General features: G+C 34.9%; 1 protein-coding gene across 1 annotated transcript; it reads right to left on the reverse strand.

The window, feature by feature from the left end:
* Positions 1 to 6,751: 6,751 nt before the first annotated feature.
* Positions 6,752 to 38,876, reverse strand: LOC106642590 (transmembrane and immunoglobulin domain-containing protein 1). The gene is made up of 6 exons (XM_089590027.1): positions 38,735 to 38,876; positions 36,193 to 36,374; positions 31,107 to 31,317; positions 30,151 to 30,262; positions 29,283 to 29,461; positions 6,752 to 6,920 (listed from the first exon to the last, which is right to left on the reverse strand). The coding sequence occupies exons 1-6, from the start codon at positions 38,874 to 38,876 to the stop codon at positions 6,811 to 6,813; spliced, it is 936 nt and encodes a 311-aa protein (XP_089446153.1). The 3' UTR covers positions 6,752 to 6,810.
* Between the last annotated feature and the right edge of the window lie 33,213 nt (positions 38,877 to 72,089).

Consider the following 72,089-nt stretch of genomic DNA (forward strand, 5'->3'; position numbering starts at 1 on the left):
AATTAGTGGTTAAACACTTGTTTCATTAATTAACTACTTATTTTTATTCACATCAGTGTTCAGATAATATTGTCTGTACCTTAGTAACGGTTCAGATATAAATATTTTAGCAACATTGAGATTTTGGAGGGATGTACGTGAGAAATTGTCATCTTCAACTCGAGTTTTTCTATATGGTATATACTTTTGATGAGCATGCCATCGTGAACAGTAGACTGATAAATTTCTCGTAAAAGCACTTTTATTTAACACGAGATTATCAAATCATCAATATATTCCATTTCTTTTTGTTTAAATACTTTATTAATCGACGAAAATTTTCATAAAAATAATTGAAAACTTTCTATTTCAAAGATAATTTCAAATAAAATTTTAATGACCAGTCTGTAGCTTGTCTTATTATCTCGTTAACATCAGATATGATATATGTTTACCTCTGTACAGCAAATTTCTCTTGCATGAAGAACTAAAATCTTTTAAGAAAAAAGTTTGTTTCGTAAATGGAACATGCAAGAAACACTTAAACAACTCTTTTGTAAAAAAAATCTCATTAAAAACAAAAAAAAATCATGATTTCAGCTATTCCGCATGTTTTCATTAAAAGTTAAAGTATTATGTGAACACGTGACTATAGTTGGTAATGGTTGAATTTTTGCGAGCCTACTTTATCTTTCCAGCAGCAACTAACTACTGTTGCTGTTGTGCATGTCAATGTACGTATAGCGAATAATAAAAAAATTTTAATACTCTCTAGTGACGATAAATTAACGTAGACGTAAGCTACTTTCAACATTTTTTTCATCGACACAGTTTGACACAGCTACATTTCAAAGACAACCTCCATCCTCCGTCGTTGTCATCTCTACCTCGCTTGAGTTCATCGAAATAGGTTGGCATATGCTTCTCACGTTGGATTTTCACGCAAACAAACACACGAGCCTGTTAATCTCTAAGATCGCCCGTTCGAAAACTGTGCAGCGAGTGACCAGAAGCTGTCCTGGTGCAAGGATTTAATAATATCCTGGATAAACTTCTCCGTATGCTGTAATCTCTTTTCCAGACGTTAAACACATACTGTACTTACGAGGGCTAGTCCATGGGCAAGCGCCAGTGGTCGATGGTTTTTATTTTCAGCCCAGCAGCGATTATGTGCCTTTTATTTGTACTATGTACACTCTGAGCTTTTATGGAAGATTAGAGCCACTTTTTTTGCTTTTATTTTATGGGTACTACGAACACGATGTCGAGTATAGCAATCGCAGTTCTCTTTCGGGCTCATATACGTATAAATTTGAGCGAGTGACATACAGAAATGAGATTTGATGGCTTAAACTGAGCCAATTTTAAATCAGTTGATATCTTTTAGCTCATAAGGTTACATGTGTACCATATAGGTGGACCAAGCAGTGTAATACATATGAGTGCTCAAAACCAAAAAAAACAGTGAACAGTTTCTTCACAGCTGTAGGTGCTTCAAAATTTTTTTTTTCATTAGTATTTTATCATAAACCTATGTTCAAATCCATATTTGTTTTTTATTAACAAACATAGGCAGCATGAAGTTTTATGATTCATAGTGTATACAATATGCTCAAAGCGTTCTCATCAATATTTCTTTCTTAAGGATATTGTAAAATTGTCCTTAGTCCCAAAAGTACAATAACTTAGGAGAGGAAGCATATATTTAAGAAACTTTTTTTGTGATGAGATAAAAAAACATTTTCTCATGTTAAACAAAAAATACTAAATTGCTCATAACCTTAGAATACTGTTTTAAAATAAGTTTAATGAGCCAAAACAACAAGTGAGATCCGATAGAGAGGAAAGTCTGAAAGTCAAATGGAAAAAGCAATAAAATTTTTGGTTATATTTATTTTGATATTTATTCGTCATTTCGAGTAATGTTTGTAGTACAGTAAATCATTGAAATGATTAAAGTAATATCAGATAACATGTATGTAACAACACATTAAAAAATGTGACGACTTGTGAATATGAGAAAGAGATTTCTGCTGTTTTCTACCAATAGATCGATGATACATGTGTTGGTCTTTATAGACACACATAGTTATCTCTTTTTCATTGCATCATTATTCGTACAATCATACAGTTAATCAATCATAATTTACACCTTCAGTTTCAAATCTACGCATGGTAACATAACGACTTAGATAGTATAAAAATCAAAATTTTTAGCCATTGTCTCTTATTATATTCAATATTTACATTTCATTTGAGATTAGCAGCAAACGTGTGATATTTCTAACGCAACTTGTTGGGTGTAAACAAACGCCTGTAAAAGCTATGTTATATTTAGTTTTTTGTTTTTGTTTTGTTGTTTAAAGCTATCGTTAAGTTTAAAAGCTCGTAATATTTTGTACAAAATCAAAAGAAAACAAAATAAATAATATATTACACTTATATTTTTTTTTCATTTCGTTTCACTTTATTTTTAATTATTTTATATATATTTATAAATTCCTGCGTTCGAGTACCATATTTTCTATACATTTATTATAACAGCACCTGTAACTTGCAAGACCTACAGAAGATATGTCGACGGGAAGAGAAATCATAACCTCAATACTACTACTGTAAAATTTTAATGCTTTATATGATTGTCCCTTACAAGAAAGAACACGACATTAGATTTTTCCTCCAAAAAATAGGACTCACAGCTGTTGACGTAAGAAAATACGATTTTAGCTGTTGATTAACAAAAATGTAGATTGGACCCAAAATACTCTGGTAGAAGCGTTACTACATACACTGGCTAGAAACTCGTCAACGTACATGCATCAATGGGCTTATAACATATGTTGACGAGTTCCTAGCCAGTTTATGTAGTAACGTTTCTACCAGGGTTTAAGTGTTGGAAATTAAAATTTACTTTTTGTCAAACTCTATCTATTTGTTTGACTAAAGGACTGAAAATTACTGTTCTTGTTAAATTTGTCTCGTTAATTTCTTCAGAAATACTTTTCTTTATAAAAACTCTGTAAAACCTGTTTATATGAGTAGGGCATTTTGAATGGTAAATTTTTTTGAAATAAACTTGAGTCGTATTATTTTAGTGGAAAATTGAACCAAAAGCTTCTTTTTGTAAAGGACGATAATTGCACTTTAACACAAGAAAATAAAAAATAAAAATAAAAAACATTGCACCTAAATTATACTGCTTTAAATACGATGAACGATGGAAACCTTTAAGTATGTCTTTGTTCTATTCGAATTCACCATTTGTACATGTTAGATTCTTTCCAAAATGCACACACACCACTAAGTTTACTAACAAAGTTTGCCAAATTTTCATTACTAATACATTTATTAGTTCATCCATATTCTCAGTCTGTACTAAAGATTAGTAACTAAAAAATTTCTGAAGTACGAAAACCGAGAAAAACAAGAAAATCAGACTTGCATCCTTTCCGCAACTCAGTCACATATTCATGCATATTTATGAAACAATTAAAAAGAAGCGAAAAGCACATCCCAGAATATACGCAGCTACTAATATGCACAAAACGAAAATACGAGGCGTCATACCAGAACAATAGTGCTCTCGTTACGGTTTCCATATCATTCATCGAGGAAGAACAAAAGGTACTGTAAAGAAGCAACGCAAAAAATAAAAAATAAAAATCAACAAGAACAACAACATCAACAACGACACCACCACGGTAGCGTTACAGAGACGCATATATTTGGCTCATATGCCCACACTGGGGGAAAAAAATGTATGTAAATATACACAGTTTTATGTGTTCACGCACTCGCTCGCTGGTTTTTTGTCACTCTTCTTCGGCATACAAAGAAAAACAATAATGGAACGTTCACACACGAGGCTCGTAGTAAAATATCAAATTTCCTCGACTACAAAAAATGTGAACATAATTATACGTACGCGTTGTATTCACTATGTACGTGTAAGCCCCAATCAGAAATCTAAGTAGGCAACCTCAATGATTCGGTGAGACCACAGCAGGTTGCTCGAGGAAGACCTACTGAAGCATCATCTCGAGATAAATGTTAGGTATATACTGAGGTATTTTCTTTGGTAGCAATCTGTACATATACATATACTTGAAATTGTTCATACAGGCATGTCACATATGATGCCGTTGATGGTGCAAGTTTTGTAGTCATATGATGTCGGGTGAAAAAAAAATTGATTTAGATTTAGAGTCTCTCATAATTATTTTCATCTCTGTGGACTCTATGTTGTTGATATGGATTAATGAAAAAATTTGCAATATTTGGGCAGACAAGTAACAAAGTGTAGAGAGGAAATTAGAAAATCCTTGTACTTGGTACGTGGCAACAACATGCAGAAAGACCTGTCCAGTTCACGGAATGTAAAAAATATTTTGAGGAGATCAACAAAGTGACCTAATGATGTTTAATAATAAATTTATATTGTTGTGTGCTGTGCGTATTATCTTTACTGTAATGAACTGTAATACTTGAAAATATAATGTCCATAAAAGTATCTTTCACAGAATCCATTAAAATTTTTACAAATTTTTTTGCTCGTGTTAATAATTTCTTACATATTTTATCACTTATTTGCATAAAAATTGCTTTAAATAATTGTTATCCGTGGCAATTTCTTGATATTAGTTATTCTTTGTAGCCACGCAAAATCGGATAAGGTGAGATGTGTGTGTATACTTACATTAAATACATGTAATATACAGTTTTACGTATACACATAGCTGGTCATTAATGATGTCTGAATAGGTCCTAACTGTTGCTTCGTGATGCTGCCTCAGTATATATCCTCATTTGGCTAGTGAGATATCCTCTAGAGATTCTACCAAACCCCTCACTAAGATTTCTGATTGTGAATATGAACTATGTACGTACCCAAAGATACGTCAAGTTTTGTAAAAATTCACACAGTCAAGTCAGAAATGAAGAAAGATATCGGCAGTTTACTATGTAATCCCATCCTGCCTCGTTTTCAAAAAAAAAAAAAAAAAAAAAAAAAAAAATACAAGCGCGTACGCATAACACTCCCACCCTTTCTGTATTCTCATCTTGTCTCTTATTTTGCTTTTTCTACCGTTTACTTTTTAGCAATTTATCTCGCCTCACTTATGTTTTGTTTTCCTATTTTTTTTTATTTTCCGACAATTTTCACCCCACAGAGAAAAAATACATTAAAAAATCACTGTGCTATAGAATAGTATGGTTTAGTGCCATTCCTTCGTTCTGGGGGTTTACACTTTTGGCAACCAAATTTTTACCATTGTTGGACAGTAATTTCTAGTGTACAGTAAAAGTGTAAAAGTGACTACGCTTACGTTCAAAATTACTATTTGAAACAGTAGAAGTTATTGTACAAGCAGTAAAAAATCGTATGTATAAACAGTATAAAGTCTCCACACGATGGAGTAGCACTAGATTACCATTTCAGAACAGTAATTTTTATAATTTTTTTTACTTAGTGCCAGCACAAGAACGTATCACATGCGCACTCCTTCTATGTGTTTTTCATTTGGAAACGTAATTTGTTATCAAACCGATTTTATCATTGATACATAGTACCATTTCCATTTTATTCCGCAAAGATATTGTTTTGCAAAGAGTACCAAGATCGTTTATAAATACAGTAAGCGTCTCTCACCATTAACAGTAAACTTTTACGGCTTGACCGATACTTACGTCACAATTATCATTGGTATTTATGAAAAAAAAAAAAAAAAAAAAAAAAAAAAAAAAAAAAAAAACATGATTAATAGTTTTGTCACCGTCAAACCCATTCAAACTACACTCGAATCGAGTCCCAAACGATTAAACACAGAGGAGCGATCGCTGATTAATAAATTCTTGACCCCTTCGCCCACTGATACGTCCAAGGCTAAAAATTAGTCAAACCGAACCAATTTGCGGTAGTTTTGCCCATGAAAATTCTAATTCTGGAACTGAAATTTCATTCAGCGCTCCCTTTACTCGCATTTTGCGTAGTTATGGATTTCGATCAGTCTAATACCACGAGTGGAACTCGGAAAAGCCATCCCGAAACATCGCTTCTATCTTTTCCCACTATAGTTCGTCATTGGTATTCACAGTTTTGAAGAAAAACACACGCGCTCAAACGTCACAGTACTTATAACACACATACGCCTAAATTTACACGTATTATGCATGTACTATTACGGGTATAGTCGGGCTACTAGGCAAATACAAGTTAGGGTTGTATTAGCTACGGCATTTTTGAGTCTCTTCCTTTATCTACTATCGTGCCGCTCACTTCTTTAATTGTCAGCGAGTTTTGACGTAAAATTCACCGACACGTGATAAAACCACACGTACGAACAAGAGCTATGCACCATGTACGCGTCAGTGCAGCATCACTCGAGTATTGGCTCTTGTAAAGAGACGTAAGAAGAGGGGATGAAAAAGAAAGAGGCCAAACTAGGCACGAGCAATTGTCGTGACAACTACGTCTGTCCACGCTTTATCCACCCCCTTTTTCTCTCTCTCTTCCCTTTTTGTGTCAAACTGTAGAGGATGACTAGGTAAGAGATGTAGATGTGAATAATATCGTCTTCTCATCCTTTAAGTTCTTGATTGATTGATCGATCTGTCCATCGGTATCAGAGATCGGTAAGAAGACGAAGAAGTAGAAGAAGATGAAGAAGAAGATGAGAAGAAGCAAGTAGTAGAGGAACGCATCGGTTCTGGCAACCTCTTCTTCTAATTGCTCTTATGGCTGTAGCCTATGTTTTATCTCCTCCTAGTCCTCTTTTTTTTTTTTTTGTATTCTTAGAACGGCGATAGGATCAGCGAATCGCGGCTTAGCAGTCACCTCGCAAACGAACTGGCGTGCAGAAGCAGCAACAGCAGGGCCAGGGTGCGCGTAGTGGCACCGCTGTTGCTCGAGTTTCCGTGCTGCATTGCCGCTGGATGCTCACCTGCAAACAGATAAAAAAAGCATATTCAGTAGTCCCTTTTTTTTTTAAATTTATTACAACTATTTCTTCTAAAGTCTGTCTGAATTACTGTGGTCTTATCATATTGAATTTTAGTTAAAAGATTTTAAAAAAATCTGCATTTGTAGAAATTATGTGCAGATGTGTATAATTTACTTCAAAAATATTGTAACTTGAAGGAAAATCGTGATAAGCCGGGTTACCTGAAAAAGTTAACAATAGTTCTCATGCTAAATTTTTTTGCATCGTTTTATAATTTATTATTTTATTGTTTTATAATTTATTTTATTGCACGTGCCTAAAAAACTTCGTTCTTACCTCAGGTCTCCTGACCTGATTTTTATTTTTCGCAACATTTTTCTTTCAAGTGTCTTGAAACTACTTATTTCTCAGTTTAATATACAGACACCAGTTAAAATTTTATTTTTATTTTTATATGCCATAAAGAAGTATACACCTTAAGAAACTTCTGAAGAGGTACATTTAAATTCATAAAAAATTGCACTATCTACTGTTGCCCTTTCAAACATATCTGTCTCACACTCTCTCTCTGTCTGATTTTCTCTTTAAAATAAAGTGTGAATTTAGGACACGTTAAAATCTTTCTTAAAAAAGCAGAAAGAGGTGAAGTTTTAATGAAGTCCCTAATTGAATTCATATCAGTTGGAAAGGGCTTTAATAAAAATGTGATACGAATTCCAAATTTATTCTGTAAAGTAGAGAGATGCAAAGAGAAATAGGAAAAAATGAAAGACAAAGGAATGAAGAAAGTGAGCATTGCTGCTACACTGGTACAATAGCATGATGTATGGCCTGCATCAAATGCGTATGCACTCAGAGGTTATTTTTATAAATGAAACATTAATGTAAGTGTATCTTGTAAGACCACGGGAGCTAAATAATTGGCATTGGCACTTAGACAAACTTTTTTACACATATATTATGTGTATGTCACAAAAGACTGCATAATAATTATTTCCATTAATAGTATTCTCATACCTTTGCCAACGTGTTAGCTGCAGCTACTGGAAATAGTCTTTTATAGTGATTGATTTTCATTGGATTTTAAAGTTATTGTATTAATAGGTAATCTTTAATGACACCATGGTTATATCGAAACGTGTAAACGTCCAATACGTATATTAAAAATCTTACGATTGACTTATTGACTTATTCCACGATGAGTGTTTTTAGATTACTGTCAGTTGACAATTGGTCAAAGATTTTTAATTAGAATCATTGAAAAAAAAGCAAATTAGATAACATTACTCTGTTAAGTATGAACGGCTAATATTTTCTAACAGAAAATATACTAACTGTTATTGCAAATTAAAAATTACTTTTAGAATTGCGCGAGTAATAGAGTAATATAATTACCTATACCCAAATAGAACTTATTTAATCTACTTAGTTACAATTTTAATCTGGAAGGACCGTCCAACCTTGTTTTAGCTGTGGATAAAAATAGTTGTATTTTATACACAATAAAATATAGAGAAGCATTTTGTTGACATGAATATTCGATTCATATGCTAATGTCAACTGTATTTAGTGTCAAAGGATCAGTAGTTGATATTAAAGATCAAGTAACTGATGTCGAACATGGATAAAGAAAGGAGAGATAGATGAAATGCAGCTTGAGTTTAACCATACAAGTTCTTGTAGATACAGGATAGTCTTATGTTCAAATACTTGTAACCAGATAAATTACAAGTAGCATATATAACCATAAAGTAATATTTCAACAGTATACAGATATGAGTATCTAAGATGTCGAAAACTAACTTATCCAATTTTTAAGACGACCAGAGAAATTTTCTTGATGGTGTTGGGACCCTCCAGGGGACCTTCCTTCCGAGGTAAGCCAGTATCTGGCTAGCTCGTCGATAGAGTAATCGTTAGTTTCAAAAGATCAGCATGACGAGTTGAGGATAGCTGATAGAGATACTTCTTTTAAACCTACTAACGGCTAAAGTGTGCTTGAGACGGTTGCTGCACGTTGCAAGTAGAGTATCCACTCGAGAGGATAAAAGCTAGGAAAATCATGACTTAAAATCAGAGCCTGATCGGGCTGCGTAACAATTAAGTGACACGTAATTTAAAAAAAAATTATAAGTCTGTACGTACAAAACGTTAAATGCAATTGAAGTTTTTGTAATTATTTGTGTTTTTCAAAAAGCGTCGGGATTTTGATACACTGTTATCAAGAAAACTTTAGCTCCCTTTCCATCTACTCTATTTACTTCTCAAAATAATGGTAAAAAAATGTAAGTGAGCTTTTACGCAATGCACACAAGTTGACGAGAATTTTAGGACTCAAAATTTGAGTGCTTTGGTGGTAATTGTACTTAAGCCAAGATGGCGTCGAAAATTGTATAAAATTCCAAAGACTCCTGTTACTCTTCTTGATAAGTGGGAGAAACCTGTTATCTCTCCCACTTTTCAAGTGGAATATGGTTTCTGACACCATTTTGGTTTAAGTATAATCAACGCCACCACAGTCAATTTTTGTGCGGAAAACTGTCATAGAGAGACAAAAAAGGTAAAACAAATGTTCTCGAAAGAGCGGTGTTATCCAGGAAGAATTCGGCTCCTGTCACATTCAAAGGGTGGTAGGAAAAAGCAAGGTCGGGAGGAAGACCAAAAAGGATCAGGCTGGCAATTAGTAGTAGAAGCAGCCGAAAATTGTTGTTCCATTAAATAAACTGGGCAAAGTACAGGGATAAACTCACTAGGTAGCACACAGCACAAACATCAGCAGCAGTGGAGAGAGGGCATTTCCGGCTCGTGTGTAATGAATAGCGACCGTCGGGGTGCCTTTCAACTCTCGGCACAGGGGCTCCAAGGCCACATTAGTGCACATCATCGATCAAGGGAGTTCAACCAGGACGCGCGCTCGTATACGCGCTCCAGAGTAGCAGAGAGAGAGAGAGAGAGAGAGAGAGATCGGCTACTGATAGCCTCTGACGTTTGACGCCATATTGATGTAGGCACATGCGATTAGAAGATAAAGGAGCTCACCAAAGGATTTCTGATGCCCGAAAGGATGATTTGCTTTGACGCGACCGAAGAGGGATTATATAGTGTCGATTGAGAGTCCAGTAGATCAATATGTACTATATTCAAGTGCCTCACGTGTGCAATGATGAGGACGAGATTCAGTGTGAATGAGAATCAAAACTAGGTATGGGAGAAGGTTTTGCGTTTGGTGGTTTTGTATTGAAGAGGTAATGTAACCTATTAACGAATCGGACATGTAGATACTGACTTACGATCAGAACAGAAAATTCATGTTGAGTCTAAACAGTTGTCGCTTTGAGATTCATCTGCCTGTTTTGGATTTTTAAGTTAGGTCAATGATATATACGTATATTTTGTTTGATTAATTCATTATCAGATACAAATTTTTTTTTGAATACAACATGATATATACTTGTGGTGAGCTAAGTAATTGTTGCCTTAGTAGTGAGAATGCTAGCCTCAGATACAACAATTTATTTTGGTTAGGCCACACGGACTTTTTTCTGTTATTACTTAGTAGCCAGAAAAATAGTTCACGATACTTTTTAAGAAAGTCCTAGTTATTTTTAAAATTTAACCGAAAAAAATGACTATACTGTCTTAGAAATGTCCCATTGTAATAATGAAAATACAAAATATTACATAGTTTTATAAAAATCAATTAAATATAAAAGTATATACCTGTCACACACTCAATACATCAATGAATAAATAATACGAAACTTATCAATAATAATAACAAATTTTATTTGTAAAATAAAAATATGTAAGTATAAGTAGTGCATACTTAAATACTTAGTTGACATTAAAGACATGAAAAAGATACATGTTTCTTGCCATGTATCATTAAATTCGTACTCGTAAACGTATAAATATTATCCTTAATTCTAAATTCTAAAACTAATTAGTTATTCGCTAAAGCATAATATTAGTTTTCATCACTGGTACGCAATTATATAAGACATATGCACATCTACCTAGTTGATATTGAACAGAGAGAAAAAAACGCGAAATATCGAGATCGGGTTACAGCCTAGGAACTCGTCAGAAAAAATAAACAAGCGACTTTTTCGATCGAAAATTACGATCAGAGGAGACAGGAAGGCTGCAACATAGAGCTTCAAAGCTATTGCTACAACTACTACTATGGCACGACTACACCAGCGGTAGTTTTTTTTTCCTGATTTTCACGATACAAGACTATATGTCCGTAGTTGGACACAGATTGGGTCGTTGGACGCACAACGGTGACCTCCCGTGTCCCCTTCCACCTGTATCGACTTTTCTTTCATATTCGTTGGCTCCATCGTTGTCGACCAGAGGGACGGACAGGCAGCGATAACTGTTGCTACTGAAACGGAATTTTTTACGTTACACCTCACAAATATGTAGTCCACGCTCGTAGGTACTGGATTAATTTACGGACGAGCTGAGCCGTGTGACATGCAAACGTGGTATTCTATTCTTTGAGCCACACAAAAAAGAGAAAAAAAAATTTCAGTTCAAGTTATCGATTGAAGCGAGGCTGATGTGTTGGGTTACCATGTGCGTATATTACATGGTACATGCCTACGAACCAATCTCCGGTGTAGTAACTTACAAGCAAGGATTTTTTTGAGGAATTTTTCGGTGATGGATGTCGCATTGAAAAAATTGGCACTAATGAAGCTACATACGCAATATTGAGTAGTTGGCGAACAAGAAAATGGACTTGTTACTCAATCATACTTTTATTGAGGCACCAGTCAAGGACAGTTGAAAAAAAAGAAGGTGGCAGTTGAAGGCTCCTTGAATAATTTACGTGACTTTGGCGTTCGTGGAGGCTATTTGTAGATGAATTCGGATTACACAGAGTATTTTTTTTTTCAATACGTAAGTACGGAGTTTTGGAGTAAGCTTAATTCACGCAATTATAATTTCTGATGCACTTTTTTGAGGTACTTGACTCGAAAGACACTTAATATACTTTAAAAGCGTTTGGCGAGCAGAGTGAGAGACAGAGAATAAGTAAACTTCAATTTGACTTGCCTTTAAAAACCTACAAACTCCTTTATAACAGAGACACATGTACGAGGGTGTCATAAAACTCATACATTTTTATCGTCAAATACACATCACTTCACGCGTATGGATTAATTTTCTAGTTAATGGGTATGAGCGTAGAGTGAGTTATGATGTATTTACGCTTTCTGTGGTCATGCACACAACATGTATAATTCAACAATTTGATACAACAAGCTGCTGAGCTGATGGATTATTAGGGTTTGTGGCTTTGTATGGTCTTGTTATACAGGCGTAACTAATAATAACGAAGCTTTTACTGTTAATAATTGAACAACGCGTACTCGATTGTTCTTGAGATTGACTGCATTTTGGGGAAAATGGTGTTTAAATGAAGCTTATTCGACACCCCAAGCATCGTGTACTCAACGTTTCATGAGTTGTGATGGCTGTTTATTATACAAATAGTTACATGAGAGAAAAGTCATGTGAATGGTGTGCAGATTTGTAAAACAACACAGTATGTATGACCACAACGGTTTCTGTTATTTTCACGCAATGGATTTGTCAGTTGATTTAAACATCTGGAAAGCATTAATTACTCCGTTCATTACAATACGACTTCGGATGCCAAACGAATATGTGAATAAAAACATTGCGTCACTGAAGCTTCGAGCATTCAAATCCATCTCTCCAATTTAAAGCATATTTCAATTTGTATGCACACGCATAAAAACGTCGCATGTAGCTTTGAAATGGTACTCATGTTTTGTCAAGCCGCGTCAATTAGACGTTCAGGATATTTCGAGTGTACGTACGCATTTATTTTACAATATTCAAACAGAAAGTAACTTCATTCATCAGGATAGTGCAGCAGAACGAGAGTGGAAAGGAGAAATGGTATCAAATAATTAGTAAAATCCATAGCTGTACAGAATGTATGTGTTCAGTGTCATCTTGATTAAATCTGATAAACAGGCACCTGGTAGGAGTAAAGGTTTGAACTAACTTCTTTAAAAATGCTATTCTACCTTTCGTAAACGGAATATTAGATATGTTATCAACTACATTGGGTAGACCTAACATATGCTCTGGTGAGATCTTAATATCTTAGAAAAGTAATGTAAAAAATAATAATAACCGAGGAGTGTACGGGATAGGTCCTTAATTTTTCAAGTTTTATTAGCACCTCTGGAATACCCTTGTTTTTAGCATACCCTAAAATATTAGTTTTTATTCCGAAATAAAATTTTATTTTTAGATAGACACGACGCCCCAGTTTTAGAGACTTCGAACAAAAATAATTCTAGATTTTGGGTATGCACGATCAATATTTTATGAATATTTTATAGAAGGTGAACTATTAAGTAATGTTGGTTGAGAATATAGGGGTTCTTAGACTCACTGAAATATTTCATGGCTGATACGTTTAACGGAGACAGAATGATTAAAAAGCAATACCAAGTATGGTTTACTTATACGAATCCAACACTGACTTGTCCTTTCTACATAGGATAGTTTGAGCTGAATGTACGTGGAAGCATAGTGTCATTGCTAGCTTTTTTTAAATACAAGGGTAAAATTGTTTGGGTTTGCACGAAAAATCGATGGATAGGATTTCAAATCTCCATTTCTCGGCACATTGTGGTTTTTGGATGTCCTTTTTAATAAGTAGATGTAATTAAATTGCACCAACAAATAATATATCCATGGCTGTTAAACTGACCAAAACCGAATGTTGCAAACGTTTTTGTTTTGTTCGTAGTAGTAATTATGATGTAGAGCATTTTACGAACAAATCTAGTCAGCACTTTAACTCCTTAATCTGAACTAGTAATGTTCCTGATTTCATTACATTTTTCAGAAAAAAAATTTCAAAATTTTATTGAGTAGAGAAGCTGACAGTATGACTTCTTTATGATGACATAGTTCATAGAGGAATATCTAAGAATTTGGAATAAATCCTATATGTACTAGACTGGAAAACCATTCATTTTTAATTAAGAAGATGTTATTTCGTGATTTCAAATTTATAGTAAATGAATAGTTGCGCTCAGACTGTACATAATGCCCGGAATAGCTTTTAACGTGGATTTACGTCTCAGTAGTCTAATTAAATTTGGTCCTCTTTTGACTTTGATGCAAACTCTAAGACATGATTAAAATTTAAAATTGAAAATATATTTACTGGATCGAGATGATAAATAATAAATTGAGTAATAATCATTTCAAAATAATAAGATACACAAATATTTCATGAAAGAAATGTACGTAAGAATAAACGGAAGGTCAATAAAGAGGAGGCAAGGTAAGTCCTATAAAATTAATCTCCTCAATAGTAATAAATACTTTTCCACAAATGTCCCATAAATTCTACTTCTATTTTGTTTCAAATGTATATTCTCCACTTAATGCATATATTTTTACTAATTATGTATGTAAATATTTATGTATACATGTATCAATGTATACATGTGATAGCTTAATGACACACGTGTGTTATCGGCGACCCCGTTTGTTTTTACGTAATACGATTGTATTTGCACGCAAACGTCATAACCAACACGTTAGAAATTTTATATCAGCTGTAACAAGATACCAAAAAAGAGAGAGAGAGCTGTAGAATATAGTGATGGATTTACGTAGTAAATTATGTAAACATTTGGACTTGTCTAGTATCGATTTACACCTACATAATATGTTATACACTTGTGTATTCATTTACATTGGACGGTATATTGAATCTACTCAGATTAATCAATAATTGCTAATTCTAGTACCATAAACTGGATTGTTTTTAATTTGAAATTATCTGGTTGAAACCTGTTGTATTTTTTTCCTGTCATCAAATCTTTTTGTAACTGTATAAATTTACGTTATTTTTATTGATACGATTTTTAGATATGTTTCAAATCAAGCCTCGAGTGATATCATCATCTCATAAGCGGATATCTCTGAACTGAGCATTCGAATTTAATTGTCTTGACTCTACATTTCTCATTTTTCTACAAATTAATTCTTGTAATATTGCGCGATATCTTTGTCCATCGATTTTTTTTCTCATTTCATCATAAATGAACTATTCCAAAATGTATACAAACTAAAAAATTTTTGCTCGCAGTATAACAGAGAAACCTGTAACAGAGTTCATATTGGTTGCTAAGTATTACTTTACTTACAGAAAGGAGGTATACCATAAATTATGCTGATCGATAAAATGAATATAAATGAGTGATCTTGTTGTTAGACCAGAGATCAGAACTTATTGGTTCGTTCATTACAAAATAGATAGTTTAATAAGCAATCGTACTCGATGGATTATATACAACATAAAAAAAGAAATAGGTGGCAGACAATTTAGTTATATTCAGTTACAAAAGGTTAAACGATTTAAGTCAGTACAAGAAGGCAATAACCAACATATTTACGGTACTTTACCAGAATGTTGGCCATTCATATCGTAACTGATAGGCACGTCATGACTATTCAGTAAAAAGTAAAAATTCAAAAAAATGCTTCCCATAGCAGATAACACACACAAACTTCCACTTGATTGTGTTACCACAGATCCTAATCTAAATAAAATTGCAACGATAATCAGCAAAAATGGTTAGAAACGCAAGAATGACACTATTTGGTTTTCTGAGGCAAAATGTATGACCCTAATGAGCTCGTACTTCATAGTGTTGTTCATAATTTTATATCGCTTAATGTTTGTGGATGCACTACTTACGTGAATGTACGTAGTTTAGTACATGATGATTGTATTGCGTTTCTTATGCTCAAAAAATTGTTTACCAAATACGATGGTTAATTTATGTTTTCCGTATAGAATTAGAGGAATCACTTTCCAAAAATTGGCTTTTTGTCGGCCTGTATTATGACACTACAAGAATTTTCGTTTCCCTCGTTTGATGCAGCAAACTTCTGGGTTACATCAAATCAAAAATAAAGGAAAAACTGGTATTCCTCTTCTTCATCCGATTTCAAAAATAAAAGTCATGGATAACCTTATTCTTTCTGTATCGTGCACTAACTAAGCATACTTTTCCAACATAATATATCAATTGCATAGACTTTTGTTATTTAGTTTTGAAACGCAACGGAAATTTCAATTTACTGTAAATTTTTTCTAATGAAAAGATTTTATAGTGATAAATGAGGTTCTGATAAAGTTTGTACAATCCTAGACTTTACGAGATGTTGTTTGAAATGGAAGTATCCAAACAAAAGACTATTTAAATAACAAGCTGGAAAAACAAAACTTCACTTCGTTGACTTTGATTCTTTTTAAAATATGATTGTACCATTTGTGCTTTAAATGTGATATTAAATTATGAATATCACTGCAGTAAGGGTCGATTGTAAAATTCAGTAGTGAAAATCAGACATGTGTAATAATTATGAGCTATATAGGTACAATGACAAAAAGTTGATCTGTTGAAAGTTCAAATCATTATAATTTACATTCTTATAGCTAATACAAACGGAGATATTAAAAATATTTTGCTTCTTCATCCATGTGTCTTAGTCGATTACCGGTATACCGTTTCACAACCAACGCACTAAACACAGTTAACCTGCGCACTAGAGCACTAGAATATTAATACAATTGCACCTTAAAGTTGCCACGTTTAGGGAGAGATATATAGGTCAAATGACATAACACAACCTCCAAATATATCCTGCGAATAAATTGCACTTTCGAGACGCACACTCCTCCTGATGTACGCATACATAAGTACAAAAGGTCCTTTCGTGCACAGCTCCCTCCTTTCCACTCCTGAAATTTCGAGGAGCAGTTCGTTAGAGCTTTTAACTCGTGGTTTCATCGTCAGCTGTGCACGCGCTTTCCTGTTTTTCTATAGAGGAAATACTTTCTCGTCGTCCTTAAATCTCCAAATGTCTCAGTTTGAAGTTTATAGCGTCTCCAATGGTTTGTGCAACGCGACTGGCTCGTTATAATATTACATGCATATACGTAAGGGCTGGGGATGTCTCCTCCCTCCTTTTTAAGCTTATCCGGAAATGAGGACTAGCGTGACATTAAATGCCCCTCGCCGAGTCTCCTTAACTGCTAATGGAGGTACCACCAGCCACCCACTGGCGTCGTCGTTTCCGGGAGTGACGCGAACCGATTTAATTTTTCCTGTCCTGTACGAGGGGGGTGGGGCGAAAAGCTTGAGTGTGCGTGAGTCTGTCGTTCCGTTCGGTCGATTAGAGCAGCACCGGCTTCATTACTACACTGCGGCTTGCCCCTTAAGTGATTTCATAGCGTTATCTTATGAGCTTGTTTTTCTCTCCTTCCCCGTCGTCTCTCGTGTGACTCGTTCTCTCCTGTAATTTGTTCTTGAGGCTCCGAGGCGGTGCGTGATGAACGACGCAGTAGAGACAAAGTGCGCGAGTTTCCATTTGGTACGGAACGGGGAGTTTTCCAAACGCGTTGCCTCTGGGGAAAGTGTCGAGGAATAATTTCATGTAATGGTGCGTTGTAATTTATGCGTGTCGTAAAGAAGTTTCGATGAGTGGCGGAAAAGGGGGTGGAAGTGGGAGGCACAGTTAATTAATTTATGCGGTATTCGATGATTCCGCCAATAAGGAGTACAAAACGTGCCGTAGCTTATTTGATATGACATTTTAGAGGCATGATTAAGGCCGTCAATTAAATTGATTGGATGGATTTGAAAGACAAATTAAATGTGATGGATCACAAATGTATGGTACACTGTTCACGACTACGTGAATTAACTTTCAATTAAATTTATATTCATTATTATTAAAACCAACGATACGTGATATTGATGAACACATGAACAGATGAACAGACTCACACATAAATGTGCTCAGCTTTATATTGATAATCCATGTGATATTTAACATGTGTATGACATCAGAGGTTCGAAAAATCTGGCATATTAAAATTTCCGAACTTTTGCAGGATTTACAGGGATGCAATAGAAAATTTTTCCTGTTACTTTATTTAAATAAAGCAATTCGTATGTACGTAACAATAAATAACAAAATACGACGCAGTATATTATCTTGAAGTTGTATCAAGTAATGGTAGTAGTTTTCTCGATTTACAGGATGTGAAAAAAAATTCGGAGAATTTCCGAGATTTCTCGGTTTTTCTGGATCTGTATGTAGATACACCCTGTGTCTGACACCTACACGACAATCTACACGGATTGCATATATACTACTTGTATGCTTTGTTTGTTGCATAGAGACTTAAATAATAAGTGTACATAGCTTGACCGAAACTCTGACAATCATCCACTCAAGTGTAAGCTGGTCTACGATCCTCGATACGTTATAAATAGTATTATCAAGTCTAGAAAATTATCAAGATATTCGCTTTTAATGATGCTAAAAACATTATTGTACCTATTTCAAGTAATAGCACGACAATTGTGATGTAAAGTAAAGAGTGAAGTCCGTATAACAGTTGTTACAATGTACAAGTCAAGTGGATGCAGCAGGTGAATGTCTTTCATTTTTTATTGTCTTATTTTACTATATTAAATATTTCTCCTAAGCAACAGAAAAATTCTAGCAACTATTATACTGTCCCAGCTTCACTGCTGTTTTCACAGTAAAAATTCCTGTTACTCTTTCTCCGTATACGTACGTTCGTCTATCAGCAGTAGTTATAGTTTTATTTATGGCTAGTCATCAGGAATAAAATAATAATAAAATCTTAACGTGAAATCCCAAACCCAATGGCTCGAGAATATAAATCAGTTCCAACATCAGAGTCCATTCCAAGTCAAATATTTAGTAAGACATCGGATCGAGTATACACATACACCGAGTTTTTAAATAATATTACTCGTATACAAACTCAACACACTGCACTAGTATCCTACAAATATGCATATCAAGTGTCACTCGTCTCACGAGCTGCCCATATAAATAAGCAACGCTGACCGGACAGTAGCGGTGGTTACTTGTCGTGACTCGACCTAATTTTCCTTTTAACCCAGTTGGAGCTCGTTTCAAGGCTTGAACAATACGATACAACAGAAGGAGGTGGGCTGGCCGGCCACCTGCTCCCTCTTTTCCTTCTAGAGAAGTTAAATACCCGCAACTGGAGAATCCTGGCAATTAGCCACAAATCACCTTCCAAGCCTCCTCTCCTGTTCGTAGCCTTTTCTTCTCCCTCCATCTTCGCAAAAAGGCTGCCTCCACACTTTGGCACGCGTAAAAATACAAGTAGTCGTTAAAGAGAGCAGGAAACGCAAGAAGCATCAGGAGAGAAGGGGCCAGCTGGGAGAGCGGTAGAGTAGAGTCTACGAGTTTCTGGAGCAGAAACAACGACACCATGGCTAGACGCTTCGATTTTCTTTGTTTCTCTTTCCTCCTCTCGAATACTACTGGGCTAGTTTTATCGATGAAATCCACTGAGGAAATTAACTCAAACTAATTAAACAATGGGATTCATTAGGGCAACGCGAGCTTGCACCTGTTAGTACTTAAGTTGGTCGAGGATCGCCTGTTTACAGGAGAGTTGAATTTAATCGACTATGAAAGGCGAAATGCTGTAAATGATCCATGTAATTGATTAATGAAAAAGAATCATCTTGACCCAATAAATTGGCAGAATTTCCTCAAAGTAATGACTGTATTACTTTGCCATCGATTCCCGCGTTTTCCTATCCATGGGTTGATATCAACTACCTTATACGTTGCATATTTCGTTTGTGATCATGAGCACGAGAATAATGGTTATCAGTTTTTTTACACAATATTTTTGTGAAAATTCCCTTTCTAAACTACAAATTTTCATTCACAGAATATAAATCAGAAATGTGCCGTAAAAATATTATTTATACGTAATATGTACACAAGATCTAGAATTAAGAAAAGTTGAGCTCACAAACACAAAAAATCATATCAAAGAAAAAAAATTGCTTTGCAAGAAAGTCTACGGCCAGGTGGATCGTGTTGGATCAGGTTAAAGTGTTTAAAAATTGTATATTATGTCGCATGCTTTGTTGTTTATAAATGCTGGGTGGGAACTTTACCTTCGTAAAATTTCCAAATTGGTATCACTACGGGTACCACTACCCGCTCTGCCAAAAACTAAGTACGCAATCTCACGGTAACAAATCAGTTAATTGGCTCAGCTATTGTCAACTACCACAGTATGAATGGATAAGGATAAATTTTTATACTAAAGATAAATATGAAAAGTGCTCATTCTCTTTTTGCTATAGTCTTGTGGCTAAAGTATTACGTGATTCCTACAGGTACACATAAATGTATGAGAAAAAAATAGCTGGTTTCACTTCCCGAAATAAGGAATATGGAAAAAATATTCTAAGAGAGTAGCTTCAAATATGCGTGAATTCGTGTGCATGAGTGATATCTACCAGCGTTATGAACAAAGAAAATGTTATTTTTCAATCTTAAGTTGCTGGAAAATAAAATAGTTTGCTTATTCAGCACTACAGCATTACAATTACAAAGGTGAAAAATGGAAATAATTTTAGAAAATACAAGTTAAAAGCATCGCGTGACTGGCCTCATGATGAGACCGCTTCCTCCTCGTGGAAAACACTATTACACGAGACAGGCTCTTTCCGTCCGTTTGCCGAAATATTTAAGCGAGAAGCGCCTCTCGCGTGCATCGTGCAGGAATAAAACAGCTGTGGCTCCTCCGGAATCATGACGTGTACGTGCTCATGCACACGAGGAGGCAGATACAGCCCACTCGAGCTCGGCCACAAGACCTCCACCTTCCCGACCCCTTCCGCCCAGGGAACAAGCTTTATTCCTCCCAAGAAGGAAGGAGAGAGCCGTTGCAATAAAATGCCGGACCAGTTTAGTCTCGAAGAAGATAAATAGAAAGCTCTTTGCACGCGCAGCTACAACCATCCCTTTGTGCTTCCTTTCTTCATTATTCTCTGAGCCATGTACGGGCAAGATGAGAAAGGACATGTGCGTTTTGTTGCGCTTTATTTTATTTTCCTCCTCTTCTCTGTAGAGCATGTTTTTTGGGGATTTTTTTCTTGTGTTACTTTTCTCACTTTTATTTGTTGAATGGTAAAAACTTCTTTGCTCGCCTAGTTGAGGTGAATTAGTGATTTTTTTTTTTCTTATTTCAAGAGTTACAAGGGCACTCAAAATACGGATAAGAGTGTCCTTTTGGAGCAGTTGAAGCTGTTGCTGTCAGCGAGAAAAGAAGCATTGTTTAAAGTAGAGAGCCGGTGGGGGTAATTTTCTGATGTTATTAAGTACGTTAATCAAGGATATTAAAATTGGAATGTTGAAAATTGCATCATGTCTTTGGGCTTGTGATAATTTCTGTGAACATTTGATGTTCTGCGAAAGTCATTTTTTATGTTGAATACGAAATTCATTCATTTGATATAAAATATAAAGTAGAATAGATGTAGCACTACGATAATCATGTTAAAATGGCAAAAAGCTTTTTTAAGTAAGAGTAATTAGGTTAAAAAAAAAATTTTTACATTAAAAAAAAATATTACATGTACACGAGTGAGATTTTGTGTTCCTTTTCGGACATCTGGGAAAATTATATTGTTACGTCATACAACGGCTCATTGCTGTTTTTTTCACTGTCATCCACTTTCTCTCTCAGGAGCTTCTACTGCATAAAAATTTCAAAGCAGCTTAAACGCTGCTGAAAGATAAAACAAATATCTTATTTATTTTAAAATTATGCCTCCTCCATTCCGCAGTCAGTGTTTGAAATTTTCACTAAAAAAGAGGCATTATCGAATTTCAAGGAGATGCTTAATATTTATAATAAATCAATAATGTTGATTTGCAAAGAAGTTTCAAGTTTCTATTAAATCATTGCGTAACATATTAATTTCTAAAATCTAAAACAAATAGTATTTATCATACATCCAGGAAAATTGAAGGGGTAAATTTTATACAATCTATACATTTCCATAATAATGGAAAAATTCACTTTATGGTCGTAAATATGTATGAAAGGAATCCAATTTCATGGTAATCAAGCAACATTTTCTCGATACCCAACGTCAAAAGCAGCCCATGCAATGGCAGGGACTATGGCACGAAAAGCAAGAGCCTGGAAATTCATAATCACCGAGTTTATAATCTCGCTATTCGTTACTCTCGTAATACCTAAGGCAAAAAAAGTAGTTTGTATACATATATGTACAAGTATACATGCACCCACGTAGTCATGAGACGCTGGTAAACCAATGAAACATAATACGTGTAGCCCCACCCTCCCTGTGAGCACATCATCTTCTGGAGGTCCCGCGCTACAGTAGTCGAGGCATACGTGTAGTCAGACAGGCAGACACGCAGGTGGTAAAGCGACCTAATTACACGTCATTCAAAACAGGGCACAAATTGAGAGATCCGGGGGCTCCTCTCGCTCGCTCGTTCGCCTACTGCCGAGCGATTACTGCTCTTCGGCTGTCACTCGATTTGCGCGAGCCGAGCAAAATTGCCAGCCCTCGCGAGGCGCTCCTGCCGCTGGCTATGGCGTTCTCCCTCCGGTAATTACACCGACTGTACCTGCTAGTCCTGGCGGGTGAGAGGGAACGAGATAGAATGGCGCTGCGCTCCCACTGACGGTGTTGCCAACGATTACTTTACCCCTTCCCCCCCCCACCTACACCTTCTCCATCCTCCACCGAACGCTCTATTTTCTGGTGGAGCGCTGACGCGACCGAAAAGCTGTGCCTTGGGAGTGTGGGAGGAGCTGTTTGTGTGTGCTGCGGGACACTGAGAAAAGGGCTAAGAAAATAAAATTTAAGAGCGATTTAACTTGACTTGAAAACTATGTTCTTATGCCAAGTATATTTTACGTGAAAGGCACGAGAGTGAGAGGAAAGGCTAAGATGGTTTTACGGAGTTTTGGGTTAGTTTTGAACTACTTAGTGGCAACTGCAGTGCTGTACGTGATGCTTTTTCACTCACATCTTGAATGTTGTTCTTTTGATCATTTTTGAATCTGGGTCAGATAAGAGTTTAAGACTCGCAGTTGTTTTTTGATTGGTTTTGTTAATTAACAAAGAAGTTTTTAGTAAAAGAAAAAGCTGAAACGGATCATATACTTTTTGTTAAGGATACGTCTTTAAGTATAATATTCTCTTATGTGCAGTCAGCAAATGCACAACACTGCACATATATGCGTAATTACAGACGAAGAAGCACGAGATATCAATTTAACTTCCACCTATAGCCCCCTCCCTCTTATCCTCCGTTTGTCTCCTTTGAGAACTCCAACGAACGCGCATTTTCTGTCTAATCGATCACGAATCCGGAAATCCACGTAAGTATTTCTCATACGTAGGTATGCACACCACTCGCATGGCATCCGTGTTATATTCCCTCAGCACCTTCGATCAGTCAACGTGAGTACGTAATTCCGTATACCCTGGCGCCGACACGCTCCTCCACGTCAGTTATCCAGAAGTTCGGGCGGTATCACTCACACGCATGCTCACGAATACTGCATGTGCACATCTGTCTTCCACATCTACATGCCTGTACATATGTATGCTAATCTTAAACTATGTGCGTATACATCTGAATGTGCACGATCACGTATGTGCGCGTTCGGGTACATAGTGTCTCTTTTTCCTCTTTGGATCGATACAAGTCATCATAATAATTATCAAAACGTAGTCTTTATCTACATATGCTGTTTGTGTAATATATTTTTTAATTTTGTAAGGATCTGTTCTGAAAGAGTAGAAAACATAGGATGTGAGGGTGCCACATGGATGCAGAAGTTAGATGGGGGTGCATGGGGACGCTAAAGTTTTGAGGAGGAGATGCGCACACGTGTGCTCCAGACGTTGAAACAATGCTTGCTTGGTGTGTAAATGCAAAATACAGAGAGAAAGTCAGAAATGGGGAAATTACTCCGAGAAAATCGTCGTGTCACTCTGCGATTTCTGTACTGTTCTCGTTGTTGCGTACAAGCGGAAGGTTTCAAAGAGCTACTGCTATTGTTGTTGTCGTGCTGCACTGAGATCCGGAAGTGGTGCATTGTGCTGGTGAGTTGTAGGCCATGCATATCGTGTATACGTGTGTAGAGTTGCATGCATATGCATGTGGTAAAAATGTTTTTGCTGAAGTGGTGTGTGCAAAAATACATCATGTCGTTTACGAGAAAAGTCATGTAGTATACAGTTGTAAGAAAAATGAAGTTCAACTCATTTCCTTATCTGCCATTTTAATTGGTTTTTTTTGCTCGTTTTTTTGTATGATGAGAAAGAAAATTTGATAAGTTTTTTTAAGGATGGTTTAGGTGTTACCTAAGACATTTTTTGGAGCCCATCTGTAAATTGTGAAAACGTATAAAAACAAAACACTAAAAAATATTTGAAATCATAATCATCGAGTCGAAAAATAACAACCAGATCAAAAACTATGCCTTATTGAAGTTTATTCTTGAGCTATGGAAATCTTGTTGTACAAGTTGAGGTTTTACTGATCCCTTTTTTTCTAATTATAAGTTCAAAACTACACACAATGTTTCACCACGTGAATCCATTTAACTTTGAAGACTATGGTTGAAATCGCCTTATGGTTTTAGTGCTTCGAAGTTATAGCAGAGAACAAAATTCAAAGTTGAAATTTATAATGAAGATTCATCTAAGTCGTACACAGACAGCTTCAATGGTGATTGGAATACACGGAAGCAACTGTAGAAGGCATAAGTTAGTTATTGTAAAGAAATTTAAAAAATTCATGTGAAAAATACTCAGGGAGTAGAAAATAGTAGCACACCGATATAGATAGCACTAGTGATAAATGTCTTAGAAGTAAAAATACGTTTGACAATTATAGTGTTATTCTTACAAACTTTGATATTGTTTACGAGAGTATCTGAAAACTTTTGTACTAAGGAATCGTTATCTCTAAGAAAAGCGATCCTTGGTTATATTACTCCCTCTAATAAACCATCACTGTTTTCCAGGACTGAGGAACGATAAACCCAAACTCAGTGAAGTGAACCAGTAAGTTATCGTCCATTATCTGGCGCCTTTTCTTATTGAGACCTATCTATTAGAGTGTTGATAATTTTATTTGGTACTGTATACCGTATACGTGATGTATCAAATTATACGTCAGTTGTGGAGTTAGTATTAATTACTTTTTATTCATACATTGATGCCATGCATGCTTTGTACATCACCTGTCATATACATTTCTTTTATGGACAAGAAGAAATTACGTTTACCTTGAAGGACCCCATTATCGCACAACGAGCCTTTCCAATAATTCCACTCTTTCTCTTTCTTTGAACCCTCAGAACAGCTCAAACTGATTGTTCTAGGGGATTTCGTTGCCAAAAAAATCAGACTTTGCGTCCTACTTGTAAAAGCCCATCCCTCATATTGTACGTACTGTTTCGCCGTAAAACTACCGTTGTCACAAAAACCTGTGAAATAAACCGAAATGATAAAAGAGACGAAACTAAAGGTGAAATTTCCATGGTCAGGAGTGCCTCAGACACGTTTTGTTGAAGCTGTTTATCTCATGTCATCTCGTATGCTGGCTGTGCACTACAGAGTTAGCCTTTCAATGAAACAGTCTACCATTGTTGCTTATCATCGTTTTTTGTTTAATAGACTTAAACTTTGGTTACATACATACGTTGAAAGTATCAGAACATCTAGGCCAAAAAAACGAAAGAAACAGAAAGCTGTGTAGGACAATAAACGCATGCGCAATCATATTTAGAACGCGGTTTTTCGACTGCAAAAGTAGACATTTGCATAGAACAATATTTCGACTCATTTATCCTCCCAGAAGAGAGAAAAAAAAGGGGAACGAAAGAGGTGGGAGAGTAAGACGCATGATATTCAGGGGATTTATTTCTCCGTCACCTTACCTAGCTTGCCCCCTCCTCTACGAAACTACCCGGGAAAAATAAGATGAAGCCATGGATACGTAGGCCTTGCCCCTCCCAATCTTCCCAGGTACGTTTCCTACCATCGGGTTTCTCCTTTACAACTTTCTTCCTCTTTATTACTTATTTCTTTCTAGCTTGGAGCTATTTTTTTCGTTTTTTCGAGCTTGCCTTCTCCCCTTTCTACTTTTTTTCCATAACTTTTCTTCATAACTCTGGATTTCTTTTCCCGTAACGGTGTTCATTCTTAAATTTCGTGCATTGAGTCATGGCTGGGATATGTTGAGCTTTTTTTTCTCCTACCGTCTTTCTTTGAAAGTTCGTCTTTTGAAAAATCTTCTTTTACGGTTTCGTCGCTTAATCCTCTTACCTTCTCGTACTATTGGTGGGAAGATTTACAGTACATTTGATTTCTCTGATTCTTTTTCTCAAACAATTTTAATGTTTTTACTCTTGCTTTCTAATTTTCATCGTCCAAGTTCTTTTAGTGTTCGTTACTTGAATTTCACCAATCCATCTTTTACTGGCCTCTCCCCGCCTTTCTTACTTATTCTCTGTACCTTTCTTGCTATATTTTTAGTGTTTTTAGATAATACTTCATATTTTCACATGCTCAAAACCACTAATAATACCATTATTTAATTAATGAAAAAAAAATCGAATTCCTTCATTAGTGTTCCTCGAGTATTTTACATTGCGTGTGTTATCTTGAACAATCAGACAAAACTTACTACATCACAATGGCAACGACTTCCAGCTTATTTGCTAGTTTTGTCGTTGCCGCCTTTGATATATCTGACATATATACCTTCCAGCAGTTTCTGCTTGTTTTTTTTTTTCCTTTTTTCTTTGGCCTCAGAAACTCCCATCTCTCGTGTTGTCTTTCTTTTTCATACAGTTTCATGACCTTATACCCAGTGCTGATAAGTCCAGCTTGTGACAAACAGAAGCTGCAGCAGAACAGTACGAATTTTTACTTCTCCTTCTTATTCGACTTTATCCTCGACTTCCTCCGCAGGATCAGCTTTGGAAGCTATTTTGCAGTGTCGTTCGTATATCTCTTTCATTCTCCATCAGTTTATGGCTTTTACCATTCGGTTTGCATCGACGCAGTGTAGATTTACAGCCTTGAATGTAAAATGTAGCAAGCAAGTCTAGTGTAAACACAGTTGCAGTGAGTTTTGAAGGAAAAAAATGAGAAATGACTTTCGCAGAACAAAAAACGCCGATACGTGTGACCATACGTAGAGAGTCTCTCGTTTTTTCGGCTGTGCCAGAACTCGTTCGTCTTGCTTTTATGCAGCCAAGTTTTGGTTTACTCACTTGCTTATTTATAATCGGATGGCTGGTTCATGTCTCTGGATGCGAAAGATGAACATTTCCACTAGCACGAGCATATGTTTGGGTATGCCTGAAAATACTAGGGATTTCCAAACACGCATTTTTCTCGTATGTGCATAATTTAGTTGTACGCGAGCTTATTTAGAAACAAAGTTTTTTTGGATCTATATCGATGAAGAGTTTGCCTGATTTGGAGCTTTTAATAGTTAAAAAATATTTCCCACTTCTTGAGTACGTTGTATTGCCGCGGTAGAAACAGTCTACTCACAATTGTTGTTCGATGTTTTCATAGAAGTAAGAAAGTGAGTGAAAGATAAGCTATTAGGATTGAGTATTTGAAAAAAATGAGGGTTTGGGAGGTCTGTTGTTGGCACAATTTACTCATGTAAAAAACAAGTAATTAGAAAGTATTTTCTGCATCTACCAACGACAAGCAAACAATTTTACCTGAAACAGGATTTCCTTTCACCCTACGTATACAAATATGTGTAATTGATTTGAATCGAGACATAGCAGAAAGCCGATGAAACAAATAAAAAGTTATTTAAAATTTTCTATTTCTCAATAATAAGACAAGATTCTTATTGGAGTACAATGTTTAACTTGCTGATAAATACGGTCTTGAGGGCTTTCTTCCTTTTATATCTCTATGTATTAAAAAATGTGTAAGTTGAATTTTTATTAGAAATTTTGTATTACATGCGTTAGATGATAACATTGTTTTACGAAAAATTCTATTTTTTACATTCAGTACTGTTTATTAAATGGTGTAGACACAACCAATACTGAAACAAAATTCAAATGCACAGACGAATATATGTCCAAACTGACGTAAAAAAATTTCATTTAGATAACCAACACTGTCAAAAAATAAATTTATTTATAATCTTTAAAGTTTTCTTGGATTGTGATTATGTGGCAACGAAATAAGACGAAATAAATGATGTATAAATAAATTTAATTGGATTTAATTCGTCTTAAATCAATTTTTCTCAATCTTGAACACGAGAATTCAAATTTTGCTGCCACGAAATCAAAATCTTTTGCAGTACTCAGCATTGTTGGGCATTTTTTGAAAAATATATCAATACAGTCTTTATTTTCATTCATTGAGATAAGTATTCTTATGAGTTACAAAAAATTTAATCCTGTATTTTGGAGTGAGTAGTAATCAAATATTGTGGAGTTTGTTTCAACTATTTATGAATTATTATTCTTGTTTATTTTCAACAATAAATACACGTAATTATAAGAAATATACATTCATAACCGGTACGTGATGCGATATTTTATGGAATTTTTGAGAGCTGGTGCAGGAGCATTTTTTTAATTAGTCAAACTACCAATCAGAATTTAAATTATTGAAAATTATATTTTCTTGATATTGCACGTATGATTTTATTTATACAATCGATTCAAGTGCACTGACACTCACGTACGCATTTTATGGGCTGCTGTAATAATACAATTTCGTTGTTTAATTTCATTTTTTTACGTTCAACATTTCAATTTAAAGTAAAAAATCCATTCTACACATCGATCATATATTTTTTAAAAGAGAAATTATTTTTCGTTTCAAAAAAAGATATTCATATTAAAAAATCTTAACCTTCCATTAGTTGTTTAAATGGAAAGATTAATTATTATTTCTTAACAATTTAGAAAACGGGCTTAACTGTCAGTTATAAAATTATTTTGCGTTAGTGAAACAGAACTACCAAAGTCATTAAAGAAAGTTGTTTCGTATCAAGTTGCTATGAGCAATGTGCGCATTTTATAAACCAAATAGTCAGAAGCTAAAGATAAACTTCTAAAAACATCAGAGTAGAAAATAATTACCACAAAAATCCAGTTTTTATAAAAAATACGTATCTACTGAATCGTATAAAAGCTTTGTATTTAGTTTAACGTAGTGGATAGAAAAACTGCCCCACAGTGCATCATCCTCGAGCATAGATAAATTGAGAATTTTACATGCACACTTACTTTACGGAGTTCGTGTTTTAATTCGTTTCACACACAGCGAAAAAGCTACATTGTTAAGAATCATCAAAAAATCTTTGTGTTCGTTCAGAGGACTACTTAATATCAAACGATGAACTTACCATTTAACACGTTAATGAAGACGCTAGCCGATTCAGCCGTCGATGGTGCGCATGTGTAGTTGCCTGAGTCCGTGGGTAGTGCTCGTGAAATCAGCAGGTGTGACGTTCGCGTCTGTTTCTCAGTCGTGACGCTTATACCACCCCGCGAGCTATAATTTATTACGTGGTCACCTTTGTACCTGTAGAATTTGAAGAATCGATTAGTTTGAATGTGTTTAAATTACTGTTCTTAAAGTAATTAGCCACTATTATTATTATTACTATTATTATTATTATTATTATTATTATTATTATCGTATTTATTTTTTAAGGATGTAAACTAAATTATACATATAAATTAGTCAATCCATAAAAAATATTTCGTTTTTGTCTTTGATTTTTGATTACAAATATTTTTGAAGCACACCCTTAATATGGGGTTCAGTTTAGTTGCAATGCCATGTATTATAAGGGGAAAATTATAAATATAGGTTTTAATGGAGATGACATCATTTTTACATAATTAACATGCAAAATTTAAATACCCATATGTGATGTATGTAGACAGATATAATTGCATTAAAAATCGACAAATAGATGTCACTTCGACTGTTCACGATTTTGTTCTGATAATACATGACATTGCGAAAAAAATAAGCCTCGTCTCGAAGGAGTGTCTCAAAAAAAATTTTTTTTTGAATGTAGGACAAATTTAGGATGTTTTTTATGGATTCCTTCTTACAACAAGCTGGTGTCAATAAAATAACTTGATTGGTTATTCAAATACAATGTAAATCATAAAAAAATAATTCTAGCGGTATTGAACATTCATCATCCTTCAGCTAGAATGTAGAACTGTAAAGAAATACATTTTTATTAGGATACGTACCAAAAAATGAAGTTTGGTGGTTCGGGTGTCTGTAAGACATTACAGGTAAGATTTATGTCGCTGCCACTGCGAATGAAGCGCTCCGAGCTTCCAACAATCCGTGCTTTTGAAACTGAAACAATAAGCATACATTAAATTTTTCAAGAAAAGCTTTGTTCTAATTTAAAAAGAAAGAGAGAAATGAACTGTACCAGTGATAAGTAAAAGTATGATTAGTTTGAGATACTAAAATTTTTTGAAACCTACTCATTTAATCTTTTAGATATCTAAATGAAAAAAGGGAGCTCTAATAGTATTGTAATAATAGAGTGTTGTTCCAAAACTACGAGTCTTTACCGTTTTTACAACTGTATCAGCCAACTACTTATTAGATTTTACTTTTATTTATTTTTTTAATTTTTGATAGAAATGTAATATTGCTTCATTAAAATTACAATAAAAAATTTGCTGATTATCGGAAACGGTATTATTAAATAAAATTGTACCCCATGGAAGACAGGAACTGAAATTTTAAATTATTGACATTAAATATAATTGTATTCCCCCTAACGCAGATGCAATTGGTTTCCCAGAATAATCAAGAGTACAGATGGAATCAACAGTTTACGGGCTCCTGAAACTTGGAGGTACTCCGAGATATTTCTAGCGCAGTTATAATTTCAGTTCGACAACAACGACGATAAAGACTTGACGAGACATTTCAAACGAGGTTGCACAATAATAAGCCACAATTAAAACTTTTCTGATACAAATTATCTTTCTGTTAAAGCAGTGCAGTTGCAGCTAAGTATATTTCTGCAAAATAGAACCAGAGACAAGCCAACTTAGTTTTAAGATTTTCATCGGTTATGTATTGCAAGTTGTTCCTAAAATAATGGATCATCTATGATTGAAGTAAAAAAATAAAATTTGCAAATAACGCGTTAAAAACTTGATACACCTGCGAATAAACGTACCAACAACGTTGAGTTTGAAGGAAAGGCTCATCTTAGGCTCGGTCGATACTTGGCACTCGTAGGTACCACTGTCACGCTCCTGGGGTGAGCTGATCTTCAGGGTCCACTCATCAGTACCATCACTGTGTAGCGACTGAAAACGCTGGTCGTTCGTATACGTGAGTATGCCGACGGTGAGGATGTGCAGATCGCGTTGTCTTATCCACGATACCTGCAAACACAAACAAAGGGACTTGTGTACGTTACATACAAGCACTCTTTTAGGATGGATATGAAACGAAAGTTTTAGTTCGGTATACTTGGGTATACAACGGTATGGGACAAGGGACAGAGGTAATTGATTGATAGACACTGGAAAGTTAAGTGTATACTTTCGAGAGTTTTTTGTTCAGTACTGCTGTGCCATTGTTGTTTTTATCCGCTCGGGGGGATAAGTGCAAAGTGACAGGTTCCCGTATGTGAGTACAGAGTAGATAGAAAGGGAGAAAGGAAAAGTCGTGAGAGAAAAATGTCAACTTTGGACGCTTACACTTAAAAAGTGCTCGGTGGCTTCTTTGAATCCTTCCTATTTTTTAATAACATCTATCTTGAGAGCTGTTCGACTAAGAAAGGAGGTGATTGATTTTTTGCTTCAGGTGAATCTATCTTTCCCAGTTTCAAGTGTTAATGTTTTTACTTTATTTTTCAGTTCCCTTGCATTCTTACTCTAAAGTTTTTTTTTTCGTAAAAAAATAATTTCTTCACTTGGTAGAAGCAATTAAAATCTTTATTCATGACTGTCAAGGATTCTGATCAATTTGTGAAAAATTGTATGTACCATAAAAATAGACAATTGGTATCTGCAAAAATTGAAACACACTTCGCCAAAAAATGAGTAAAAAATTCTGAAAGAATGTTATTTTTTAAACATTTAAACGTGAAATGGACTGATGTCATATTGGATCTCAAGCCGAGAAAAAGTATTGAGTTGGATTTCAACTGATGACCCTTGCAAATTTTCTAAAAACCGTAGAAAATTTTTTCACTGTCTCATAAAATTTGGGCTTATTAATCAGATTTTCATCAATATTTCACCATAGCATTAAATTTTTTAAATACTTTGCCTGCTTGTATTCCAATAACTGAGAATTCCAACATTAAAAATCCAGATCCTGAAGCATATCTTATATAATTTACATTATCTTATCAGCCTTTCAAGTGGTAGTAGCTAAATTTATATTAAAAACTATATAAAAACTACAACTGAACTCTAAGTAGATACCAGCAGTTCTGTTATTTGAACGTCAACATTCAAGTTCTTTCAGAAATAATACATTTCAACAAAAAAGTAAATATTTTTTAGGAAAGCTATAAACTTTTTCATAGTAACCTTTTCTTTTGTTTTCACCTTCTATCTAATTTAAATATGTTATATTTTAATACAAATAATACCTTTTCTAAGTTTTTGGAAATTAAGTACTCCACACTTCATCATGAATATCAATTACTCGAGTAAAGTTGCCAAATATGTTGCATTGCTAATTAATTTACGTAAGTTTTATTAATCATGTCAAAGATCTTCCACAATCTTTGTGTGAGTGAAGACAAAGCATTTTCAAATTACCATAAATCTTATTGTGCTCAGCTATACTTTAAAAAACTTCATACGCCCACAAATTTTATTAAAAATTACGATGTATAGCTCAATACTTCTTGAAATAAAGGTTACTAAATGTACATCAAATCGCTCATCAATATCTTTTTATCGATATCATAAGGATTTTTATAAACGTTAAGTGGAAAGAGTCGACTAAAAGTTACAAAAAAGGATCTTTTTAATGGCACGTTCAATTCATTTCATTTCTATAACCAATAAGCCATATGTGTATAAGAGGATAAAAATCAAAGCAGAGATATGTGAGCACAAAATGGTCATGTCTTTTATTGATCCATCCATCACAAAAAAAAAAAGAAAAAAGAAGAACTGAAGAGAAGATATAAAAGCTCTTGATCCTAACTAAAAGGTTAAAATATCAACAAATATACGATTTGAAAAGTTCAGGACAGGCTGCTTTTTATACATGTATACAAGTACATACAATTACACGTTTTCACATATATTTTTTTTGTGTTGGATTCATAGGTACAGAGAATACAATATTTATAAATAGAGAAAAGTTTGGAAAAGAAAAAAAACTCAAGTTTCTTCCAGCAATTGACAATCATGGGAATAGTAACCATAAAAACCATAAAGCAATAAAGTTTAAACAGTCCTTCTATAAAGCTTTGACAATTATTTTATGTGGACGTACACTTGCATGTATATTCATATTAATGATGGTTGATAGATTTCTTGCTTCACTGCAGTCATTGTCTAGCCATGGCTGATAATTTTTACTTTTTAATGTAATTTATACTAAAATAAGGTTGCTTTAGTCAATCATTATGACTCGTATCAGACGGTGTATTTGAATGGAGTTTGTATTGCTTACTTGATTTTTTAGAATCTTGAATCTTTAGAAATTTAATGACATCATTATGGCCAAAAGTAGTTATTACACCGATATAAATGACACCGATACTTACAGAAAATTTTTCAACAATTTAAAACTCTTACTGTCAAATTTATGCTGCCAAATACAAACTCTACGCCACAATTAGTAAGAGTCGTTTACCTAAATGATTGTTATACGTAAAATCTTTACTTTAAGAATCATCTGGCAGTGTTAGAAGGACAAAGTGTATTGGTTAGCATCTGACATAGATACATACAGCTAATTTTTTGAATCATTATTAGTGTAGCCTTCTGGTATGGTTTATTTATTATACAGTACGGCGTGCAAAAAAATTTATTTCTAACTGATTTCTAGGCATTATTATGACAGGATACCAACAGTGCAAAAAGTATATGCTTTAAAACCTGTATAAGAAAATAAGACCATCACGCCGGCAGCTGGCCAACAACTTAATGACATAGTACCCCAATAAACTTAGGAATTGTGACATCAACTTTAACACCATAGTTGGAAAAGGGAACTCGAGGGCCCCTTAAAGCTTGCACAGGCACTTTACGACACCCAAGTGATTAGACAGGAAATGAACAAGAGTACACAGACATGTTATTCTTTCACTTTATTGGTGAAACGACAATACCATTGCCAGCGAGTCTGGAAAGCGTGAAATCAATGTTTATTGCCATCCGCGTGTGTATATAGATGCCAATGGATATAGAAAAAGGACTCGCTTCGTATATTTAAACATTTTCAATTTAAAACTTTTAACACCCAGTGCTTGCTCCCTTTCCCTTCCCACAGAACAGGGATGGAGCTCAGCTCAGCTCAGTTTGTGGAGCAAAGTTGTAGCAGCAGCCCCTGCGCAGCCTTTGCCTTTCCACCCATCCTACCCTTCTTCGTTTAACTAGACCAGGTTTTGCTACTCTGCTGCTTCATCGATAATAACTTAAATTTTAATCCTCTCTCTTTTTTTTTTTCTGCAGTATATACATATACATACGATGTATTTTATATCTATTACCATTATATTTGGATTCCAAATAATTCTTTTAATCAGGACGTAATCTACGTTCTAGACTCACTCCACGCACATTTAGACAACTTTTAGAACAATTAGATTTTGTGGTTATTTTGCGGAAACAAAATGAGATTTTTTTTTTTTTTACAAACATTTTTATCAAGTTAAGTTTTAGAGCTTAAAACTCATTACGAGGAGTAAAAATGAGTCCTTTTCGTTCTAAGTATTATGAAAGGAATAATCACCGAGTTTTTGAGCTGTTTTTTTTCATAAGAATGATGTATTCATTTATATTAGCATTAGGTAAAATAAAATAGATCTCTACCAGTGAGAACGTAATCCAAGGGTTAATTATTAAGTGTGGTAAAAATTTTTAAAATACTCAATTAAACAGGGCTTCTTAATGAAAATTAATACTTGGGGTATCTATTTCATAAAGATTTATATTAATGGATAGTAAAACATTAAATAAAAACGAGCTTATTTGTTTCCTTATTTATTTTTTATTTAATGATAAGAATAAAATAGATACTGTCAGCAAGACAGCAAAATATTGATGGATGTAAATAAATTATGAATAAATAGTCATGCTTCAAACTACCAAGTTTGCATTTCAACATTATTATAAAAAATTGACTAATAAAGTACAACTTTTGGTTCATTGTTAACTAAAAGTGTAAATCACTTAGAAAATGAAATATCAAAATGTAAATTGTTTTATAATTTAAAATGTTGTTTAAGGTTATAAATGATATTTGTTAATATTTTTTAAGATTCCACACAGCTTGCAATACTTACTTCTTAATTTTCAATAAATTGTCTTCATTGTGATATAATAACAAGAAGAAAGTAATATACAATTTTTTAAGGATCAATATAAATTAATTAATTTAATATTATGTGATTTTTTTGTTTGATATGTTGTCGATGTAGCAGGAAGAATTTAATGATTGCGCATGTTTTTTATCATGGCTTCATTTGTTTAATATAATTAAAACATATCATAGGATACGTAGTATAGTCAAATAACGCTGTTTCAATTTGGGAATTATAATGATTGATGAGTACCGAGAGGGACATTTCTGTAATTACGGAAAACGGTAATTTGTACAGTGCCGTTATGATTATCGTTATCAATATACGAGTAAAGACTAATAATCGTGATACTTTAATTCAATTATTTGCTCCACGTAATGTTTTGGCTACAATAACGTGTGTTTTAATAGAAGTTTTAATAATTGTTGGAGAAATATTTATCCACCTCGAAGAAAAAACTATCGACTGGACGAAAATGAACGAAATTCATATCTACCCACGTTGTTAATACTACCCTTCAGAGCCTCAACTCAGGTAGAAAAATAATTTGTTACGCCGAAAAACTTCCACTAAGAGATTCGCGAAACACCAGTCCTTGGACTCCCGGTTACTTTTATCACGACACCTACTACTTGCACTCAACGCTCATTACAGTTATTACCGTGGCGTGAGATCGGGAGCATGCGATAGGAGGAAAAAAAAAAAAAAGAAAAGCAAGATAAATACTTTGCTTGCTACACGAAGGCAAGAATCAACTTACCGCTCGATCGCCGAGGTTGCGGACCTTGCAGTGCAGGTAGGCTGTCTGGCCGACGGTCGTCGTGGTCTCACGCTTCGTCGAGTTGTCAAAGTACGGCGCGTTGAACGATTGATCCCAGTAGGCCGATGGATGGTGCTCCACTACTGTATTACCACCGTTGCTTATGCTCTTCGGCAAACACTCTGCAATGAATGATAAAAGCCACATTAGTTTGTACATAGGACCTTACAGTTAGGACTTTTTTATGTTTCTGGTTGTTGTAACGTGAATGGTTGAAAAAAAAAAAAAAAATTATTATTGGATGACGTGAAAAAAAGTGTGTTATTAATAAGTCGATTCATGGAAAGCACAAATATAATGTTTCAATATTGATAACTTGAATTTTTTAAATAATGTTTTAAACATAACGTTGTAACTGGTACATAAACTATTTTTGAAGGGTGGTGGATGAAGTAATCAATCTTACAATTTTTTGTCAATTGAGTCAAAGACTGCTGTTTTTCTAATGCGTGGGTGAAATGAAATTTTGGGCTTAACATAACTCGAGTTTCAATCGAGAGCTTTATTGCCTTTCATGTAAGATCGATCGGCCAGTAAGCCGATCCATCGTTGTATCCTGACAATGACAGACGTTTCTATTTATATCGACAGGAAATCGGTGTTTTCGTTTCACCACACTTATTGGTAATCACCTTGACAAGTGTTGACATGTTTGACTTTTTCTTATATTCTCAGTTGTTTAGAAAAACGTATGCGATTGATCTTAGTTGATTTTTACCCCGATTTGTGAACTCTCCTCATTACCTTAATCTAAATTAGATCACCCAATAGTCAAAGTGGTCAAATTCAATAGTCAAAGTATCTTCTCATTTCATTGCCTTAAATATCATCCTAAACGCGGAATTGAGAGTTATATATAACATCACTGAGTTTAAATAAAAAAAAAAATAATAACGTACACATCAAAATCTGCTAAGGCATTGAATTATAATTACTAAGTAATCTTTTTTCCATTTTCGTATTTTCTTTCAGCTCTCCTAGCACCAAACTATAGAATCGATCACGTCGGGCACTGTCCATAATAAATTTGTTAGAAAGAACAGGCTAGCATTGAAGCAATGAGATGAGTGCTAGAATTAATGGCAAGTTTATGATTTTCATGATGGCGATAAGACGAAAATTCATATCGTAAGCTTCAGCCAATTCTAATTGGGGTAATTGTCACGAAAGCTTCGGGCGATCGAATGCATGATGGACATATTTTTAAGGCTGTGCAGGATTTCTGGTGAGCCCCACGTAAGTGCCTTGACATACATTGTTTTCGAGCTGTTTATGTCGACTCCTGGACATTACGTTACGCAAAAAAGGTGGTGAAACAAGCGCCTGGCTTTCTATGACGTGTCGAATCAATGGCTCGCAGTCCAATTAGCCGATGCTGACGCTAGATTTCTTACTATATTTGGAGGAGGTAGCTCGAATTCGCTGTGTTTCTCGTAATTAGGTAACGAGATCACTCGGCTATATAAACTAAACGGGGCACAACCACTAGCTAAACAGGGCTCGCTGAAATATTGACAAATCGATTATTTTTAGTATATTCTCTTTTTCACTTGACTAAGATTCGCTTTGTTGGATCTCATATTTTTGAAGTAAGTTTGGGTAACAAAGTTCGTTGATGAAATCAATTAGTTAACGGGTTTCAACTAAGTTTACGTGGCATCATGCATCGTAAAAATTTTTAAAATTAATGTTGCATGTATATAATAACGAATAACTAACTTCCGTTGCAAACGTCAATAACAACAGTGTAATAATATAACCCCATACAATTGAGTAATAATTATTATTTTGGTAATCAATTATCTAAATTGATGGCAAAGATTCCAGTTAAACGAATGCATGAAAAAAAATTTTGGAGCTCAGTTTGTATGAAAATACTCATGACTAAGAACTTACACTTCTTTGTGGTACGAGTTCAATACCGTGTTAAAGCTTGATTTTCTATGAATTTGAGTCATTCATTAAATGAATTTGAGAACTCTAAAACATTCCAACTATTGGAAATCGTTAATGTATATTTTGACTTCTACGTTAACGTGAATGTTGCAAAGTTTCTAAATAAATTACGAAAAGCAGTCGAGCGTCATAGCTGCACTATTCTTATTGTCACTAGTAGTGCTGATATGAAATTTACTTATAAATCATACTAATCTTTTGGAAATTGACATTTTTTGATAATGTATGGATTTATTTTAATTTTTTTAAATCGAGCAAAAAGAATCGTGTAAGAACAAACAGCATTTTTTAGTTGTAACAGCTGGAAGTTTGTTAAACTCAAAACTTTAAGTAGAACAAGTACATAAATGGTCAGGCACAAAAAGAAAACTAAGTTTATCAATATTTCTCAGTGCATTTGCAATTGAAAAGAGTTTTTTGTAACTATTCATTGATCGTTAGAACTGGTGTTTGCATTGGCGCAACATTAGTATCACCAGTCTTCTATTAAAAATGAATTGCTTCAAATAGATGACTTACACGTCACCGATATCATTCCCAGTTGTCACATCTTTTGGACAGTGCCAGTGACAATCAAAAATCTGTCTAGCATTGGAAACAGGAAGAGCTATTGGAACTTTAGAAAGTTCCTTTTCTCTGGAGTCTGACCATCCTGATCTTCGATGCATGAGTCGATTTGAATGTAATACGTGCCGGGTGGCTCGCCTAGCTATTTGTCTGGCCAGTCAACCAAAACTCACATACGGCAAGCAAATTCTCTTTTTTCCTGTACCCCTCTTCTCTTCTAGCTCTAGTATAGAGAAACTGTGATTTTCAGAGGGAAAGATGAAATTTGGTGTTTGACTCAATTTGTGCGTGACAGTTTTGTAATTGAACTCTTCGCATAGGGCGTTTTGGGTACTCAGTCGTTTTTTACGAATACTTTGGCAGTCACTTTCCAAGAGGTTTGATCTGCATGATTATTATAATTATTAAATTATTAAATAAGTGTACTTATCAAAAATTTACATATTCCGTAAGTATAATGGTATTAATAAGTTTTAATAGTAAAATATGTCAATGTTCCATCAGACATGATATACTGTTACTTTATGATGTATTTTAAAGTCTAAATAACAATTATCAAAGGTCATAGGAAAAATTGTACAGAACAAGTGCTTTAGAATTTTATTTTATTCTGACAACGCCTGCGTATTGTTTATGATACGAATTTAAATTAAAATATTTATCAAACAAATTTAACGATAAAAGCTGCTGTGCATGTGAAGAAAGTGTTTGGAGGTAAACCTTTCATTTACTACAAAAAAAGTATGTACTTCTATGAGAGGTCAAATTTTGATATTTCTTAAATTCATACTTAGTATTAATTTAATTTAATTTCAAAATTCAATAGATAAAATAAAAAACTGTCACACATTTCTTTTTTTCGAATCAAACCAAACTATTGTTATTGCGATTGAAATTAAGAACCAAACCACTATTACTCTTCCAATATCTGCAAGTGTGTACGTAGCAATTCCTTTCATATTTTATTTTGCTAATGAATCTTTTTTGGCAAAAGTACCAAGCTCCTTTTATCGTATGTACAGCTTTTGTATGCATATTATGATTAACGTGTAATTTTATGTCCTGCAAACAATCTGAAATGTTTTTTGTTTAGAATCTACTTTCTTCCTAACTAATTAATTTATACTTCATTTAAATATCCTTAATCAGCAGTATTTTGTTAGCAGGTTCAACCAATCGTTAATTAGCTGAATTATTAAAGCAGCAGAGATCCAATAATATAACAAAGAAAGATAATTAGGTTATGATCTTTTTAAAGTTACAGGTTTTTTCATGTTTATAAAGAAGTTGGTTTATCTATCATCACTATTACTTTTCAGCTGTTGTGTTTGTATAATATTTTTGTCTAGCTTAAAGTTTTCCACAGGAAATATAATCTACAAGACATTTATATTTAATTTATCTACTTAGCTGACTCTTTCATGAGCAACTTTTTTTTCAAAGAAGCTTACTTATCATTTCAAAGGGTTTTTCGTCTCAAATGTTAACTTAATTGACAGAAAACTCATTTATACCTATCTGGTTACTACGTTGAAATACTTGGGTCCTTATTTGCACTTTCTGCTTCCATCCAGAAAAAGTAATAATCAGGGAGCAAAAGCGCTCGTCGTAGACTTCATTTACTCCTTTTGAGGCAAACATTTTTCAGCTCTTCAAATAGCTGAGAGCCGAATTTTTTTACAGGCATAATTTTAGAAAGAGAAAAGGACTCGAGGATGAGTAAAAGAGCGCAGTAATAGAACAGGAAAGAGGGAGAAGCGTTTCTTTAATTTCATATTACTCAAGTCAATACGACGAGATCGGTAATGAAAAAAAAAAAAATAATAATAATAAAAAAAGAAAAAAACAAGGAGGGCTTCTATTCAAACAACTTTTATGCTGGGTTATTGATTAGTCACATAGTAAAAGGGAGATGGGGTAAAGTGACAAAGATTATATCAGCACTTAGGTTAAATGGAGGTTTGATTGAAGAAGCAGATGAAGAGTTTTGATATTGTGATTGATGCCAACGTAAATATCCTGGGAGGAGATAGTTGCAAGGCTGTGTAATCTCATTTACATGTAATTGATGTAAATATGCCTCTGTGCTTTCGAAATTCATGTCTGAATATTAATTGGCACCTCTAGCGACTCAGGTGCACACAAATACTATATTTGCACTTAGCTGCTCCTCTTGTACGAGGAAGCACTTGGCATACGATACTAAATAAATCTCTGTTTTCTCATTCAATTCTCACAAGCTTAGAGGAGGTACGGTGTACGGCTTGTAGGTGAGGATACGGGAGAAAGGATCGTCTTCTCTTGGCACGTCTTCTCTACTTCCCGCAAAGGGTAAGGTGGATGGAGAAATGTAGCTAGAGATGTGCTTACACGATCGTCGAGCTGCGAATGAAATTTTAATGGAGACGGGGTATGGGGTAACAGTGAGGAGACCAACAGTAATGGTCGGGTCTTACTTATGGCATGAGACGAGCTTTAGTAAGTGATAGCCTCGTCTCCAGTATTTAAGTAGAGACGGTAACGTGTGTGTACTGACAAAGAGAATATTGAGCTTTATTGGGACTAAGGTAATGTAGGAATGCAAAGATAATTAAAACTTGGTTACTTTAAGGTACACTTATAAAAAAAAGACTCCATTCAATCAAGAATTTTAACTGGCGAATAAAAGTATTTACAAGTATAAAAAAAAGGTTGCTGTTTAAGCTTACCAAAGTCTTAATTGATTATAAATGATGTGTGAAATAAGTGAAAGATACGTTTTTATAAATGGTGATTTAAAAAGCTAAGTGTTTGTCTTTTAAGGAGAAATGATTTAAAAATAAGTTAATGTTGAATGTAATTTTGTACAGGAATAATATATTTAATGTGGTTGAAGCATACCAAAACTCAATGTTGTAGTAAGTATATACAGACAGAACATCTAAAATTATCCACAAATTCAGAAAAAATAATTGCAGTGAAATGATAATTGACAGGGAACGAAATTTCTTTGCTAATAATCATTTCTTTAATGTTAAAAAATAAGGTGATGATTGGAAACACACTTTTTAATGGCCTCGCGCATATGGTTGATGATATTATGTCATGAGTCCACTAGAAAAAAATTGATCATAACTATATTAAAATTTTTATTGTTCAAGGTTTTTATGCAGGTCTACAGATACATATTTACTTAATTCTGCTCGAGGAACTGAAGTATCCAAGCAGTGAAATAATATATCTATTGGGATTATATTAACAGTATCAACGGTAACATTACTTTTACATTCTTCTTTAAAAAAACATTCTTCTTTACATTCTTTTTGCCCCAAATTGCGAATGGATGGATTGTTTGGACATCGCTCTACAAGATCAACAATGTCCAATCGATTCACCTATTAAATTTCTAGTGTAAGCTTGCAGAAACATATACAACTATTTATCTGATATACACCAGAGCATTACAAATTCTATACCTAATACAAAAAAAAAACCGTGATGTAGCCTTGAGTACAAGCAACGAGATTCTACTATTAAATGAATATTCCCATAGTCATCAGATATCATATAGTCTATATATGAATGTGGTTATAAAATTGATAACGTTTACTTTGAAAATAAATTCAGTTTCACTTTTCAAATGTCTTACGATTTTGTTGAAATATACATCTGAAGGATCATCCATACGCAACGAAGAAGCAGAGTTTTATTCGCGCCATTAGTTAGTGTTCTAGTAATAACTAACGAGAAGTGATTTAATAGCCAGCAGATATCAGCTGCACGAGAGCTTACTTGATTTGACCTCGATTTTACCGTTCGAAGGAGACATTAATTTTCGAGGAGTAGCAGCTTGTCGTCGATGATGAGTGGAGGTACTTATGGAGGAGAAGGTAAGCGAGGGTCGGGCGTGGAAAAATCAGTCAAGTGAAAACAAGAAATAGAACCAGTGGAGGGAAAAAATAAGGAAAAAAAAACATAAAAAACAAAACACGAGGGGAAAAAGTTGATATGACGGAAGTGAGCTTTCTTCGGGCCTCCCTTTTTCTCTCTCTGTATTTCGCTTTCGAGTGCTTGACTTGAGAGGTGGTGCCAATCAAGTCGATACCCTAACATTTCCTCCTCATATTTTTTCGCCCTATCTTTTTTTCCTCTGCACGTTACATCTTGCCTCGGATACTTTTTATTTTGCGGCTTTTTTCTCTATCGTTTCTCATGCTTCTTCAAGCGCATTCCGAGAACTACAGTCTCTGCGTTCGTTTATCTCCTTCAGCCATAATTTTTCTATTTTTTTCGCACTTTTAGCTCCACGTGAGAGAACATTGGCTTCCAGAGCACTTCCGAGGAGAAGGAGAGGCTGGGGAACGAGGAAACTTTTCCAATTCCTCTATCCAATTCAAACGCAGCCAGTAAACATTGCGGCACATCTCTCGTAGATTGCGAAATACGAGGTGAGAACGATTTCGCTTGTGCAACTGCAGTAGAAACAGCTATGTGCAGACTACGACTAATGCCAGGTGAAGGACTTAATCCGAGTCAAGTTTTGCCGGAATTTCAGGCAACCTTTTCTCTGTTTCTCTTTTACTTTCCGTAGGCTGTGACAGCGACGATACTCTTGCCACTTGATACACAGCAGAGTACGCAGAAGGCGTCGAGGATATAATTAAATGAACTGCTGGGCTCTGAAAGGACTTTCTCAAGAGTTGATAAAATTAGTGAAAGAATTCAGCAAAATGACTAATTTATTATGCTCATCGCCAACCATCTGTCGTTTTTAATTCTGCGTGATAACTGCATTATATATTTATCGCGAAGAGGTAAAAAAATGATGAGATAACCATTGTTTACTCGTAAAATGATTACTTTAATGAGTAACCTATGAAAAAATGCATTATTACCTTCATTAATTCTTTACTGGTTGTAAGACTGTTGTTGGACCTAATAATAAGAGCCAAGGTACTGATAGAAACTACGAGATGTAAAAAAAAGTCCAAACAGATGAAACAAGGGAGACAAGGTAAAGTAAATATTTCATGACAGTGAGCATTACTTAAGAAAGGCTGCAGAAAACGACTAGGAACAAGATTAAATTATTTACATTCGATACTTTTCGAATAACGACTTATTTTTGTTCCTCGTTAAGAAGCTTCTTGCTTTTATTGCTATTTACAACCTTGTGCTAATCAATTCTTGTTGTCCGGCTCTTCCAGCCGTAATCTTCTTATTTCTCTATCACATGGAAATAAAAAAAAAAAAAAAAAAACTGATTTTTCACTAACCAAAAGATCATCATAAAAAATATTAAAAATTCTACCTGCAATCGTTCTAGAGAGCAAAAAGAACATTTCACGCAAACCACTCATAAGGAAAAGTAATTTGGAGTCAAGTATCAAGTCGAATAGGATTTGCAATCACGCAAGTTCTGGTTCGCTCTAGAGCAGAAAATAGGATGGGTAAAAGTACGGGGCTATAGATTTTTACGCAAGCACTTGTCACTGGGCTAAGCTGTACAGTACACGGTAGGTAGGGTAGTGGTTAGCTCCAGAAGCCATAGATATTCTCGATCTTCCCTCGAGCTCATTACTCTTGTTTGCGAATACAATGAGCAGAAGATGAGGAGACCCGAGGAGAGTCAAATCCATGGAACTCGGATGATGTATAATTCGAGAAGCCACAATTTGCGTCCCAATGTTATTAATGAGCGCACAGTGTAGTCGAACTCAGATGCGCATTTGCAAGGTATATACATGTGTATATACGCATATACATACATTGAAAGAGGTTGAGGTTACAGCTTACGACAATGATGGATGGTTCAAGTGCGCACGTTGGCACGAGTCCTCCTTTCCATCGTCCCACGGGATTAGGAAAGGTAGAGAGGAGGGAGGGATAAGATGGACGATTAGCTTGATATTTTATACATACCTAGTGTTATCTTTGGCAATGTTCTGGGTCTTTATCTATGTTTCTACATCCCTAGCTGTAATTAATTGTAGACGACGGGTCCTCGTTCGGTTATATTTTTTGCTCGTAAGGATATAACCCCAGGCGCATTTTTTTTCTTTTTTTATGGGCTTTTTACGGTTCTCATGGAATTTTATGACTCGTATGTTTTTTAGAGTAAAGAAATACAAATATATCCTCAAGGATGTGGAAGAATCATCTTGTCGAATGACAATAATATCGTGTTTCAAAAATTAATGCTATATACAATTACGTGATTTTCAATGAATTTTAGAAAACCAGAAGTTAAATACTTAATCTTTCATCTCGTTAGTTTTGAAGTAAATATTTCATAGCTCGTCGAAGAAATTTTTTAGTCTGAGGATGTAAACCATGAGACATTAACTTAAAATAATTCAAGTTGTCCTGTCAATATTTGATCGAACCCTTATCCGATATAATTTAAAATTGTGATTACAAAGCTTTCAATTTTTATTTGTTGAATACATTTACATAATAATTCTGTAATCACAAACAATAAATCTTACTTCTGTATCAACATGGATTCTTTTCGAAGGAGTAAATAACCTCATTATTTCAGGGATATCATGTTGAAGTAATTTGATTTTAGTTGCGGAAATCTTCTTTGTTTTCTTTACACCATGAATGACCATTAATCTAGACTTTCGTAACGCAAAAATAACGTGTAACGCAGGATACCCTAGTTTTTTAATCTTATTTACACGCCAACGGAGAGTCAAAATTTTTGCCAGTTGTAATCATCGAGATGATCAACTTTCAATCTGTAGCGCTGTAAATATTTAAAGCAAATCTTGTCAAGCGCGAGATACAAATGATTCAGGTGCAAAAAAACAGTACAACAAAAAATCACAATTTTTCGATCACGAAGTCAAACATAGTAGCCGTATAGCTTCGACTTTTTCTTATCGTGGCGATCTAATACAAAGTCACCCTGTCGAGATACACTCGCCGTGTACGGCAATAGAGTAGTACAACAAGGCCAGCAGGAGAAAAACGTGGAAGAGGGGAAAAAAGAAGAGACTAGTCCACTTTTTAAAGAAGCCAAGGCAAGAGGGATCCATTAATCTTTCGTAGCCCTGTCCTCGAGACTCCATACCTCCTCTCTCGTTCTTTTTCTCTCTCGCTCTTCTTTTTCGTGGTAACCCTTGGATATCAGGGTAGAGACTGTGTAATGCACCTGTGCACGCGAGCTTTTGAGCAACGCATCTTCTTCAATGAATTTCACAATATCTTGCGTGATTGCTCTTTTATCAGATACGCTGATGTAGTTGTTAATATGTGAGAGCTTGAAGGGATCGACGCTTTGATGGGCTTCAGGAACCCTCAACTCTTTCCTTCTGGTTGTATATTGATAACGATGATTCTCCTGTTTCAAAGTGCATCATACAAGGTACTAATGGCTTATATCTAAAGCTGAACGTTAAAGTTCGTATTTAAATTCTCATGATTAAGATACTTGAAAAAAATTGTAATACTATTAAAAGTTGTAATATTTAGAATAGCGTAGGTTTCAAATGAAACCGGTGCTTCATGAAATTTAATACTTTGATTATTGAAAATTTAAAATATGACTCGTATCTCTTATCATATTATAAATTTCTGTAATTATATTAATTGACTTTAAATAAGTTTCAATTCCATTTCAATGTAACTTATAAACCAATAAACATAAAAAAAAATCGAATTATTCCTACCTGTTTTAAATTTTCCGGAACAGTATAAACTATTGAGTTAGTACAATGACGTTAATTTAACTTTTTTTCTTGTGGAATAATGTATGGAAAAAAGAGATCTCCATATCATATGATAACTTTAAATCAACATTTTTTAGCTGTTTCCAAATCCTGTTTGAAAAACAAATTTGAATTCGAAAAAAAATTAAATGTATATATGTCAATGCCGAATAGAAATTATATAAAAACTTAGTACTTTTAGTTTTTGGAAATCAGCACTTACTTTTCTTTATTTTCAAAATTTCTTAGAAATATTAAGGATGTTCAATAATTTTTTTAAAGTGCAGAGAAAGCAGTGAAACGTTGAACAATAATCATTTATAGTGTCGAGACGCTGCTAAAATTTTTTCAATACTTTTAATCACGAATTTTTTTTGTCGTGTTTAAACTCTTAGTACAAGCTTTTAAGTACAAGAATTAATTTAGGCTTGTTATTCATGACGAAAAAAAAATTTGTGATAAAAAACGATGAAAACATTCACACAGTTTCCTGACACTCAAAAGTGAAAAATATGTTGAAGCTCAACTAGCGAATAATTTACCTCGTTATGATGGAATATTTTTTCAAGTATAAAAGATAAACCAAAGCGTCGCCCAACTATATCTCTATTCTGTTTGGTAATTTATACGTATGTATGCGAGCACGTACAAACATGGAATCACAAGTTTCACAAGTAATCATGACAAATAGTAAAAAAAAGGCAATCAAAACATACGAAATGTACACTCCTGACGTACTACCTAGACGATTTGACTCTGTCGGGGACAAGGAGGTTACAGTTAATTCCGAGAGGGCAAAGAGGAGATAGCCAAGCGTTGAATTTTACAAAACGCGTCGCGTGCCTACGATCATTACTCTCTGCACGACACGAAAGTCTCTCGTTAATACGTCACGTTTTTCTCTTTCTCCTGCAAAGCCTTGATCATATCAGTTGCGTGATGCAAAAACTCCAAAAACTGGCTGACACAAAATACATAACAGCCGATCACTTTACCCGACTACTTTGAAACGACAATGTCAAATGGAACTCCACTAACGTAAGACAATTTATCTTTTTCGTACTTTTTTCCGACGACCAAGTGCACGAAGATCTATTTTGCGTCCAGAATGAGAAAGCGTGAATTTTACAAATGTAGCTGTGCCAGATTGCGCGAGGAAAAAGTATTTCTCGGTCTCTCACTTCCCCTCTCAGTACAAATGGGGTGCGCTTAATCATTGGTCGACGGGCGATTTACACATTTTCTTTTTGTGCTTTACCTGTACTTTTTCTCTCCACGGTATACAAAAGACAAATAACTTGCTGAGAAAACTCTATTACTTGCGCTCTTTCCACGCCGTGGGAGTCCTTTTACATACGAGGGTACGCGGAAATATTGAAGAAAAATTTGTAGTTGTCGATCTTTGGGATCAACTCGAGGAATATTTAGAGTACAGTTGATAAAAGACAATGAAATTTCTAAACAGTAGAGACATCTAAACGTATACTGATAAATAAACAAATATAGGGATAAAATCATCTGACGGATACTTTTTCATTACCACAGATACCTCGAAAAACGATGATTAAGAACGTATAATTGTCAAGTTTCGAGACATACACAGTACGAAGTATTGTAAAAAATTTTTATAATTCAGACGAATATGTATTCAAACACAACATTACGAGTTTTGTCAGTGTTTTAATTTTTAATGTTTCTGATACCAATTATGGCACACAACTTGTCTTCTTAGAAAAATATTGTTAATAATTTTTGTATGGTACGAAATGAAAAAAAGCAACTCAAGGCTCAAAAATAAACAGAAATACTAGAATACTGTTTCGAAATCGGAAAGTCCATTTAAACTTGATAGAAATTAATGTTTGGCTTGGATTGCGAAGAAAAAGAGCAAGGGCTGTTAAAGGAAAAAAACTCTTCCCTCCAGAAGCAGAATCTCGAGAAAAGCTTCAAAAATCTCAGAGAAGCAAGAAAAGAAGATAAATACGAGAAAAAGATAAAGTGTATCACTAAAGGTGTAGGTAAATGGTAAATTTATGAAAAAAATCTAATATTCGTAAAGTACACATTGGCTGGTGCAGTGTAAGCTGAAGAAGAGCTGCTTTGATATTCATAGCACGAATGAAATAAGAAAAAAAAAGAAAGATTTAAATTTAAAAAAAAAAAATGATGAAGGTAGGGCTGTCAGAAGCAAACGTTCAGTCAGTTATAATTTACTTTGTAGGGTTCTCTAAGGATTCTATTCTATTGAAGAAAGTTAGGTAGGCTTGATCAAAGCTTTTTGGCTAGGCGAGAATAAATGAATCTGTAGGTAGTTAACTTAAGAAAATAACGAATAATGAGAGATGGAGAATGAGCTGTATGGCACTACTTATTTTATTGCAATATAAGACAGAAAAAAAATTTCTTCTGGAATTGCTGTACTGATAAAAATCTTTTTTTTTTATAAAGCAGTTTTTGAGATACAAACATTGTTCTATAATTACAAGCTTTTGAGTTCTTTTTAAACGTTGTATTGTTCAATATTTTTTTTTGACTGTATGATATAATATTGCAATAATGTGCCAAAAATGTTTTAGATAAAAAAAATACTCGTGTTAATTTCAAGCAAGGACTGGTATGGTAAAAAAAGGCAAGCTCTCAAAATACACATGCATAAAGATTCTAATATAAAGTTGTATGCCTGGAGACGAAACGAAAAATATAATGTGTGATCAAATAAGCAGTTAAAATCGTAGTTTATAGTTATGCAAATGGATACTCAAACAATGGGATCGAGTTATACTATTAGACATACAAGTATAGAGACTCGTGACAAAGTGTACGGCTTTTATGAAATATATTTGTCAGGTTCATAGAATATGATTTAAAAACTCATATTTATATGATGGTTGATTTTTCAACAGTATTACTAGCAAGAGCTGTAGTATAGAGGCAGAATATTTGAATGTACTTTTATTAAACTCGTATGATCTGTACCGTCGTTATACCTGTATATAATATATGTTGTACTTGTTACGGAATGGGTGGAAATTTTGATCGATTTTTTAAACTTAAAACTAGATTAGCTAAAGTAAAACATAACGAATTGTAAGTTCATATTAAATTAGGTCATTTCAGTTATTTACTCTATCCATGTCTTACCTTACTCGTCTGTATCTACTTGATTTTATACTCTCTACAATTCTTGAGTGAGAAACCTAGTGTATTCTAACCTTTTTTGGTTTAATTATGGATCTAAATTGTATGAAAAAAATGGAGGCAAAAAAATTTATAAAAAATATATGAAAATATAACTTTATGAATGGAACTTTTATTAATTTTGTACCTTTTGGTAAGAGACATAACTTGACGGAGAGATGGAGTTGGCAGAGAAGAAATTACTTCAGTTTTATAAAACGTCATGCTGATTCATTTTGAAAGATTTTTCTATCTTTGAATAAGATAAAAAAACTTTCCAAATAGTCAACTCGAATAATTATGTGCGCTTTTCATTCCACTATTAGATAAACTAATATGATTGAAATGGGTGTGCTGTACAATTATAGTGTATTCTTTGTTATTTTGACTGATCCCTTATTAGAAAATTACTTTGGAGTCAATAAACTTTGATCAACTAAAAAACACGATCTCTTTCACCTTTGACTTTTAAATTGTATGAAAGAAAATTTACTCTCGCTATATCATTCAACAAACTGCTTTGAAACTCCCTCACATTTCATCCTGATAAAGAAGAAGTAGCGGAAGAAGAAGCATAGGTAGAAAAACTTGATTCAAGAAAAAGTCGACCGTTAAAATGCCTTGGCTCCTTTCTTAAATTTCTTCCCCATCTTCTCCTTTACCCAACAGACCTTTGTACATCATTTTCATCAAAGTCGACAGAGATTCGCTCCTCTTTTAAAAATTCTCATCCTCTTCCTTCTACTTCTTTCTCGTTCTTCCACTTTATTTTCATGCTTGGCTAGAAATATTGACGCATCGATATATACATTAGTCAAATATCTGTGAGTTCCAGCGAGGAAGCAGAGAAGGAGGAGATGGAGACGGTAAAAGGCGTGATATGAAATTACTTCTAGAACGTGAATTGCTGAAAGGGAAGTGCGTGCTAGAGGAAATCAATGAATGCTATTTCGAGTTTTGCCACGTTGGAAGTCGAAAAAGGAAAAGTTGCTGCATTAGCTAGCTCCTGAAGCTGCCAAAGCAGAAATTTTTCCCTTTCCACACTCCCCCCTCCTTTATCCATCTTCGTTAAATCCTCACTGATATCCTCTTTTAGACGAGGTTGCTGTCTCAACTGGTTTCTCCACGTCCATCTTTTACGACATCAGCAGCAAACATAAGAACTGCTGTAGCAGCAGAATCTTTTTTTTATCCTCCAATCAAGAGAAAGTCCACTTTAGTAGCTGAACGAAGTCTTCAGAATTTTATTTTTCTTCACCGCTTGGAATTTCCCTTTTTCAAGCGAGCTAAGTGAGATTTCTCGTGAAACTTGACTTATTGCTCCTTCATTCCTCACTTTTGTACTGTTTCAAGTATTCTTGGCTCTTTTTATGTATCATCCACAAAAAAGTTTAAAGGTTATTTGTGAGGGGACTACGTATAGCTGAGGACTCTTTAAGTTGGCCGCATTATTTTTACTTGAGATCGCTTTTTTCTGAGAAATGTAGTGACTGGGGATTCAAGGGTAAACCCCACCCTCACCCTCTATGATTAACCTAATATGATTTTTTAGCTAAGTCTATGTGATTATGTTTTATGTAACGCTCCACTTATTCTTATCAGTGAGTACATTCATTGGGTGATACATTTTTGAAGATTTTAAATACAATGCTTGTAAAAGACTTATTTTCATGATGAACTGAAATTATTACCAAGTTTCAATTTTTCATAGAGCCGTTTATTTTTATGGTATTCACGATCTTGTCAACATTTAGCCCAAAGCTTTATGTGCAGAAACATTTTTACCGAACTACTGCTGTTCTCCATTTTCTTCGACGTTTTTTCAACTTTTCGTAACTATAGTAATTATACAAAGATTTTTACTTTTAATTCATATTTACTATAACGACTAAATGTAACTTAAAAAAGAAGTTTACAGCTTTAAGTTCAAAAAGACAATCTAACGCTTGCAAAAAAATACAAACAAAACTTAAACACTCATTTTCAAAGTAAAACAGATTTAAGTAAAAAATTAATTAAAAAGTACAAGTGAAACTCTTTGTGACCGAACGCCTGTGGATAAGCCTTTTATTTTCCTTTTCCACAGCCCTTTGTACATTTTAAATGTACTTTTTGATTAAAATTTATCACAAAGGAAGACGCACACACTGATCCTTAAGATTAATCGTGACAAGATCTTCACAGTAGCTAACTTTTCATTCTCTCAGTAAAATATCTTTCTATTTTTAATGAATTTATGAAAAAATAGGGAACATACATTGATAAATGTAAAGACATTACTATCAAAATCCATAGCCATCATATGTTTGCGGCTGTTAAATAAATCAAAGTATAAAGGAAGATTAAACATTTTTGAAGTATGAGAGAAAAGAATCTACATTTAAATCAGTACTTGTTGCAGTTTTTGTATTCATCCAAGTGATGAAAGTGTCTTAAAAAAGTGACTCGATGAGTTAAAGTACAAATAAATACAATAATTTTCAAATCGACTTTACGTTTTTCAGTTTACGAAAACTTATTAGAGATATGAAAGCAGTCATATGTTTTTCATTGGCCAAAGTATCAACTCTGCTTACTTTTTTTTCAAATTTTTGTACAAATTTTTGTACGAGAAATGGCCAACAAAGAAACAAAAGTTAAAATACTTTGTTGCACTTGGAGTGCAAATAGAGCGCACAAAAAAATATATATAGGTTATTGTTGTAAATATTATTTAACCTAAGCTATGTAAAACTAACGCTATGGTAAATGAATTTTTTGTACAAATGGGGAAAACCTAATCCAAATTCGAGATACATACATTTAAAACTGGCATATCTACGCTACGTACACGCATACTAAATTATTGAGTATTTTGGCACTAATGTCAACAAAATCACACCCCAGAAACAATAAGAACGTGTAAAAGTTCTTGCCGTTGCCAGGTCGTACCGGCATCCTGTTTAATTCTACTGGTTTATTACGACTGTATTTTTTCATGATAAACGTGGAAAAGGCTACATTGTGTATATGTATACTCCTTGTATTCATGTGCGACTCTGCGAGGACTACCAGGTGTAAGCCGGGTAGCAAGTATAAGCTGAGACTGATCTGTGTACATATGTGAATGAACCATTTGTGTGCACAGATTTTTTAAATTATGGACGTACTACTTTATGGTAGAGGCATAAGCCTGCCACACTGCGCTATAGGACTTTTCAGGAATAATTTCAAATAGTGTGATTGACAACAAAATTATTCATGTCCGTAATGTGAACAAGACAAAAAGATGTGGTAGAACAATAAACTTTCTTACCAATCTTTGTAGTACTTGTGCGTGGAAACGGTATCAATACGAACCTGTAACAGAAAAAAAAAATCATATAATTAGCAACTCTCACTTTACAATTTACGATTGTTTTACATAAAAATTAAAACATGTGAATTACGTATCAACTTATAGTCTGTAATTATAAGAGTTTGCATACAATTCAAGGATTATAGATTTATGAATCTATAATGATAGCTAACTAGCATCAAATAGGGCGCAATTAACATCTTATCTTGTTTTAATGAGAAAAAAGTCAAGCTATATTTGAATGAAAAGAATGAGCGAATATGATAACAAGAGATCAAAGCTGTCAACAGAAAAATTCCACTTAAATATTGGAAACCGATACTGCAGCCAAGGATTTCTAAGTGAGAAATACAGGGCATTAATGTTTTTTTTTTTTACTTGAGATCTCTTTTTAAATTTAATTTCAATGAAAAATGAGACAAGCTTGTACGAATAAGGGATAGTATTAAGAAAAAAAACTATTTGACCATTCATATTATATACCACTCAAAGTGTAGCAACTGAGAGTAAATACAATAATTGAAATAACTAATTCTAGTGCTACAACAGTACACGTAGTGAATTATTTATTCTGCTGATGCGGAAGTGAACGTACAGTAATACATATTTAACCGATCGGGATCTTGGTAACGTAAATTTTTCTTTGTACCAGAACCAGTACAATAAAGTTTTCTCCCCTTCTAGTTTGTATTTGCCTTATATTTACTGAATTCCCTTTCCATAAGTATGTGGGATGAAGCCGTACACGCGATCGGCTAGTTTATCAAAACACCGAAGTTACATCATGGCGTGAGAAACCCGTTGGCAACAAACACCATCGATCGCGTGATTATTAATTAAACAGTAGCAATATGAACTGACAAAAAAAAAATACCTTACGTGGCTGCCATTCGCCATCGCGAGATCAGCTACAAATCGATGGAACAATCCTTCATAATCCGTTTCCAATTAATCACGAGGTGACGCAACAGCTTAGGACTTTCGTTCACGTGTACACAGTGTACCAAAAAAAGGTCCCCAGACGACGTACCACAGGGAGTGCAACGACTACTTTCGGCTGAGCGTTGTCGCAGAAGCAGCAGCGTTACTGCGGATTTGATGAGCCGAGGGAGTCAAAGTTGCACCATAGAATGCGACAGAAGGAAGAGGGCGATGAGGACAGAAGTGGAGTCGCACGAGAGCGGGAGAGGAGAGAAAGAGGAGCTAAATCAACAACGGAATTGCTGATCCCTTAATACCGTTTGCAACGACGGGACTTGAATTTAAATTGTTGCATCAGACGTTTGGAGCGTACTTGCGTATTTTTAGTTGGGCATGTCTTAAACACTCACATAATTATGCTATTCGTTCAATCTATAACATATCCACCTATATGTAAGTGAATGTAAAACTACATCCCACAGAAGTTGCGTCGTCCCTTGTGCTTATATTTGCTCGTATGGACGACATATACTGAAAAGAATTTTGTGATTTTTGTTGACGAGAGTGGGTAAACAAGGTATGTGGCACTTGTGCAGGCGAAGCAAGTTGGCCCAGAAGTTTGTTGCCTCGTCGTCGAAGCAACGTACAATATAACGTGAATCGCAGTTTTTTGGGAATCTGAGTTCTAATTTTGTGTAATATCAATATCATTCTTTATTTCATACAGTTTTACAGTTATTTATAACATCTATCAAATAATATTTCAAACTATGAAAAAAATCAAGTGTATTATTATTAAAAAAAAAAAAAGTAATAAAAAATGTTCCATTAGAAATGAAATCACAGGTGGCTTTACAAACTATATCACGTAAAAAGTACATTTTTTAATTAGTTGACAAATTTAAATGTGATTAAGTAGCTTAAAACAAAAAGTATAGCTGAGATTAATTTTTCTGTGACAAAAAAAAAAAAAAAAAAAAAAAATACCGTAAAGCTACAGTAAAAATATTGTAAAGATACGTTAGTTATAAATTCTATGTAACTATATTTTTCGTGTAGTTTCAATAAGAAGAAAATCAGCTCGATATGGCATTTCTCGTCAAATGATGCGCAATTTACTGCCAACTTTCATCCAAATCCAAACAAAGTGACTAATTACTGACGTCAACCATTTTCCTACGCTTACATGGTCACAATACCTTTTAATCCTCACATTATAGACAAAAAGAGTTCTCGAGAATCAAATTGAGTGTAACAACAAGCATAGCCGCCCGAAAACTCGATCTATCGGACAGCCCCTTCAAATTCCTAAAACGCACATATCAGAGAGCTAGTCTCAGTGTGAGAGTTTTAAGGAGGTTTCTCGAGAGAATTTTGTTACACGAGCCTAATTAGGAACAAAGCTGCTCAGATTTTGCTTGATCCCCATTTTCATTGGTCCGTATAATAACCCACCCGCACTCGACAACTGTGGAGTGCTGGCCGTACTGGGGCCGACTTATACAATTCTCTAATACGCTGGTTGGCCTTGGAGGTGGTCTAGCGCTATTTCTCCCACCATCACTGTCTGGTTAAGGTAAAGTGGACGAAGTACAAAGTTCTCCACTTGGCCAGAGTTGGTTCTGTTCCACTGTCTCCCTCCCGTTGTTGAAAAGGCTCTCGCATTATCCGGAGGCGAACCGACGTCGATGCCTAATTATACTGCATTTTCGGACAAGTGGTTGAAGGAAGAAAAATTGGGAATTCTTTGTTTTTTTCTTTCACACGCTTTTAGTTGAGAAAAGTAGCTTCGTGCTAAGAAATAAAATCAACTTTTCAAAAATGTCGAATTAAAAATGAAGAATTTATTGGTGATTCAATACAGTTTGTACACAACATGACAAAACTTGTGGCTTCCTACATTGACAATCTTTTTTTTATTTTATTATTTAAATACAAGTCGAAAAGCTTACACTGATTATTTCTCTCATAGAAACTGTTTTGGCCGTGTGTAATTCAGTCGAGTGAAACTTCAAGAAAAAAAATTAGCCTCGAGAGTTTTGGATGGTGATTAAAATAGAGTAGCTGCACACAAAAATTGTTTTCAAGTGCAGTTTGTACTAATTATGCTTTGAAGAGCCTCAAAAGTTTGCTTTTTTGCCAAAAAGTACCCTCAAAGCTCTGTAGGTGGGTCCTGTACCTGTTACCGTTAAAAAAAACTTTTGCACAATGCAGTGCGATGAGAGGAGCAGAAGCAGTAACATGTATTTTTCTCTCTACCTTAAATTCAAGCTTCGTTTACCTGTCTGATTGTATGTCAAATTCAGCTATGATCTGTTTTGAAACTGTGAAGTATTGTATACTGTTTTGCTAAATCTTATGTTGTGATAATTTTTTTATCACATTGTAATCATACTGCTTGGTAAATCTGACTGGTATGTGAGGCCCAATATTCAAAAATTATAGTATGTTATAATGAATTTTAATCGTCTAGTAGTAAGACTCAAGTGATAAAATTTATTCTGGCTAGTAAGTTTAATTCATGTATTATTATAGTTAAGCTATACTTGAACCCCTACTTTGAAGCATTTACAGATCAATGCATGGATTCACTTTCAAAGCACTTATTGGAATGTCTGATGATTTTGTATGATGTTGAGTAGTAGATTACCGGATGTATCCAAATACCAAGTAGGTCTAAATTTCCCAAATCATGCAAAACAGTACTATCTGTCACGTGTACTCATTAGACTAATAATTAAAAAAGATTAAACTGCAGCCATTAAAATTTTTTTTTACTGTTTGAATTAAGTTGTAAAATTGTTCTTAATTCCACTTTATTATTCAACCTTTTATTGTTAAATTTAAATTTCTTTCTTTCATATGCAAAAAAAGATTTTTCCTGTTTTTGTAGTTATTTTACGTTATAGTGCGTCTGCATTGCATGACAGAGTAAAATACATAATACAAATAAGGTGTATTTTATTGTGATCGAAAAATTTTTTTCAATCTGATTGTGTAAAATGCACGAGTAAGATGTTATCGTAAAAAAGTAGGTTTTTTCTATAAGTGCAACGGTAAAAATACTCGAAAACGCTCGAATCGCCCTCACAATAGGTTGAAAATTGGTTTTACATCGAAAATATAGGATTTACAAATGGTTACTCTTTTTGCCAGGACTAAAATCGAAGTCACTCCCAATCGTTGATGATATGTAAAAAGAAAAAAAAAAAAACTGTAGCTACTCATGCCAAACCTCGTTAAAATGATGTCAATGAAAGGCTACATATAATAGAGGCTCTTATTGCTATCTGCGTTGAATAAAGAAATCCGTTTGGCGAGTAATAGTGAAACAATGAATCGAGATGGGAGAAAATATTGTTTGAACTGACATCAGTCTTGTGAGTCCCACGTTTGGTCGAAAGTTAGTGTTAATCATTCGTGGCTGGTCCATACCATACCATTTCCTTGTACAAGCTAAAATTAACTTCAAGGGACACGAAAGTAGAAGTTCATGTGTAAACTGGCTTGTACGAAAATCACGTAAGTTTTCGTGCTATACGTCTGACAGCCCCCACACATCTTACCCACTGTATTTCAGTTAATCCTCGAAGCTTTCATGTCTTTATTATTTGGCTCGCACGTACTACCTGCCAGATATTGTGATTTACCTTCTTCTCTTCACGCTTGCTTATAGTCATTTTATTTTTGCTTTTTTTCAACCACGCATCTCTACTCACTTCTGAACGTGCGCGTCTCATTTTCTTGTACTACTGTGATTTGTATTCGCTTTTTTGATGAGGCTTCTCTTTGCTTTTCACGATTTTTAACTTCACTTCACAACTGACATTGTGTGACAGTTGCAATTACTGTTACGGATAGTAATTTAGACTTTGACTAATGTTATAGAAGAGCGTGGAAACTCCCTGATAATCCCGTTTTGCGAGTAAAGTTCATTTTGAAGTTCAGCTGTTCTGACTGCGTAGTTGGCTGAAAGGGGATCCTCTACTGTCAAGGACGAACTTGTATTTTTTAACTAAAAAAGTTTCCGCATTGTCATCAAAGGAATCCAGTTTTCATAAAACTTCAGCAGTTAGGATGGAGACGTCGTTTCTCGAAATATAGAGATGACGTAAAAAAAAATTTTATCTAATGGATTTCGTAATGTGCCAAAAAATTCAAAAACAATGGCCCCAAATTCGTTTCATTTATTTATTTATAAAAAAATATTGTAATGCATGTGTAGAAAAATACTTTTTCTGGAAAAAGAAGGTTAATGCTTGTTAAGTCACCTACATTTGAGAAAATGAATGTATGAACATCTTTGATTGCTGTATTTTTCAGTATTATGAAAGTTAATTGTTCTCCCTTCTCGTTCAAGGGCGTCTCAAATCGTTGAAAACTCTTCACTATTAGTAAAGTTCACAACAAAATAATAAATCTTGTTATCACAAGCACAAGGAAAATTGTTTCCTGTTTTATTAATAGCATACGCATTACGGTCGGTGAACATGATTCCAAACTTGAAGTGTTGTGTGATATATGACTCTATTTTCGACGCTGAACCACTTTCCCAAAAAAATTACTACGCATAAATTAATGTAAACAATTTACACAAGATATTTCCATTTCTTACTTGGTGAACATTTATTGTAATATCTAACTCTCGTTAATAGTACAAAAAAAAATTTTATTCGTGCACCTGTGTAATTAGCTAAATTTTGGAAGTTTAAAAGAAACCTGACCCGAACTACAGATAAAAAAAGTGATTGGGATACAACTATTATTAAAAATATACTATTTAAAAACAAAGTAGCAAACTCAAATACTCCATGCAAAAGTGACTTTTAAACAGTGCTCGTACTACAATTTGAAAAATTAAACTTTTAATTAAAAATTAAAAGCAATCCCATTTGCATGCCACTCTGTCACTTTTTGTTCCACTTTATTCTTCTTCGTTTTTAATTTAAAGCCTTGCAATCTTCAAAATTAATCATCCATTTTATCTCTTCCAACCCACATCAGTCTCCATTAAAATTACCAGACATAAATATTCACTCCCCCACCCTTATAAATATGTCTATTGGATTTCTTCATTTTTTAAAATTATTTTGCTTCTTCGATCCTTTTTCCACTGCAAAATATACTACATAAATGTGTCTAAAGCGCATCGGAAATTTTCTTTTTTATTTATTGGTGCTAAAAACACCTCTTCGTATGCTATTCTTTTGTTCCAGCATGAACTTCTTGAGCTCAACGCCAGAACAAGCGCAGACCAACATTGATTTTCTCTCACACGAGCACAAGTACATCATTTTCTCCTTCTGCGCTGCATTTTCCCATCTAAAACCATTGACTATCGACAAGTACGCTATTTCAGGAAAGTCGCAAAACTGAATATTTTTTTACCAGTGAATCTCGTTACTTCTCTCCGCGACTGATGCTACAATTCTTCTTTCCAACTTCTTGATTCCAAATAAAAAGTAGCAATTACGTTGTCACATTACTTCACACTCTCGCTATTTTTTAATAACCTCTGACAAACCAACCTGTACTTCACTCCTCATCCCCGTAAAAATGCAATCAACCCTTGCGAGGTAGTGGGCGTTCCAAAAATAAAGTACCATCGCTGCAATCCCATTTTTAATTCACTCTCCACTTGAAGCAAAACACCCGCTATCAGATCAGGCAGAATTGAATGCGGATTTGAATAATAAATCCCAACACCCCCTCCCTCTGCCTCTCAATCCTTTCTCCGTTTCCATTATACGAGCCAACTATTCTATTTCCCCGTCGTTCAATCTTCTCTCGGCTCGCCATTCTTTTTCGGTCCCTCGCGCCTTCGTCTCGCCCACCCACGTGTACATGTAATGCCTCCATACGTCAGCGTGACGGTGCTAACCCCCTGCCTCCTCCTGTACTCCGTTCCACCGCAGGGGGTGGGTGGGCGAAAAGTCGAGAATCGCATGTTGAGCACGCGAATCTCACCACCCTCCCTTCCAAGCAGTCGCTCCATGGGTGAGAAAAGTTTTTCGAAAACACTCTGTGTTTGCGTGTACTCGTGGAGAATCTGTGGTGGCCGAATGGCTCGTCGCATACGGGACTCCACATCAAGATGACGATGGGCTATATGCCACTGCCTCTTATGGTGCTATGCTCGCCTCCTGGTGTGTGTGCTTGGGCGTTATCGCTTGGATGGATCGTTGGTGCGAGGCAAGATCGTTTCAAACGCCGTAAACGCCAAGAGTAGGGCCGAAGAGAGAGATATGGAGTGGAGAGTCACATATGCGGTTGCTCGAGGAAGGTGTGACGAAACATGACGACATGGGGAGGGGGAAATTTGCCTTTACACTTGTAAGTTTTGTGATGAAAGATCAGAGAAATCACGACTCATTACTTTTTATCGTCAAGTTGTAGGGTTGCCAAGTAGGCTGAAATTAGTATTATTGCTGACGTAATAGCAAAGTGATTACAGCAATGAAATCAATTGCTCTTTCTCAATGTAGCATTTTTCCAACCATGAAGTATGAAGTAATATATTCCTTGGTATATGACTAGTTTGTCTATTGCGTCTTTTGATGAAATCGTACTCGCAAGCCTAATGCTCTTACCTTTCAACCACGTCGATACTTTCATCTTTCTTCCAGTATTGAGTTATGCCGGCATTTCGTAAGTAACCTTTCTTAAAAATTGTATTACCCTTTGCGAGAGAAGGCTTAATCATCATTCTTCTTCTCCACTCGTCTTTCATCGTAACTGGAATAACGATCCTTAAAAAGGTCCTTGGCGATGAAACCCTTTCCAAGTTTTCTTTTGGTGATGGTAAAAGGATCTGAATCGTCAAGGTTGTATAATATTTCAACGAACACCCTCGTGCAGCAGTCGATGCTACCAAAGAAAGGATGAAAATAAAGTCAAATGATACGCTGATAAAGCAGTAATGCTTTTTCATTATACGTTTGTACATAAATTTCAGCGTAAATGTAAGAAAGCTAACATAAAAAGTACATCACAATAAGATATTTATATTTTACGTAGAATATTGGTCACAGAAGCTTATGTTTTCAGGCAGCAAAAGTAAACGTATAAGTAACAAATTGGGTTGTAAAGTTTAGCCATGAAGGTGATAATATTATAGGACGATGATTTGAAATATAACAAACAAAATAATTTTGTAGAAACAAACGAAAATATTGTAACACTGCTTCTTGACCTGAAATAAAACGAGGTGCCAACGCAGCGTTAGCAAATCTCGATCGCGTTCGTCACCGTTGTCCCTCTCACCTCTTGGGTTTCTGCTCCTGAAAAAGGGGGATTGGCGCAGGAGTTCTCCCGTTCTACGGGGAGAACTAATAATTTACACACAACAAAATAATACCTTTCACTATTTCTTTATTTAACACACTTAACACTAATACACAGTATCTCCCTTCACAATACACAACACAACGCTTCACCTCGTCTTCCGGACGGCGCTGCAGCGACTTCGCCTCGCACCCCGCGAGCCGCAAGCGCTCGTCCACCACGTCCTGCTGATCCGGGCCAGGAGGGGCTCCTGCTTATTCTCGACCCACACTACTACGCACGCACTCACACTCCGTCCCAATCTCTCACACTGCTATTCACTCTCTCTCTCTCTCTCTCTCTCTCTCTCTCTCTCTCTCTCTACTCGGCTACACACACCCTCTCTCTCTCTCTCTCGCACTACTCTACTATCTACCCTAATACACGACAACACGCACGAAAAATGGCGGCCCTCCCATGAACCTCGCGGTCTCTCGTACACCTCGTCTCGTCAATCCAAACTCTCTCTCTCTCTCGCACTGTCTACGCTACACACTACTTCTCTCTCTCTCTCTCTAGCCTCACCTCCTGGTCAAACGTCCGCGAGTCCAACCCGGCGTGATGTTGTCCGGTGTCCTCGAGCGGGTCGTTCGTCCTGTGACTTCCTCTTTTCTCTTCTCTCTCTTTCAACTCTTCTCTCTCTGCTTCTTCTTTCAGCGGCCGTAGTCTTCGACCTGGAGACCTCATCGTCCGTGGAGAACACAGCAGCTTCTCGTCTCGCACGTACACTCCTCTCTTTTCTCTCAACACTCAACGCACCTTCTCGAAAAATCTCTCTCTCAACTCTTGCCACAAAATCCCGCAAAACCACCGAAGCTCTCGCTGCTCGCGCTTAAGCGTGCAGCTCGAGGCTCTACTCCAGACTCACTCACGATCTCTTGCTCGAGCAATGGCCGGCGCCACTGCTGCCACCACGTATCTCCTCTCGCAGTCACTCTCATATTTAGCAGCTGCTGTGTCTCGGTAGTCGCGTTCGCACTTTCCTTGTCCTTTTCTGCTGGCGCTGCTGTATCTCTGCATCTCAACTGTTTGTCCGTTGGCGTCTTCGTCCCCTCCTCTCAGCGTGTATCCAGCTCCCGAAAACCAAACAGTTCAGAGAAGCGTCAAATTAATGCTCTTTGTATACACGTTGCATCAGCGAGAGCATTTTGGAATATAGAGGCCATTTTGCCTCGTTACAATATGAAAAGTAACAAGAGTAAGTAGTAATACCTCGATATAGTCAGCCACTCACTTAAAAAATTTCAAACTCTGTAGACTGCATAAATAAAAACTTTTATTTGATCTAGCTTTCTATTCTTCATTGTATGGTGACTTTTAAAAAAATCTATCCATACTTATATGGTACATCTTAATATACACAAGTTACATGATGAATCACGTTATTTACGACAACTTTGTAGTTTAACTTTTTGGTACATTTTCCTATGAAAACTTGCACGATAATTGATACTTTGAGAGGCATCCTGTGAACGAGTAAAACAAGAATTATTGGTACTAGTTTATATCATCCACTACTAGACAACACGGTTGGATAATTTTAATTAACAAGTTTGCTGGCAGCACCAAAATTACCACCACTTTCACCACTGGCACCACCACTTTGACTCGCTTAATAACTTTGGATCAATTTTCCAGTATATAGGAGTAGCGGTAGTAAGGTAGGCAATGATAGCAGGAGAAACGTTGTACGGAAACGTTGTAGGGCACTTGAAAACTTGTGGAAGATCACTAGCTGGGAATATCAGAAGTGACAATGTGAACGAACATTAAGGTTTCCGTAATTAGATACTCTCACTATTATAATTATCACTACCATAAAAAAATTTATAGCTTTTTTTCAATGAAAGCATCATAGAAAAGTGAAAATTATGAAGAACTATTTAGGTATTGATGCATGAGTATGAACGTAGTGTACGGGAAAGTAGGTGAAACTCAACCCTGGAAGAAGATTGAAGTACTTGCCGAGAGGCTGGGATTAATTAATTTCATCGGGGGCTCATATTTCGCAAAGTTTACAGTTTACTTTGAATTTTTAATTAGATTTTCACTTACTTTCAAAATATTCCTCAGAATGCATCGATTAATATTTTAGTCGGACTTACAATTGCAAACATTGCTATGAGACAAAAAAATAAATATATGTATATGATACATATGTTGTTATAAGTTTTTTCAACCTTTTCTACTTTTTGGGGAATTTTTATATTTTTTAACTGTGGCAGAAAATGGTGAAGTTTATTTCAATTGTGGCTCGTAAAGGATTAAATGTCTTAAGAATATCAATTAATACTTTATTCTATTCATCAATTATAACTTGTACTGTCGGTTATTTTTGAAATTCCTAAAAGTTGGTACGTTTAACACAGAGAAATCCCTATCGCACAGATTTTTGTTCTGAAAAATGTTCAAAATTAATTACTTTAGACATTAAGTTTTTAAAACCCTCGTAACTATACAGCATTTTCTTTTGAAGCATTTTCAAAGACATTTTTCTTGCGTTTCTGTACATGGCATCAAATAAAAAACTCTGCCGGTGGTAAAGAATTTCTCAAAGTAGTAGCAGAAGTAGTATAGGCAAAAAAAGCCTGGTAGAAAGATGGGAGATACTTGCTCGAGCAAAAGGCAGTCGCTCACATCTTCGCAATAACAAAGAAAACTGCACGTTGGAAAGATGCGCATCGTTTGCTGAAATAGGGCGAAAAGAGCCAAAACGTGAAATAAAAAAAAAAAAAAAAAAAAAAAAAAAAAAAAAAAAGTAAAGAAGGAATAGTAGTAAGGTGAGAAAGAAGAAGGAAACTGACACATCCCCTTGACCTACATGGTTCTCAGCTTTCCCCCTTTGCTCCTGTATTTAAGATTCTCTGATGTCAAAGAAAGAAAAAAAGATGATGACAATGATGATGATAAGGTGGCGTGCGTTGTGCACACGTTCGCGTGTACATCTTGCTTGTAACAAAGGCAGTAGCAAAAGCTCGTTTTTAAAATGAGAGCAAAAAAAAGACTTAAGAGAAAACCTCACTTCTTTTTGTCCTCTTGCGGCTGCGTTTTCTCATAGAAGATACAAATGCGAGTCATCAGAAAGAGGAGCCAGCAGCAGCAGTTCTACCTGCATACGACAAAAAAGCTGCCCATTCTCTAAAAGACGAGAGCAGAAAAAGAAGAAGCAGCTGTTACTCGTGTCAATAAGGCGCTAGTGTGTAGGTCGAGGGACAAGGAGACTATAAGCAACAGAGAAAAGCTTTCCTGGCCAAAAGCCAATGGTTCAAGAAAATAACATTATATATGTGCGTGGGACGAAAAACAGTAATTCTTTCGTAATTCGCTTTGCCACCCACTTCTTCCACACCTTGTTGCTTTAGCCACTGCTGTTGTTGCTTTGCCCTGACGCGCTTTTTTTGTATGGAGGCGAACGCAAGTCTTCCCTTGTTCTCATTGCCTCCCTTCTTTTCTCTCTCTCTCTTTCTCTCTCTCTCTCTCTCTAGGTTAGCAAGAGTTTGTATGTACGTCCCTTTTCAGCTTGAGCTCACTCCTGGAATATTAATGAGCAAGTGAGCACACCGTGCAGTTTTTTTTGCGCAATCGCGGTCTTTTTGCTGCCAAGCATAAGAACTTCAGATATTTCACGAGCTTTGGCTGGTAGTGTTTCTGTATATTTCAAAAAGATTTTTTTCCTCAAAAAAAGTTTTTTTACACGTACGCTATCAACATGGGGATAACCTCAAAATTTCTGACGTTTCTACGAAAATTCGATGAAACTAAATCGTTTGGAGAAATTGAGAGAAAAAAACAGCTTCTAAATTCGAAATAGTCCTAATTCAAAGAAAGAGAAAGAGGGAGAGAGAGGGTAAGAATTTGCCAAGAAAAGAAGAAATTTCCGTTCTTTTTTTCTTTTTTTTACCCTATTACACATGCATGATTGCTTAAATCTCGTACAAAAATCTCTTGATAACATTCTCGAGACAAGCTGAGGCAGGAGTCCTAAGTCTTTTTTCTAGAAGGCTGAAAACGACTATTGATTTTTTTTAAATTTCAAGGATTAAAAGGATTAGTACGGGAGTCCACACAAACGTACTAAATCCCCTCAACGTCAGAGGTACTTACGAAATATGTGACAGGATCCCATGTCATCATAAACGCGTTATCTGTAGCAGAAGAAAGTCATTACAAGTCAACAATAGTACAAATCGTTATACTTATTATTACATTTAACTTTGCGTTTCCAGTGTAATTTTCTCTGTATTTTTTATACGCTTATACGTACCCATGTTTATTTTGTTAATTGATAGTGCGACATGTTTTCAGAGATATACGTGATTATACGGACTAGATTATGAAAGGATACCGTACGCTACATATTTTTTAATCTTTACCCTAATACTTTTACATGTTAATATTTCCGCCGAAGGTATAGCCGGAAAAGTAAATTTTTTCTCCCCCGTAAAGATAAACGTAAAAAAAAAATCACGAGGGGAATAAAATCAGAAAAAATGGCAAAAGGAAGGAAGGAAGTGGAAGGATTGAAGTTGGAAGCTCTCACGAATCGCGAGAGCCAATTTACTTTTGAAAAGTATACACACGCGAAGCGCGACGCAAACTCTGATAGCTTTCTGAAGAAATCCTCTTAGATGATAACGACTGCCATGTGAGTACGTTCTCGCGCGCGTATTTTACGCGTATGAATGCACGAATAAGCTGCACTCGTACTTTTGTACGGTAATCTTCTCAATTTATATGGCCTACGGGTGGAGGGCGGAGCCGAAGCAACACGACTCATGCTCGAAAACGTTTTCTGCGCGGCATCTATGCAAATGCGAGCCAAATTTCATTTCGCAGTTGATTATTCGCGAAGTGAGCGGTGCCTGCAGGCTGCGAGATTCACGTGTATATGATACGCGAAGGATACTTTTTTTCTCTTGTATATTTATGAGCGATTTTTTAGTTTTTTAATATATGTATACAAAACAATGTTTTGTGGCTTCAGAGAATTTTTTTTCTTTTTTTTTTTTTTGATCGAGCTATACCCTGGGGGCAAATATTATGCGAATTTCTTCCACGTGCCTTCAGAAACATGTATATGAAGTGTGGCACTTTTGAAAGCAGCTTTCTAAATTTTGTCATATCAGAGAAGAATAGAAAAAGTTGTTTTTCGAATATTGTATCCTACATATTTTTTCAAGTTTGTTCCTAGCAACATTTACAAACACTAGTATTGAATTTAAATGAGATAAAAAAAAGTTTTTACAACTGAAATAAAATAATAACTTTAAAAAAGAGTAAATAATGAATTAAAAAATTTTTTTTAATACTTTTAATTTTTTTAGTATCGATTCTTCGTTAAATTGTTTCATCAGAAATTTTAATGAATTATTCATTCAATCTTGTTTCATTAAATTATAAACAGACTTTAATAATATGCATCACATGTCGCGTATATGTGCGTATATCTAATTAAAATAATCTCTCGAACGAAATCACTATACCATGTCCTTTTTTTTTTATTAATTCTTCACATTAGCAATAAAAACTACAATTCTATTCTCTACGATAAATCCAAAAGAAAAAGCCCTAACTCTGAGATAAAAGGCGTGTAAAGGTGATGAGGGAGTGGTGGGGGGTAAAATCAGAACCTTATCAGCTGGTACGAGCCCAATAAATAATGCAATTAATTAATCAGCGAATTAAATGTAATCAGATGCCCCAAATAATTCAGGAGGAGAATAATTCTCTCTCCCTTTTGTAAGTAGCAGGGAAAAGTTACCGATGCGTGCCGGCAACCAATAAAACGTACTCGTGTGGCCACCTTGTTTTATCGCTTTACACGGTTTTACATTCTCGCGGGCGAGTTCGGCTAAATTTCTCAGCCAGTGGACGTATCGTGCAAATCATTCCTGCCCCGCAGTGAGAAAAAATATATATGTAATTACCCCAGACTACGGGGCTCTCTGTATTACGTGCACGCATTGTTAGGCAAATCTTCCTTGTTTCGTGATTTCGCAACGTTTATTTGGAACTGCCATGCCTTGCATATGGTTATGCACACAATTTTTTTTTCTTTAAACTTGAAATGCACATTGCATTGAAATCTATTATTTGTGCGTAGATTGGCCTGCAGAGATTGGAAAAATAGTTGTGTGAGAGTCTTGTAACATTGCTCAATTTGCACAGTTTTATGATAAACAAACATCAATCACAGTATCACTTATCTATAAACATAATATTTCTAATTGCTTGGAGTGGCATGTTAACATTTTTTTAAAACTTTCAGTGAGAAAAGTACTAAAAAAGGAGCCCGACATCTAGAGCGAAATTGATGTGCATACTTTGTACGAAACTATTACGGAGTAGTTTTCTAGCTAAATTGAGGTTTAAATTGGCTTCTCCGTATAGCTTTGGTTGCTCGAAGAATGTCGGTCTAAAGCGCAGTTAGGTTCTAGTTTCGGACACTCATTCGCGTAGATAGTTGATGACAAACTTACTGATTATAATACAAAACTGAAACGTTCACCTTAAGCAGTTATTGTAAGTTAACATACAAACAAAACGTAGCTCATTTTTTAGACGTGCAATAATCCGATGAATAAATCATAATAAAAAAATATGTTTATTAAAACAAATATATATATATATATATAAATAATGATAAACAATCTTTGTGATATTTCAAAAATTCATTTTACAACATACTAAAGCGAAATTAATCTCAGTAATACCGAATACAGACTCATTTTTAGTAGTCATAAAAGTAGACCAGCTTGTGCTTGCAAAGACTCGAAACGGGCCATTTTATGAGTGACAGAGGATTTTGAAATGGGAGAGACACTCCGCTATTTTTCTTTAATTGTAATTAAAAATGTGAGAGAATCTGACTCGTTTGAAAATAAGAAAGCCTAAAAGGTAATACCTATTCTTCCCCAAGCAATTTTTTCCTTTCCAGGCGAAGAGACGGACAGGGCTGATGGATTTGTAAATATTTATTAAGCCCCATATAAGTGAAATGATTTTTTGAATGATGCGATATTTCGTCAGAATACTTGTGGGATGAATATTGTACTAAACTAAATATCAAAGCAAAAGAGCAGAAATAATAAGGTATCAGCGCGAATTTTTTAAGAAAATCGTTTACAGGATTATTCTTTGTTTGCCTTGATTTCATTGACTTTTTTTTCATTAATTCATTCACATGAGTTAAAAAACAAATATTTTCACGCCCTGCTAATGGTTTTACGAGCGAATTCATTAACATATTGAATATTTATTTTCCAAACAAAAATAGAATATGGGATACGTGAAGAGATTTAATGAAAACATCCACGAATGAGGGGAAATATTTTTTTTACAATTAGCGTTTTTTTTTTCTTTTTCACAAATGGCCGTGTGCTGCACTGTAGGTAAGAAAAGCAGGACTCACCATATAAGCATCACTCGACCGGGACCAAACCGGGACTTAAGTGGCAAAAACTATAATTCTGTTGCAAAAATATTAGATTGTTACTAATGCTAGTAGTGCATTATGCCTAGCTAGGCTTCCGTTACAGCCACGGTACGATTTCCGATCGGGTTGTTGGCTCTTCACGTGTTTCGTTCTGTCTTTACTCCAACCAAATGACCTGCTCATATACCTCATTTCCACGTCTGACGCTAGCAAGACTATTACTACTGTACAAGTTGGATGCAAGACGGGCAGATATAACGAGTAGGAGGCAGCATACAGTAGGTCATTTGGTTGGAGTAAAGACAGAACGAAGCACGTGAAGACCAACAACTTGCTTTGCCTTTCTTATCCTTATTTGCTATCAGAACAATGCCAACAAAGCCTCAGAGGTCAGGAGTTATGTGTGCTCGGAAATGTGTCTACATAAAATATTTGAAGTTCTTATTTAGAATATAATACACAGTAAAAAATTAATTAAAACAGCAAATATTTTATGGATTCTTGGTTTTTGATATTTTTATTTTTATTGATTTAATTTAGTCTTCTAGGTTTTCAATTTCGGTTATAAAAGTTTCAATTACTAAAATCAATTTCAAGTCAATCAAAAACTACGGTGTGCGATTGAAAATTGAGCTGGTGATGTAGGAGAATCACGTACGTTGTAATTTGTAAAAACAAAAGTTGCAGGGAGAGAAAAAAGTGCAATGCATTTTCTGCAATCACGAAATGGCAATTGGAAATCTATTTTTTCTTTTTTTACACGAGATGAATTGTACATTCAAGGTTTTCTTTGATTTTCATACTAGAATTAAACCTGCTTTTTTTAATTTGCGAACATCAATTTTTAATAAACTTTTTCGCTAAAATAATAAATGAATTTTCAGCTTATCCGTACGCAAGAAATCAAACAATTTGAATCGGAAACAGTAGAAAGAAAAACCAGAGACGAGTGGCAGCTAAAAAAAGTCGTGGAGTGAAGTAAAAGAAAGACTAAAGGTTTAATGTAAAAAAAGAAGGCAAATAACAAATGAAAAATGAGACTATAAACATATTCATCACAATAAAAAAGGAGCCCCTATAAAACAGAGGATCTACTGGTGAGGATGCACGGAAGGAAAAAGTTCATCATGCGTAAATGTGTGGAGGAGAAAAAAAATAACATTCGTTTGATCGAAAAAACAGATAAGAAAAGGAGATCACAAAAAAAAGTATACAGCAAAGCAACTCCCGTCAACATTTGCAGCTTTTCTGCTTTTGTACATTTACGGGGAACGTTAAGCTTTTTCTTCTGATGGATACATCTTGAACAAGAGAAAGTGAAGAAAAAGACGAGAGGACGAAAGTGGCGAGAAAAAGAAAAATTGCCCTGATCGCCAGAATGTGTACATCAGCGACAGCAGGGACTGCTGTAAGCTTCAAACTAGTTTTAGCTCGTAAAAATAGACACAATCTATGTATGAAATGGAGGAGGGCTCAAATGATCGTAAAACTGTATAGTATGGTAGCGCTGTGCTTTGCTCACCGAATATAGTAACGAGCAGTATTGTATTGTTAGCCCGCTGACTCTTCATTTTCGCGATGCTGCTGATGCTGTTATTTTTGTTACTTGCTGTTGTACGTAGATATAAGGGCACGTGTGTGTATACAATATACTCCATGGAAAAGGACTGTTTCTTGAGAATAATTTTTCCGAACCTTAGTAGATGGTTGTATATGATGTGAATGTAGATCGGAAAAAATATTCGCTTGTGCCGTATACTTTACCAGGAGCGATATGTGTATGCAGTGCTATAGTTATGTTTTCCATGATTGGTTTATTGGGAGTATTCATGAAGTCACTTATGAAATTAGATTTAACGCTTTCCAGGTATTCGTACTACTAGCTGATAAAAATTTAGTTTCTAACTGTTAGTCAAAATAGGTGCATTAAATAAATTTTTGATGAAAAGGCTGTGTAATGAAACTTACTTATGATTTTTCAATGGATTTTTTGTTAAAGAAAAAAGAGAAATAAACTTAAAGAAAGCGCCAGAGCTTTGGATGATTGACGTTAAAATAGAAGATAGTACAGAAGCTTTACTAAAGATGAATCGAATGATTATTTTTCTCTCAAGCAACGTCAGGATTTCGACGGGATGTATTTTTTAACATAAAAAAAACGCCAAGAGAAATAGACAAAGAGAAATAATAAATACAAACTGAAATGTATAATACCAAGTGCAGTGAATTTCATAAAATCACGTATAAGCTTTTTGATTTTTTCATTTCAGAAGATTCACTTTAGCTATTTACGAATAGAAGCTGTATTTTTTGCGTAAACAGATTTTCATACAAAATTGACTCAGATATAGGCATAATTCTTTTATGGATTCTGCAGAATGTTGAGATAATTTTTTACTCAATAACGTTTTTCTTTCTGCTTCAATAAATTGTATAATTTATTAGTACTTACAATGTTGAGAAAAAAATTTTTTTTGGCAAGTAAGTGTATAGAAATAAAATGTCAACTCCACTTCATGAGAAAATTTGGTCACATCAAATTTTTTAACAAAAGGGAGAAAGCTTTAATCTAAATAACATAACTAATAATTTTTGTGAGTATATGAAGAATAAAAATACCATTCAAAGCAGGGCGGTACCTTATTCAAAGTTTATCTAAGGATCTCAAGTACTAGCGAAAAAAAATTGCCAAATGTTATTGTCTTTTACACAAAATGTTACAGAGATGACAAAAAATACGTGAGCAATTTTTTTTGTAGATACTGCTGATAATTTTGTCAAATTTAGCATCAAGTGCTTTTAATTTTTACGCTTGAACAAACTATTTTCTTAGACTTCCTCATCGAATTGGCGCCTTTTTTGCTGTTGTATTAAATATTCCCTTTTACTTTGTAGAAATCAGTTATCTTGTTATTCGCAAAAAATATACAACAATAAACAACCAAATGCAGCCACAGCTTTTTTGTTCAAGGCTAATGAAATATTTTTTAACTGCTAACAACACCTACCAGTGATACTCGATAAGTTTTTCTTGAAAGACACAAAAATCTCAGTTCGAAATATGTATGAGTTCCTCGATCGTGCAACCCAACGTTCGAACTCCCCAATATTCCATTAAACTATCCAAAAACTCGTTCTATCAATCACGAAAGATCCAAATCCTGAAGCAACTCGTACATCCTGATGGCAGGTACGAAAATCCTCCCCAAAGGATACTTATCACGTCACCACTTTTGCGTGGAAACAATAAAAGTTTAATAGTTTTTCTGTCAACTGAGAAAGCTGTCGGTACGTACGAGAGTTAAAAAAAAGTAGAAAAACAGAAACCAGCTCGAAGCTGTGGTGTGCTCGTGTGCACTCTCCCGAGGCCCTCGTCTATAAAAGTATTATGTGATACACACCTGGGCCGTGAAAACTCGCCCGAGGC

This window comes from Copidosoma floridanum, unplaced genomic scaffold (assembly GCF_036245765.1).
Source record: "Copidosoma floridanum isolate Cflo_tuat_1 unplaced genomic scaffold, Cflo_Japanese_pri ptg000001l, whole genome shotgun sequence".
Taxonomy (NCBI): domain Eukaryota; kingdom Metazoa; phylum Arthropoda; class Insecta; order Hymenoptera; family Encyrtidae; genus Copidosoma; species Copidosoma floridanum.

Bases quoted from the DNA above. Each gene is read 5' to 3' on its own strand.
- LOC106642590 (XM_089590027.1), bottom strand. From the start codon at position 38,876: ATGCATCGAAGATCAGGATGGTCAGACTCCAGAGAAAAGGAACTTTCT. The intron at 36,375-38,734 runs GTGACGTGTAAG...CATTCATTGCAG, and splicing joins GACAACTGGGAATGATATCG to AGTGTTTGCCGAAGAGCATA. The intron at 29,462-30,150 runs GTACGTATCCTA...CAAATTCTACAG, and splicing joins CCACCAAACTTCATTTTTTG to GTACAAAGGTGACCACGTAA.